The following is a 72,089-nucleotide window of genomic DNA, read 5'->3' on the forward strand; positions in this document are numbered from 1 at the left end:
GATTGTCTGACTTGTAAGATGCACATGAGTCACTGTAAGGTTCTAGGAACATGACAGTTATCTGATGGAAGGGGGCCTGGGCAGCCTGAGCTGGGGGGAGCACCCAGCCCGCAGCAGAGGGTTGGGACTGGATGGGCTTTGAGGTCCCTTCTAACCCAAGCCATTCTGTGACTATGATTCTATGATTCTACAATCTGCTGACACCTCTTCGTAATCACAGCTCTCATCCTGCTCCCTAGGCAAAGATCTACTGCTATCTCTGCTTACCTGTTTGCAAAGCCCTGGGAAATAAAAATCTTCCTCTTTAAAATATGCTAATGGTTCACTAACTCTCAAATCAGTGCAGTTCTTAACAAAGAATAGGACAATCCAGTAATAAAGGAAAGCAAATTTATAGACAAAGTGTAATTAGAGCTGGTAAAGCTGCTCTTTGCTATTCAGGAGTGTACTTGACTCTGTTTTCCTGTTGTTTACTTGTAGTCATTAGTTGTCTGGAAGAATAAATCTGAAAAAAAGAAGAGACAAAGCATTTTATTCAGCAGGAGACACCATGTTTATTTGTAGGAACAAAAAGAGCACAAATTGTGTTTGAACCCTATCTGGAGATCTGGACAGGGGTAAGATGAAGTGACCTCTTGTCTTCATTATTATTTCACCGGTAGACACCCACAGAATGGAGTCCAGGTATGCCCACCTCTGTGTTGATACTGTTGGTGTTATAGAATCATAGAATCATAGAATCACCAAGGTTGGAAAAGACCTAAAAAGATCATCCAGTCCAACCGTTCACCTATTCCCAATAGCTCCCACTAAACCAGGTTATCAGGGTGTGCAGGGAGCTTGTTCCTCAGCTGTGATACCCTACAGTCCACATGTCCCCAGAGCTGTGTTACAGATGAGCAGTGATGTGGGTGAGGGCTGCAGAGTGTACAGCACCAGTGAACTCCACAGACAGCCCATGAGCCAACCACAGCAGCACTGCTAAGCACAGGGACAGTGAGGTTGGCTGCAGCTTGTGGATCCTGACTATAACATAAATTGTTTGAGTCTGGGGAAACGAGCTGACATGGGAGGAAAAGAGGAAACTATACTGCAGAATGCTAAATCCTGCTCTGCTCCACAACAAATTATGCAAAGTCTGCCCTGATCATTTCGAGATCACATTTCCCTTTGCACTGCAGCTTAAAATCTCTTCTATTTTTTCCTGCATCATTCTTGGTGGTTATTTTTTTGTGTTGTCATTCAAGAGTAATAGTTGTACTCATTCACCTCCTCTCCTCCAGCTTCACTGCTGCAGTGCTGTGTCTGTCATTTGCAGCTTCAAATTTCCTGCCCTGTGAAGGGTGTTACTTCATCTCAGCTAATTTATTTTTCAGGCCTTTAGTTCATTAGGACTTTTGACTAATGAATATTGTTTTCTCCGCCCTCCATCCCTCCTTCACTCTCTGCCTCCCTCCATAATCCCCATCTCCTTGAGTTGAAGGCTGTCTCAGCCTGAACACCAGCTGAAACTCCTTCCTTTCACCTACCACCAGCAGATGCATCTAAGAGATGCATTCTCTTCCAAACTTTTCTTAAGACTCTATTTGTTTCTAAAACTGGGAACGCTTTTCATTTTCAAATGGCTTCAGTTCTCATGTTTTTTCTTTGAATCACCAGCTTGCTTTCTATAATTCACCATAACATTTTGATAGAGATGTGGCTGCAGAGCACTTCCTCTGACTCACCAGATGAAGCCTCCGAATTTTAAGCTCTTTGAGGCAAAGAGGGTGACTGTGTCCTAGTTCTGCAAAGTGCCATGTGTAGTGAAAAGCACAAGTTGCAGAATAACACTGCTGGAAAATGAGGGAGGAGGTATTCGAGTGGAAATAACACAGTGGATGCTTAAGACCACCTGGGAAATCAGTGACCACTTAGCTTGACTTCAGTATGCTTGTATGAGAAGTGAGGAACTGTGAGAATAGGTAGGTGGGGGAAATGAGCCTGCTGAGCAATGAGCAGAATGCCTTTGAGACATTCATCTTGTTTGACAGAGACAGGGGCCTCTGTTTGTATTTTGTTACCCATCTTCTCTCAGTAAAGTGTTTCATACTTTCCAATCTAAAACTCAGGATGCTATGGACAGGTGATGGTGTGATTAACATTGGCCAGCAGTTGACATTGGCCATCAGAGCAAAGTGAGAGAGGAACTGAGGGCTGAGACACTGGGTGATGGCACAGCACCTTCCATAGAAATTACAGGAGGGAGCAACGTCTGTTTCACAGCCAGGAGAGAGCTCAGAGTAAATGTGGGATCGAGATTTTTCCACAGTGCTGATTAACATTGCAAATTGCACCGTGGTGGAAGTGTGATGAATGACAGCCAGTCAGAGTGAATAGCTGCTAAATACCCAAGTGAGAGCAGAAAGAGAAACTCTTAAGCCATGTGAAGTTCTGAAATAGAAACAAGCAGTGTGATACACACAAGTGTTCTGGAGAGATGACAGCTAAGCTTCATTCCAAGAAACCTACAGAAAAATATTTAAGTACAGAAATTATTGGAAATAGTATTATGTTAACAAAGTTAAGTGCTCTGCAATCTGAAGGAGATTGCTGCAGAGCAAGAAGTGACCTAGTTATAGTTTGTTTCTGAACGTCAGAGATCCTTCAGCTGATTAATATTTCTGTATTAATGTTCATATTGCAATGTTAAATGCTCTCGTTTATCTGAGGCTGTTTGCAGAGCTCTTCAGTTTGCAAATACACTTAGGAAGAAAATCAGCATGAAAAGATGTAAAAAAATGAGGTGTCAGTAATTCACTTTAAGTGTCTCACGCTTTGATTAAACAACTGCAAAGTTTCTACAAGGCTGATTTGGGGTTCCTTTAACGTGGGCTGTGAGTTTGAACACTGAAATCTGAAGGAGGCCCTCCTATCTCGCTGCAGTCTGTGGGGATGCACAGATGCCATTCACAGCCTGAATCACCCCATTTGTCCTAAGCAGGTGTGTGAAATGGACCACTCACAGAGCTGCCTCACTCACCCAGTTTTCTCCACTGACAGTAAAGCTGGTCCAGGATGCTGAACTTAGGTGTGGGGAACTGTTACATCTCTGCAGAGTAAATCTGCCAGGTCTGTGCTTCTCAGGCTTTTCAGAATGGCAATTCGTTTTTTCTTTACAGCAACTCATGTCTCGATTTCTCCCCATCACTGGGGCATCCCTCTCCCTACACACAGCGTGACCTCATAACTTCCTTGTCACCACTGGGTTCAGCTGGGCAGGGGAGCAGTCCTACCGTGGGCTTTGTAGGCATTGCAATGGTGAGGAAGAATAGGGTGTGAAAAATGTTAGTTCTGCTTTTGTGCACGAGGAACATAGCCCTGCCTGGGATGCCATTTGCACAGGCTGTGCCTCCTTTGGTTCGCAGTAAAAGGGGTGTTGCCATGTGGCTCTGTGGCACACGAGCTGCCCAGGATGATGGGCAGAAAGGAAAAGGGAGGAAAGGGATTAAAAAGGGCTTGAAGGAACGATCATACTTTGCCTTCTGAATTAGTCCTGACCAATTGTTTGAGAAGTGCAGGCATCAGAGAACAATCCTCATCCAAAGCAAATGAATCCACCTATGATCCTACAATTACTTCTTTATTTGTCTGTCCTGGTCAGCTGGTGTCCATCACAGTTACCTGCAGCTAAGGGTTGTTGGGACCTTTGATACGATGCAGCCTCTTTCTCTCCTCCTGACTCCACGTTTTCATGCTTTGAACAGTGAATGATCTCTGATGGGAAAGAAGACTTTAACATTTGCCATCTCAGCTTCTACAATCCGACTTGGGATCACATCTACTCAATTGCCATCCTCTTCGTTACTGACACTTTGGTGCTCACTCAGTTTCATGAACTCACAGCACAACTCACAGAAAAGCTGTATCAATTACATCATTTGAGATGTGAACATAGCTCAATCTTTGTGCGTTTGAATGAAGTACATGGAAGAGCAACCAATACAATTTAGGATGTATCACAAACCTGATTTCCAAGATTTGCTCTGGCTGAAAACATTTCTCTTCAGTTTTCTCAAGATACTTTGACCCTCAGTTAAAGAGAATTTGGATCTCAATTCTGCTGATGTTCATTAGGATGATGAAAACAAACTGCTTGATGTCAATTCTGTGGGTTGAAATGTTGCCTTCCTGTGCCTCTTCACTCTTTAAACAGGTACTCCACAGGACTATGTCTTTTTTAAGGTGTCAGAAACATTAGTTCTCTATCTCCATAGCTGTGATTAAATTAACGTAACTGGTAACCTTGCACATTTTGCAGAAGCCAAGTCTAGTGTTAAATGTTTCAAGTCAAGATTTGGCTGTCAGCACATAGAACCACAGAGTAGCTCAAGTAGGAAAAGCCCCTAAAGATGATGGAGTCCAACCGCAGCCCAACCATCCCACCCCAACTCTACCAGCCCTCCGCTAAATCATGGCCCTGAGCACCACATCCAAACGGTTTGAAACACAGCCAGGGATGGGGGCCCAACCAATCAGTGTGACTCAACCACATCAATGACTTCAGCTCTGAAAGCGGCCTTCCAAAGACTCAGATTTGTACACTTCCACCCAGGCTTCTTTACAGTAGGTGTGCACAATTGAGCGAGGTGTCCAGTCTCCCGTCACTGTCAGTACAAATGAGATGAATCTGCTTTTACACTTCAGTGTTACATTGCTTTCAGCTACAGCAGGATCAGGGAGCTGCTGGTGACCTGTGGAACCACCAGACGTTCACTTTGTCCAAGGGCTGCTAGATTCCCTGGTTTGATAGACGGACTTGAGGAGGGAGCTCAGGTATAATTTGGTGAGGAGCAGATGCTACGTGTACATCTGTATGGCACTGTGGGGAACCAGATCACCCTGAAGAGCTGTACAAATGTATTGACAGGAATGTCAGTTGGAAATATCCTTTCATGCTGCTCTTTCTCTGGGTGTATAACAAAGAAACCAATGTAGAAATCATTGCAATCTGCTTACAGAAAGGGAAAGACACGGACGTTGCTTCATGGATAAATGGGAAATGCTTCATATTCTGGGTTGGAAGGTGTATAAAAACCTTCCAAGGAAAACATCTAGAGAGAAATCATAACCAAGAGAAAAATATGTTGTCCTACAGTGTGCAATTAGGGCCAAAAATACAATGAATTAAAAAATGAGCTGAGGTTACACAGTGGGCAGTGATACTTCTCAAGTTGTTTTGGACATCTATAGAGTGATGCCAAACCTCACACTGCAGGATTGGTGACATCTAACAGTCACTTGCTCAGAACCTTCATTTAAAAGGTAAAGTGTCTCTTCTCAGCCTGCTGTTGTCCTTTTCATACCGTGGCAACGTCTGCTGCCAGAGATGGCATTTGGGATAAGGTGTGCCTTATCTCAATGCAGAATAACAGTTTCTGTTTCCCCAGGTCAGTCAGAACCAAGGTTGTTTTCACATCCTTCTTCAACATTGTTTAGATACAGCAAATAATTTCTGGATGGTGAGAACGTTCTGACTGCAGATGAGGTGTGCTAGGGAAATGGTAGATGTTCTGTCAAACAGGCAGTGGATGAGAGCTGAATAATATACAGTGGAAGGTGAAGGGAAACTGAGTTCTGCATTGATGAGGAAGAGATTGTTTGGTCAAGCAGATATTTTTATTTCTATTGTATGAGAAATGAATTGAGAACTTTTGCACATTCCCCTCACCCTCTTTTGTTCCTCCTCAATAAAAGAAATGCCATTTTCTCTGCTTTATATGCAGACACCAGTTTTAAGCCCAAAAAGGCAGACTGGCTAATCTCCCTGAGGTGACTTTCTCAGTTGTGTGAGATGCTATTCCATCCATTCTCATTGTGCCTGCACCATGTCCCTCCTCCGCAGATCTTTAGCATTTTCTTTGCACTGATGTTCCCTGCACGGTGCTAAATGAATCCCTCCCTGGTTGATACACACAGTCACGAAAAATAAATTTTGGTGCTACTGCGTTGCATCAGATTGGTGTCAGCAGGACAGCACAGGCACTGCTTTTCCTTCTGCTGAACCTGGTGTGGGTGGGAGCTGTGACAATGGCAGTAACGATGGCATCAGTGACAACGTGCCAACCACAACTCCAACTGCCACGATATTCCTGCAGCAGTTGTGACTGGAGCTGTGTGTCAAACAGAAAAAGGGCAAACTTAGTAGACTGGAGCCAAAGGAACATCTGCCATTAACAGTGGGTGTCCCAAGTAACAACGTCACCGGACCTCATGAGGTTTTTCACCTATTTTGTTGCATAAATATACTTTTTGTAAGGAGTTCAGTGTTTATCTCTGGCACTGTTTGGGATGGACGGCACTGTATTTTGTGTCTTTGAGATTTGTAAGAAAGGTTTACTGTTCTGTTCTCTAAAATTAACTATTTCCCCACAGTAATAGAGAAGAACATTTCAGGATTGAGAAAAAGAAGAAATGAAGGCTTCAGCAATCTGAAGGACTCAACTGCTACCAAAAACTCTCTTCTTACTATGTTTAAATGTATGAGATGTTTTACAAGACGTAAAAATAAGGAGCAGTACTGTAATCCTGTGGGGAAAATGCTGTGCTCCCACGACCTACAAGTCACAAAGATGGGTAGACTCAACAAGGGGAAAAAAATACTTTTTCTCTTTCTGGTGTTGTTATGCAGCAGAAGAAAATAACGTAAATATTTGTGTTTCTTTGACAGGTTTAGTCAAAAGCCCAAGGGACCATTCTTCATCTGGCACTGTGGTACAGAAGATAAAAAAAAAGAAGATAAAAAAAAGGCATTTTTCTACACAACACAAGCTCCTCTATAGCCATCAATTAGAGACCCAGCCTCCTCATGAGTATTTCCCCCATATCTGTTCAGTGCAGTAGAATGCAAAGCAGTTTATAGCATCTCATAAAGGACAGATGGAATGAGAAGAGAACCTTCCTCTGCTTACTTTTCTGGCTTGATGGCATCTCTACAGGAACCTTCTGACCACCATGATGAAAGAGGGAATAAATAGGAGATGGACTAGGTGACAGAGCATGACATTTGCTGCTACATGGAGATGGAGACCACTGGAACTGCAGTTCAGAGAGCTAGGCATAAATTACCCACTGCCCTCAGAATGGATGGTTCCAGGGTAAAGGCAGACAGGTAAGAGTGGGCTGAAGGTGGAAAAAAAAGCACCTTTTTGGTTTTGATTTTAATTGCTGATGAGCATTCACACCACAAGTTGTATCTATCTAAAATACTTGAAAAATCTAGTCCTTTCTCAATGGGGAGACGCTCAGAAAAAAACAGATCTTGAGTAATGTAATAAAACCACGTGGATGGGCTTAGCACTTGAGCAGATGTGCCCTGGAGGAGTGGGAGTCAGGAGTTTGGTCCCTGTGCTCTGCAGACACGTTCTTAGTCAGTTCTGCCCTGGTCATCCTTTGTGTCCTTGGGATTTGGTGTAGTTTTGCTATATAAGTTCCTCATCCGTAAAGCATTAACAAGCCCCTTATCTCCATGTACTGTAACTTCTTTGGGGCAAGCATTGTCTCTTGTATGAATATACAACACTTTGCATAATGGACCTTAATCTGAACTCCTTTCAGATGCCTCTGTTGAATAATAATGATTAATAAAATGGAGTAAATAGTATTTAGAAAAGATAAACGCAGTGCACTGATTTACCATTTTCTTCACAGGAAATGAAGTGTAGAAATAATTGGAACTGAACAGCAGTACCTATTTAAAAGTTGTGAAAGAAACTTTTTATAGTCGACAATAATACATTTCAAATTCTCTTATCGAAAGCTCTTACTGGGGTTTGTATTTCAGCTAAATAAAATAAATCATTCTCAATGTAAATTATTCTCTTTTTTGTCCCTAAATGCACACCAATATTCTGAATGCCCACCCTGTGAATGAATTCTTATCGCAAAGACATACGCAGGGTTGCTCATACATATGTGCAACACAACCCTTTGATCCATCTTCTCACAACCTGTCCTCACTGTGAGAAAGATGGACATTGCATTAATGAAACAACACGCAGCCAATTTGGAGGGAATAAGACATGGTGAGTGGTGCAGACAGATGTGCTGTATACAACGTGCAGCCACTGAGGGTAGGGCTCATCTCTGCTCTAAGCAGACACCTGGGCACTGCTGGGTCTCCATGGCATTCCCATGTTAAGATTCCATTTCTGGGGGGCAACTCACCCATCCTAGGGTGCTGTCCTTCCCAATAGACTACAACAACAAGACTGTAGTAATTCAAGAAGGTGAGAAACAATTTTTCAAAGTTGGTGCCAGGAATTTTCTGTCTTCTTGCGACACAGACATGGAATTAAACACTGCACTAAATATTTTGGGTATTTCCAGGTACGTTTGTCATCTCTTGATTCAGCTTGCTGGCTGTCCTTGCTGTTTATTTACAAATGGTAAAGCGGTAATCCCATTATCTTTCTTTGATAAGGCTGCTTTGAAACTATCACGTGCCTATGCAAGATGTGGTCATACAGCTTGCTGTGACATGGTATCCTTCATACTGCGGGTTTGTGAGGAAACCCTCTGGGATTCCTACGTTCTCCTCCCAACGTAACTTTCAACAGCAACACTGCTTTGTTTCTTTTACAGAAAGTTGAAAGCTGAAGTATTCACTCCTGTCATCTTATGCAATACAAGAAAAACACCTGTGTACAAAAATGGGAAATGCTTCCATTTGCGTACCCTCTGCCTATCTATGAAGTTTTGCCTTTATATTCCCTATATTCCATAGCTAGGAATAAAGAAAATTCAGGAGAATTACAGGAGAATACAGGAGAAAATTCAACAATTTATTTGCAGACTTGTGACGCTGCAGTTGGACACAGCCTATAAAAATGGCAGAAGGTGTGCTGAACCATTCAGACACCTGCTGTCCTGACTGCTAGAAATAGCCCTGAAGAGCCAAAGGCTGTTATGGTTTTTGAGTAGGAAAAGTGCTTCTGGCTTGGCATCCCGCCACCCAGCCACGTCTGCTCTCTTCCAAATGCTGAAAGCAAGAGGAATGTCAGTCTGGTAGCGGGGTTGGAGTCCATTGGGTGGGATGGCAAAGTGTTGGTTAGATGATTCCTTCACATTCCCCTTGTTGGTTAGGTTATGAAATTAGTAGATGTGGGGATTGTTTCTAAGTAGGGTTGTACACTATTTAGGAAAATGGAGTCTTGTCTATGAGACTGAACTTAGCTCATGAAAATTAGGGATGGCAATGATTGGGTTTCAGCTGCTGAACTTAGTACTGCATCTCATGTACAGACCTTGAACAGTGAAGGTGAATGAAAAGCTCTCTGTGAAGAGGAGAAACCACGAGGAGCTTCTTCACAGGTAGAGAAGGAGAGAAGGAGAGAACGGAGAAGGTCAGTGGAGCAGCAAAGGGGAGCATTCCTTGTTTGGGTGAGCTGGGGAGCCAGAGGCAGTGCCAGAGCACACCCAGAGTTCACTTTGACTGAAAACTGATAACATCGATTCAACTCTCATTGCTTTTGTCTCAGACATTTAGCGAGACCAGAAAATGACAAGATCTATAAATGACAAGGGCTATACAATAGATTTAAAGGTTAATCTTGTCTAGTTCTTTTGCATCTTATAATTGGTATTCCATAGAACTGCAAAGCCTGTGAATGAGGGGCTGATGTTCAGATGACATGAATCAACTGAAGTGCCATTTCCATCAGCTGCCTTACACATTTTGCTTAGCAATGAGGTACACCTATTCATAAAGATTCGAAATAGTTGTAACTAGAGTTTACAATTTCTTATTTTTAGATGATTTTCGTTCCAAGTTTCTGTAAATACTTAAGCATCCTTAATGCTGCAGCTGTAAATATGATGAAAATCTCTGCATGCTTAATGGAGAAGCCATACCTGAGAGCAGTCTTGTCTTTCACAGCAGACATTTCAGATGGTTACTGGAAAACTAAGGACAATAAGAATGTTCACGACAAAGGGAGTCCTTTTTTTTTTTTTTTTGTATGTGAGGTTTAATACAGATGTCAGCAATCTTGGAGACAGCACAGAACCGGTGACAAAAGCTGTCACAGATGGCTACAAAAAAGTCTGGAAGACAACTCCCAGGTGAGCAGAGCCATGCAGAGGAGGGCAGGACATGGAAGCATAGTGGCTGCTCTTCATTTCTTCTCCTGTGCTTTGGAGCTGGACATCCAGACATGGATGGAACTGGAACATCTAACTCTGCTTAAAAAGGCATCCAACCTCTAAGAAGAGGTAAATCAACCACAAACTGTACTTCATCTTGGTCCTCCCAGTCTCCAAAAGCTCCCCAAGATCCCATAGACTCTACCCCATTACTTTTTCAGCCTGGTGTGCTGAGATTTGGTCCTGCAGGAGCTGCTCTTCAAAACATCAGGCAGATGAGTATGCTGGTGAGCAGGGCTGTGCAGGGAGGGCAGGATAGAGAAGCAAGGCAGGAGGCTGCTCTTTGTGTTTCTCTTAAGCCATGCTTTAGACATCTGGACACGGACTGAACCAGAACACCTAACAGGTCTGTCCTGAGCAGCAGTAAACAGCGTCCACTCTCTAAAGGACAGATAAGTCACCCACAACCTGTACACCACCTTGGCCCTTCTGGACTCTGAAACCTCCCTAAGGTCCCCTTGACCATACCGCACCCTTTTTGCCTGGTTTACAGTGACTTGGCCCTACAGAAGCATCACTACTCTTTGCAGAGGTCAACAAGGAGTTGGCGACACAGAGCCACAGATGGCGACAGTGCTGGGTTTGAAGTTGAGCATCCTGATCTGCAGAGCCGTGCAGGGGAGAGCAGGAGAGGGAAGTTGAGCAGATGGCTGCTCTTGCTGCTTATTTTGGACCTCGAAGCTGGACAAAGATGGAATCAAGAACTGTGGAGATGTGGCACTGAGGGATGTGGTCAGTGGGCATGACGGGGATGGGCTGGAGCTGGATTGATGATCTTAATGGTCTCCAACCTTAATGATCCTATGATTCTCCTGTGCTTTGCAGCTGGTTATACAGACACTGATGAAATAATTATTTTGCAAGGAAAAAATGATCTGCTGGAATATATCTTGTATGTCTCCAAAATTAATGTGCATTTTCAGCGTTTTCTTAGAACTGCTGAAGTTAGAGCCACACAGTTCTTCAATGATTGTAATGAATGCACTGATAACTGTGCTGATGGAGTGCTTGCAGACAGCAATACACAGAGCCTGAACTCAGGTTGGGTGGAAGAAATGGGAAATGAAGCTGGTTAAGGCTGAGTTCCAAATCAATCTGAAGGAAGGAAGATGTTCCTTTCACTCTGCTCTTCTGGTACCTGCTGAAGCTTACAGGATATTTATTTTAGAAAGGTTTGTGACTATGACCACAGTTTCCAGCCCACCACAGTCTGTGTGTGATAGCATCTGCATATGCACGAGTTTCACCCCTGACTCCATTAATTACACCTGTGCTGTGAATTTCACATTCTGGGCTTCACTGAGGAGGTGGGAATCGTAATGTTCTTTTCCTCCCGTTTGTTTTGTGACATTTGGTTCAGTTGCTGTATTCCACTTCAGCTTCTGGATAGTGGCCTGTGACTGTGTTGTGTAGGACAGCCCTTCTCTGAGCAGTGGCAATGGCCCTGGCTCTCCACAGCACTGCTTACCAACAACTATAAACATTGCCGTGTTATCAGCATTGTTCTTCTCCCAAGAACCAAAACACAGCATCATAGCAGACACTCTGAAGAAAATAATTCTCTTCCGACTGAAACTAAGACAAACAGTTTGCTTTTCAAGATGCCCTCTCCAAACAGCTTTGTTATGGGAAAGTAAGTTTAGTCCTGTGGTAATTCATAAGTTTTCAACGGTGAAGATCATCATTTACTTTCAGCCTTAATTTCCCAAAATGTAGAATCAAAATGTAAGTTATAAGCTCTATTTCTCTCTTGGCTGTGATTGTAAACAATGATTAAGAGTAATATTAATCTAGATACACTAGTTTCGGAGTCTTTGTCTCTTCAAGAAACTGCAAAGAAAAAATCAACCTTCTTTACCTCTTTTTTCCCTTCCCTACTATGTCATGAAACAACATGTTTGCTATTACAGGAAGGGACTTAGTGCAGATGTATCTGTGATAGCTCATTTCAGTTCCCAAGCTCTCTGATGGGATGAGTAGAAAAGTCTTGAAGTGTTTATGCCATCTCTGCTGTAAGGATGAAACCCCAAACCACTCACTGCAGTTTATGGCCCGGCTTTTGAATGATGTCTATTATGTCAAAATCTAAAACTCTTCAGCTCATGGCCTGGAAAGCTTTATCAGTTACAGGTTTCAGCCTTTGCTTATTTCTCAGTTGTCTAGACTTAGACTTAAGGTGTTTCACTGACTGCTGCTTGTCTGTCTGACTTGAATGGCTAGATCCTGGATATATCAGTGTAAGTCACGTGTATTTTTTGAAGTAGCAAGCTATCACACAGAGTAATCATCAATGGAGTGTCACAGTCAAATAGGAGTGTTTCTCATGGGGGCCAACACTCAAGCACTATTCCTAATGAACTCCATGTACCTAAAGAATACTGATAGACAAAAATGAAGGATAATGTAGACATCTATAATTATTGTGGTGAAAAGCGATGTGCAGTACCCTAGATCTGTCATGAACAGAAATTTGCTCAATTCTGTTTTAGCAGCAAGTTAGAATCTATTAATACTTTTACAATAAATGACAAGATTAGATGTCTTGATTCTTAGTAGCACTCAATCAGCAATGAATCATTAGCTAATTTAACACTATTCAGTGGAATTTGCTACAGTCAAATATAGTGACTTTGTTAAAGACTCAAGAATGAGAAGGTTCACATGCAACTTATTGCCAGGAATTGGAGGGGAGGTTTCTAAATTCAGCTGCATGCTTGAACATTTGATCACCTCTCTGTGCTACTCACCCTTCCCTGTTCTCAACTCCCAGAGGATGTCTGGGGTCTGTCCCAAAGAGAGCTCCTCTCTGCTGAAGTCTGTTATTGGTGATGCACAAGAAGCCCACTCTGAGAGGTGTCCCAGTCCAGGAACAGATCCAGATCACCTCCTGCTGCAATCCTCACAAACTCAAGGCACTTGGGGTCCAATTCCTCTCTGTACTCTTCACTGCACTATTACCCACTCAGCTGAACATACAGCTAAGAGTTACTGCAAATATTCAGCAAGGGGAAAAGTAAAATGTTGTACAGTATAGAACAAGATCCACCTGCTATTATGGAACCAGTTCTACTGTCTTCCTTCTGGAAGAATGTCCCTAGATCTGTTAAGAGCCTTCAGACTTTCGTTATGTTCAGTTCAATCACAGAATCAATCACAGAAGCACCAAGGCTGGAAAAGACCTACAAGGTCACCCAGTCCAACCATCCACCCATGACCCATAGATCTCACTAATCCTTGTCCCTCAACACAAAAACACAAAATCCAAACGTTCCTTGATCACCTCCAGGGTCGGTGACTCCACACCTCCCTGTGCAGCCCATTGCACTGCCTGACCACTCTTTCAGATAAGCAGTATTACCTAACATCCAGCCTAAACCTCCCCTGGCTCAGCTTGAAGCCATTCCCTCAAGTCCTATCACTGTTACACAAGAGAAGAGGCAATTTGTTTTCTTCATCAAAAGCCATTTCAGTTCTGCTGAAGCACCACGTATTGTATTAATTCTCTGAAGTCTGTTAGGTACTAATTACTTAATGATAGCTATAATGATGCAATGATGATACTGCAAAGTCAGCAAAGCTAAAGTATCTAGGAAGAAAATTATTTTAATATATAACCAATTAATTAGATTAGAATGGCTAAGAAAATTTCAGAAAAGGATGTAAAGAAGATTGGATACTGCCAGCCATCAGACAATAATGGTGAGTTGAGAGAGTATATGTATGTATATTTATAAATATAGTTTATCCACATTTACCTACTAACCTCTGTTAAACAGGAACTGCAGCCACAACTGAGCATAGCACTGGATGCAATGATGCCTAAGTTTTGCTGTAAGATTTACATAGTACAACAGAGCAAAAAAACACCATTTTTTATGGGTTAAGTATTTCAGAACTTAAGTCTCTGAGGAGTTCTTGTAATTTGAGTTTTGGATGGTGATGAAACAAACGTGTATGACCTAAGGAAGAAAAGCAGACCTCAGAATTCTTTGGTGAACTGTGATGGGTAACAAACACTGTTTCTGACATTCTAGTTCACTATTTCAATGATTACTAGCATTAAATTCTTTTGTGGTAGGCCATCCTTGCAAAGCTACTGGAAGGCATAGAGGCATCCCAGCTGTCACCAGGAATCCACCCTCATCTTCTGAATGCCGAGTTTCAGAGAACGCTACAAATGAGGTGGATGTTCAATTGCTCCATTTTGTACAAGATTGGCCAAAAGCTGAAACTCGTGAGACACCACAGAGCCAAGTTATTTTCTACGCTTTTGTTACTTGGGATTTAGAGTCAAGAACCTGTCTGACTTTCAGCTCTGGATAGGAACAGTTAGAAGTGACAGATTCACAGAAGCACAGCTGCTTCTAAGAGTGGTGGCTGGAGAGCAGCCAGTCCTTTGTACACAGCCGTGCCAACAGCAGAGTGGTTTGTTTTCATCTCTCTACTGCACAAGTTTTAATCTGCTCTTGTTCAGGTCTTTAAACTATGATTTTTTTTTCTATAGACTTTCCACCAAGGAAGCAGCAGAGATTTCTTTACCGTGACCTTGGATGTTATTCATTTTAATTGTTTACCATGGAAAAACATTGCCCTAGAAAATGGTTCATAATTCAAAAATGTTGGCAATGTTAATGGATTTTCATGATGGCAATGTGGAAGGGGCATCTTGACCTCACCTCTGTCTCTTATCAGGACGTGTTGTCAAACAGGTAACAAAGCATTGCTTCTCTGTAGTACACAGCATAAATTAATCAAGGGGAACTCCCACTTTTGACAGCTAGCAAGCACTCTGATGACTGCACTCATTTTCTCCAGGGCAACAAGCAGGGCGATGGCTGCTCCTCACTGCCTGTTTTCCTGGACCTCTTTATTAACCTGCAGCTTGTCCCCCAGGTGCCCTATCAAACATGGCAGCCTTGTCATTAAAACTGACAGCTGTACACAGGTACATATGAACACGTACTGTCTCAGTGCTTACAATATTTAAGGCAGGAAAAATAGAAGGAAAAAAGAAATTAAAAAATATGATTATTTTCTCATAGGAAGAGATCAAACCCCTGGCCTGCTCACAGCCTTTGGGAAGGTGCTCAAGGCCAGGCCCCAGAGAGCTTCAAGTGCAAGTGAGTACTGAGGAGGAGGAACTACAGAACCACTTCAGGAAAAAAACAACTTGGGGCTTAAATACTAAACAAGATGATGCTTGAATTTAGTAAAGGAATGAGTAATGAAAGGAATAAAGTGGAGCACAAAAAGTGGAGTAGAATTGTTTTCTTAGGGAAAGCCCCTGTTAGCTCTATAGGAAAATACTTCCTGGTTGAATTGTAGGGATTGCTACCACCAAATGACATTGCTTTTGCATGACACTCCCACATGTACAAAAAGCAGCAAGCCAGTCTGAAGACATGGTTCTACAATCTACAGACAACAAAACAACTCAGTTATTTTTTGGAAATACAACTTCTCCCTAAATGAGATGGAGTGCTCCAAATGAGGTGTATGAAATGATGCTTTAATTGCTCAAGTTTGTTTTTAATTGCTCTGGCTTCATCTGATTACCTTTTACATTCAGGACATAAGGTGAGGTGCTTAGAGACTCAAGTCCCTTACATGCCCTCCTATCTTGCACTTAATTGATGGGCTGTGCCATAATTGCTCTTGAATTAAAATGCCTTTTAAAAAAACTTTTCTACTCCAACATCACCTGTTCCAATATGGTTGCACACCAGCAGCAGTCAGAGTAGCAATGTAATTATTTTCTAATTGTTTTTTACAGTAATAGAATCAAATGACTTTAGGCATATGCTTAATTTCATTCTCTTTTCTGCCTAATTTTACAGGAGGATTCTATCTGGTAAACAAAAGCTGGCAATGCTCTTAGCCCTGAATATATGCAGATGGCAGTTTCAATTTCCTCATGCTTCTTTACTCATCTGCTTGCTGTAATAGACCATTCTTCTGCGTTATGGACTTGGAATACAATCTGAGAAGTATACATGAAAACTAATAACATGGTAGTAGAGATCGCTCCTAAAGTAATGCCTCCTATTTATATCCATGGAAACTGCAACAGATACAAAGAGCACGATAACACCATTTGATAGAGCAAATTCTCAGCTACAAAACAGCCTTTTTCAACACAATCACCAGCGTTAGCTGTGCCTTTTCACTGATTTCATCAGCAATAACAAGACCCTGCTGGCCATGTTGGTAAAAATCTGTGTGGCCTTCTGGAATTCGGTTTGTCTTTCTTGTCACTGTCACATTGCTGAAATGCACCACTCTCCCTTTACTGTGCTCATGCTCCCTGCTTGGTCTCCATAGACATGCACAAGTGTCAGTGAGTTTCAGTGGCTGCCATTTTTCTCTGCACAGAGGAATTCAGTTCCACCCCATTGCTCCATCCCCACTCCCATGTCAGACACCATTCTGCCAGCCTGCCCTCTGCTGCCATCTGTCACACAACAACGTGGACAAGGACACTGAGGGGAAGGTTCAGCCCCTGCTGCTATCCCACCAGCACCTGTTTCTGATGGTGGGACAACATCATAAAATAGGAGGCATTACTTTCAGGCTGTGGGAATCAAATGTTGTTTCTGCACCAGAAAAAAATAAGAAGATTGTCAATTTCATGGGCTCTGCTACCATTCGGGCCCTTTAGAAATAATAGTTCTTTTCAGTGGCCTTTCTACTTTATTGGGGTTTTCTGATAGGTTTTCATTGCTAATCCCCTAAATCAATCTTTCCCAACTACACATACTCAGTATGCAAGTAATATGTATGTATACGCATATTTAAATCTGTAGAGGTTTGGTAGATGGAGTGAATTATAAGCACAAAGACTGAAGCTCCTGTCTGTCCAGCCATCTGAAAAACTTCTGGGCCTTCAGTTAAAGGGAAAGCAGATGTAATGAATATCTTTACAAATCAGAAACCCCTTGATGTTGGAAAACTACTAGCTTTTGGTGCTGGATAGATAGGGCCTGAGTAATAGAGAATTAAAGGAGAAGTTAAATGATTAAAAACATACATATTAAGCTAGTAACAACTTATGTATAGCCAGCATTGAAAACAGATGTCACACAGATTACAAGAGTGTCCTGAGCAAATTAAGAGGACAATTTGTTGCATGCCTCAGGGAGTGCCTGCAGAAGGTAGTGAGGAAGATCGGGCACCTCCCCTCCGTGCTCTTTGTTTGACACAGACTCTAAAGAAAATCACCATATCAACATGAACAAGAAGAGTGTTGAGACATCTTGGAGATGATAGGACTGACACCAGATAACAAATAAATTAACAAGTAATTAACAAATGTAAACCTTCTGATAAGACTGTGAACCTGCAGTACCCAGCCAGTGGGAAACAGGGGAGGGGGGGGAGGCAAGGGGGAGAAAACAGGGAATAAAGGCTGCCATGTTGTGTCCATAGGTGCTCCTGCTTGTGGGACGCCGCCATTGCAGCCGCGAATAAAATCTTTTGTTGGAGATGCCGTCCTGACAAAATTGTTTGAGTATTTCCAACAAGAGCAACCCCTGCATTTTCAGGTACTACAGAGACATGTCATGCCTCCTCTTTAGAGCAATATTAAGGCTGAAAATGCAGCACAGTGACTATGCCTCTGATGGGCACAGTGGCAGAAGAATTTCTAAATTGTAAGAAATTTGAAGGAGAAATAATTTAATGTATGTTCTTGGCATTGGCTGCTACAAAATGCTGAGGGACCACTGGGAAAACTGGCTGTGGAAAATCACAGAATCAGAGAATGACTTGGGTTGGAAGGGACCTCAAGGATCACGAAGCTCCAACCCCCCTGTGCCATGCAGGGCCACCAAACTCCACATTCAATACCAGCCCAGGCTGCCCAGGGCCCCATCCAACCTGGCCTTGAACACCTCCAGGGATGGACGGGGCATCACAGCCTCTCTGGGCAGCTGTTCCAGCACCTCACCACTCATAGCAAAGAACTTAAAAATCAGCATGGATGCAGTCTGAGGGGAGATCTGAGTGGCACAGGTGGGCTCCAAGAGCAGAGCGTGCTTACAGGCAGCTGCTCCCTGCCTCCCCACCTGCAGTGCGTGGCTTAGGGCACACTGGGATGTGTGCTAATATGAAACGGTATTTTCTGTCCCAGCAGCATGGAGGAATAATAACATAGGACAAGTAATGCAAAGGAAACAAATAAAAAAAAGCAAAAGATGCATATCAGAAATAAAAAACAGTACATAGAACAGAATAATTTCATCCTGCTTTATGACAGATAGTCAGATTGATATTCAAAAGCTTTACATCAGAAGAGAAAGTAAGGCAAAACACTTCTACAAAACACATCTCTGTTGGGATTTCTTCAGCAATTGTCATTATTTCATGTGCTTATTAGTAAACATTTCATTGCAACATCATGAGAAGGAGAAACAAATATTAGCATAATTGGCATCTTCTTCTGAGAGGAGTTCAGATTCAAGAAGGTGCTCCCATAATATCACATCTTTCCAAATCAGATTGTTTTCATACCACCCTTCAGAATACAACTTGCTGCTTTATTTCCGTAGCTCAATTAAAGCTAGAATATGAATTTACAAAAGCAAAATGTCTGCTTTTGCAGAGAGAGCCTACCAGGGAATGATGACTGTACTGTATCTTACAAGAGACTCTTTTTGAATTAGTATGTGCAAATATGCTGCAGAGTTGTGGGTTCTGTCTTAGGGTCAGGACTGAGAGGTCATCTTTCCTGGTGCTTGGTGAGAATCGTTGTTTTTCCCAGCTCTGTTATTTATCATCTCTCAGAGTGAGACAGTTCTGGTGGCAGGTATTCCCTTTGTCTCACCTATGTGTCCTCCATCACAGCATCTGATGCACTTTGGGGGTGCAATTGCAGGGCCAGTGAGTTTTCTGATGTGCTGCACTCTCCTGCAGGAGCGTTGGAGATGGGCTGACCAGTTTTGTTTAGAGCACACACAGACTCAGCTTGTTCTGAAGTGTTGAAGTACATGGGTGATGTTTGGGTGATTCTTCCAGTTTCACGTTGTATTCCATGACAGTGAGGGGCAGAGGTATGTATTGCATATGCTCATAAGCAAATGAAGCAGTGTCTTCAGGTCTGCCTGTGTGTCAGTATGGTTTGAGTGCGACTTTGCAGAGTGCTTCTGATAGTCTGACTGCTCTGGCCGAGCCTCAGAGCAGCCCTGTGCAGTCCCTTTCCTTTAAGTGAGTGCCCACTTTGCTTAAAGTCCCCTTGATATTTCAGACAGCTGGAAGATGAGGCAGTCACACTGCCATCACTGAGGACAGGTGGTACTTGGAAAGATCAGCAGACTTTCTGTTTTTTTCCTCTGCCTTCTATACTCTGCATCTCTATAAAGGCAGCTGCCTGCTGGGCCAGAGCAGACACAGCATCTAGTGCTAGGGAAGCAGGGGATTTATGTTCCATCCATCTAAAAAGGATTAAATTCACATCCAAAGAAGTCAATCACCATAAGTATCTCTTTCTTTCTTCCTTGAGGTGATGCCTCCTGTATGCCCAGCAATAGGGCCGGAGCACTGCCAGGAGGCCCCTCAAGACTGCTTCTGCCATAGGTTTTGTGCTTGACCCAGTGATGCTCTGACGCACGCACACCTCACCAAGCAGGATGAGGCTCCCAGAGCTCTGTCTCCTCTGCAGAGCTCCTTAGCAAACAGGCGGGGATCAGACTAGCATCAGTTTGGTCTTAGTCTAATCTCATAATGCTTCAGCTCCTGCCTCAGCACTAAATTCCATTATAGACTGTATTTATACTGATCATGGCACATCCACTACACTTTAGCAGTCAATTCTACCCCACGACAAGGCCCCCGTTGCTGTGGGCAAGCACACCAAGAGGTGGGCGGTTATGCAGAGAATTGCAGGTTGCCAGCACAAGTTGTGAGACCTGTGCTTCTATCAATATTTAGCACCTGGGGCTCCTCTGGCAAATCCAGGCAGGGTCCTGCTGCCGGGGTGCCCAGCTTGGATGTTTGCAGATCTCTACGAAAAAGGCAGAGCCCATCATAAAACAAACACCCTGAAGTGAGCACAGCTGTACATGCTCTGAGGCGCTGCAGCCCAAGCAGGACGATGGCATTATGTGTAGGTGTCCCTGACTAGCTCCAACAGCCCAGGAAACAGATGGGACTGAATCCCACTCTGTGATTTGGGTGGATGTGTATGTCTGCATCCTGGCTTATGTGGGATTTAAGAAGGGTGAATTCCATGCAATTTTTCTGGCAGAAGAGTGTGTGAATACATAGCCAAGGTTTTGGTGGTCCTCGTGTCTCCTGCTGAAGAGAATAGAAATGCTGCTGAGAAGCACAAACTCTCAAAAGAGATATTCTCTGGTTCTGACAAACCACAGCTATTGTTAGTTCTGATGTGAATGAATATCCAGTGATGAAAACTGATCACAGCGTAAGTATTTCTAATCTGCATTTATGATTGAAAGGACTGAAGAGTGTTTGCATTGATTAACTGGTAATATTTCACGTATATGACTTTTAAATAACACTTTTCTGCTCTGTAAAGCCCATGTTTCCTACCCTCAATTTACCACAACCAAAACATGGACTTTAATGAGCAGATTCATAACCGTAGCAATTCTGGGAGGAAGGAAGGGGGGAAAAAAGTCTCTCCATTGCCCTACTGATATTTGTGAAACTACAAATACAGATTCCAGATCTGCTGTACAGACATTGTAGCGCTATGCTTTGAAACTTGCCTGCTTGCTCATCCCATTTTAATTAACGAGGGCTCAAACAGGTGTTGGTGGCAGAACAGGCAGCGACTGACAAACAATTTTTAGGCCTGGGATTATCTCATTTATGCCATTGTTCCATGACACAGAGCCCGTATCATTTGGCAGAGGGTATCATTACAGCTCTGAGCTGTGCAGGCACGTTCATCTTTCTGTTGGTCTTTTTCTTGTTGTTGTTTTTAAAATATCTATTTGTTGATTTGCTGGCGTTTTCCCAGGTGTGGCTCTCATGGTAAAACTGATTGAAAAGCTTAGGCTATTCTTTCTTCAGAAATAGGCAATTTATATTACTAAAACAATCTAATCAAGGAACTAAATGGCCTTTGGATAGAGAATGCTGAATCCACTTCATTATCATCTCTGGTTTCTCAAGTGAAAGTGACATAAATTGCTTTGAACTAGAGCTCAGCAAAATCCTTCTCCAAATATATATAAATTGCCTCAAAATGAAAGCTGCCCGAGTTCAGCAAAACCTAAAGTACATTAAGAATCCAGCCAAACTTTAAAAGTTCTAATTGAAGTATCCCAGGCTCCTTAAAGAGTGCAACTGACTTTCCATGCCCCATTCTGATACTTTCCAAATACAGCATTCTTTTTGTTTTTTGGAAAATATCTTGTTTTAAAATGTGAACTTTGGGCAACACATGGAGCACCTGCCATTCCTCGTGGCTTAGAGCCAGCTGCCTGAAATTAGATGGACTCAGGGATTCCATCAATCCTTGAGACCATGAAGGGGAATAGCATAGTGCTACTTTGCTGTCTGTACTTCATATATCACAGCAAAATCCATGAAGTAACCAAAAGAAACCATCCGAGGTAGTGCAAATTTCACATCTGCCTAGGATTTAGTTAACTGTCTTCAGAGCACCCACGTGGTGCTGTGCTGCGGATCTGTGACTGCAACACAGTGCATCATCAGCACTGTTTGAGCTGTGGCTAAGCACAACATCACGGCTTTCTCTTTTTCTCACAATACAGAGAGCAGGCGAGGAATAGGCAAAAAGTTGGCCAAATGGATATTCGATGTCAGGTACCATCGTGCTCAGAGATGACAGCTGATTTGGGGTGGGTTGTCTTTCCAAGAGCCACTTCTCAGAGGCAGCTGGGCTTTGGTCTCCCTGTGGGAGCTGTAAGTGATTGCCTTGGCATGATATGATTTTTTTTCCCTTCCCTTCTTACCCAGTCTTTATCTCGACCTACAGCTGTCTCTCCTTTTACCCTTTCCTGCTCACTCCCCCAGTCTATGGGATTCCATCTTTGAGTTTAACTGCACACTCAGAGGCTACTGAACTAAAAAGCTTCTTGGCTTGTGTAGAAAGTCGAGTGTTTAAGTTATGTATAGAAACACTATAATCACAACTCCTCCTGCTCTTGAGACAATCAAGGAATCAACTATTTCAATGCCCACAGGATCATTGCCGGCTGTTGCTAGTAATTATGTGGGAGTGGGCAGGCTTCCCCATCCTTATGAGCTCCAGAGAGGAAAATATACCCTGGGGTGCTTCTGGGTAGGAAGCCTGCATGCCAGAAATGTAAGATATCTTGGCAGTGGTGGTGTTGATGCCAGAAGACAGCCATGGGAAAGAAAGACTTGCAGATGGCTGAGATGTCACGCTTTGCCCACGTGTTGTTTCTTTATTACTTTGCTTTGACACCTTTCTTGGTACAGCTCAAGTGGTGCAGAGGGAAAGAGCTGACGTCCGGGTACAGCCTGAGGCACCAAGCTCCAAATGTCCACATTGTTCAATTGTTAGCACAGTTCCTTGAGTGCATCCTGTGTGTTAATTAGCAGAGCCCTGGACAGCACCCTGCCATTGTTTCTTAGAAATTATTACCACTGGTCATTTGAACTTGGACGCTTTGTTTAAGGGGAAAGAGAATTTAAGGCTGTGAACATCAGGCAAACCATGTCATTTGGCCTCAGAGAAATATCCATAGTGACCTTACTTAGTGGTGAAGGCATGGCTTGGAGGATCAATGGGAACCAAAGCATCGTGTGAAACAGAAGGTTAAATCTGAATTATTGCACAGATACCATAGTACAAGGTAGCACAATTTCTAAGCATGAAGAATTTATGTGCTGAATGACCCAAGAGGCCAAAAGAATATTAGCTGTTGTAAAGAATGTTATTCTGGGCATAAAATATGCCTGGAATAATTAACAAAGTAATGAATTTAAGTTACCATAATAAATTTACATTTCCAATTACAATTTTAATACATGCATGTATAATTGAAATTACGATAGCAGCTGTAAAATTAGTGTATTTCTTTATTAAAAACACCTAAATCACATAGTTCAAAGAAGAGTCAAGGACAAGATCTGACAAGTAGCTTTCCATTATGCTTCAGAAAGCTCTACAGCCACCGTCAGCAACTTTGGATTCCACAGAGCTTGAGAAATCAGCCCCTAAAATTTAAGTATTGTGTTTCTCTGTAGTGCTTACAAAACAAAGAGGCACACAGCTGGGAACAGAGAGGAAGGAGTCCACATGCAGGTAACTGAACCCGGGTTTCCATCCCCCCACCTCGTGGGCTGCCGAACTTGTGCCTGTACGTGGAGACCTGATGCACATCCGGGGCCGCCCAGCTCACCTGAGTGACTCTCATCCCTTCAGTTTACTTCAAACTGCTCGTAGAGTTCAAATATCAATACACATCTATTTCACTTCTGCTTGGAAGAGAGCAATGACATCTTTCCACCCCCTGTAACACCACTGGAATAATTGTTTTGCCATCTTTCAAGAACAGTTATCTTTCAGAATATGTTATCTTCAAACATTTAATCATTTTCAAATCAAGGCTGTACTCAGTCACACTTTTAAGTGAGAAAAATTTTAATGATCCACCCGTGTAACACTTTAGACTTCTTAATAACTGAAGAGAATCCAAATCCAAATATTTAAAAAGTTATAATATTCTCAGGAAATTCTGATCTTGGAGCTTGATACCATTTAAATATATATAATATGATGTTAAGAGTGCATCTGAAATTCTAACCAAAAAAAGAGATGTTAGAACGTAATTGATGCCAGCCAGCTGGTACTGGAGAACATCTTTATAGGTGTATTTAGCTACTAGGATTCTAGCGATGACTGATTAAAAGAAAAGGATAGAAATGTTCCCTCTCCATAAAGGAGTTCTAGATTTAGTATTGTTTTGATGGAAAAAATTTTAATTGATCAGATATTGAACGAAGAAAAAAGGGGTTCAATGATAACCTTCAGACAGGTGCTGCTTATTATTATCTGTGTGGCTGCTTAGATAATTATTAAACTGCATGTGATATGTTTTTGAAATCATTTAGAAGATATGACAGAATGCATCGTGGTGCAGCAGTGAAAACTGACAGAACAGCAAACATTGAGACTAAGTATTGGTACAGGATGATTTGGATGGCTTGGCTTCAAGCCCAGGAATTCAGCCTTCCCCACAGAAAACTTATGTTTGACCAGTGGAATAACTTGCTAGACTTGAACAATGGAATGGACCAGACCTCCACTGCCTGTAGAGGAAACCTGATGTTTAACAAAGGTAATACCAAGAGGGACACAAGCCTATCACAGCATATGGGTGAGGCCTCACGTGAGATTTTGGGTCCATTGAGTTCAGTGTGCAACAAGCAAGATGTTAGTATGGAAAGGGATCTTTCCTGTGGATAAGGCTTTGCTAAGATTATTATAAGCTATTTCTAGTTATGGAACATCTATATTAAGACAGACATGGAAATAATATTAAAGAGAGTTCAGGGGAGGATCCAAGGGTTGGAAATCACCCTTACAATGTAAGCTCCATGGAGCTTATCTAATTTACTTCATTGAAAAGGAAGGTTAGGAGGTGAATTAATCTCCATGTGCAGCTATTTCTATATAGAGACGTGTGGCAGCAGCAGGCTGTCAGACTTGGGGACAGGAACTTAACTGTAACTATAGACTGCGAACCAAAGTTAAGGAAAATTGATTTTGGATAATCCACTTTGTGTAATGAGGATGGATAAACACGACGATGGCTTACTGGGGGATGTAGCCAAAGGTACCAACATTAGAAGGGCTCTAAATAAGACTGGGATCTTTTGAAAGAAATTACTCCCTGAAAACAGTGATCAGATGAGAGGTTTGTGCTGGTTTGCTCAAACAGCAGATATTATCCCTGACTGTCTGGGATGAAAATGCTTCTAACACTTGAGGTACTTCAGATAACATACGCAATTGTTTCGTGTACATCTAATCATGAGAAGCAAAGCTAATAGTGCTTGAAAACACGTGCAGTTCAGTGGTATTGCAATGGACTCCAAAGCATTTTAAGGCTGCCATTAATTTGTGACACAGAAGTGGTATAAAGCAAACATTCTGTAAATTCACAGCTTTAAAATCTGAATTTGAAACATATTCCTTAGGAGTTGGGAGCAGTTTTTGTTTTGAAATGATGTCTCGATGTGTTATTATTTAGTCTTTCTAAGAGCTGAAAGGAGGAAGCATATAATGCTGGCAATGAAGAAAACCATCACTTGCTGTTGCTACGTGCTTTTTAAAGCACAGACATAATTCTGGCAAAAGTTTATGGAAGAAGTTTAGGAGGAAATTTTTCCCCCAGAGGATGGTGAGGCACTGGCACAGGTTGCCCAAGGAGGCTGTGGATGCCCCATCCCTGCAGGCATTCAAGGCCAGGCTGGATGTGGCTCTGGGCAGCCTGGGCTGCTGGTTGGCGACCTGCACACAGCAGGGGTTGGGACTGGAGGAGCGCTGTGGGCCTTTGCAACCCAGGCCATGCTGGGATTCTGTGATTCTATGGAAAGCTTTTTAAATGGCAGTAGTGGAAGATTAAAACATTGCTTTCTCTGCTATTGTGGATTTTCACTGTGGAAACTTTGAGGTTCAGGATATGCCATGCTTTGATGTAGAAGGAAAGAGTATCCAGAAACAGTGGTGAACCTCTGGTGTAGTGCAATGCTTCATACTGCAGTGATAGCTGTTAACACACTTATTCCCACAGCAAGAGGAATCACATACTGCCCCTGTTGCATGCATTGCTTTCCTTGAGTTGATATTGCTCATTAGTTGCACAATTCTGGTGCAAAGTGAAGACCAATGCTCAATAGTGTTGAAGTCCTATTGCATCACTAATTCTGCTGGCACACATATATGTTCACTTTAACCAGGTTCTGACAAACCCCCTTTGTCAACCAGTTTTACAGCTTTGCCAGCAATACAAAGCAGTGCCTACTTCTACTGGTGACCATGGGGATGCCTTGCTTTGCCTATTGTGGCAGCATAGCAGAAAAAGGCAATCTTCTTCCCTTCTGCTAGCTGCTGAGCTCTAGTGTTACAGCATGTAGTTATAGCTCTCTTTTAGAGGATTCTCCCTCTGGACCCCACATAACCTCATGGCGCAATGAGAGATGTTCTGGACAAAGCACTTCAAAATAGACTCCAGAGTGCAATCTGCAGTGCCTGGGAGCTTTAATATATCTCTCGAATCTCTATTTTTTGCAATTTGTTCCTTTTAGTACTAATAACATGAAATGTTTCCTAGAGAGCTTTCATTCATATGTCTGGGAGAACTACAGGAAAACAGCATGGGGTGAGAGACCCAACTGGCTGTGTCTGCTTATCTGTGTTTATGATCTCCCCAGCTCAGGGGTACCAAACTGCTGCTTCTTGCAAGAAATTAGACCATGGAGGTGAATAGATGCTCAGAATAGGCCTGCAAAGTCTTGGTTGTTATCAGTAACCAAATGATAAGGGAATTTGTTTGACCGTGTTTTCTTTGTTTGCCTTGTTGTTGTTTGTGAATGTTAATTCCTCAATAAAGAGCTTTGGTAACTAGAAGTAATCACAGAATTGTAGGGGTTGGAAGAGTCCTCTAGAGGTCATTGAGTCCAGCCCCCAAGTGAAATTCCTCTGCACTACAGTCAAGGAGAGAAGGACAGCACAGCGGGTTGTGAGTTAGAAGGAACAGGAAGAAGGAAAGGATTCTGTTTGTTTCCTTCACCCTTGCCTCCCCCTTCTGCTTTCATATCCATTGCCTGTGATAAAACTAAAGGTCAGCACAAACGTGTTTCTGTAATAGGAGAATAGGATAAGTACTTGTAGATCCCTCTGTCTTGTACCTGCTTTGTTAGATCTGCAGGTTAGCAGTGGTGGTGACTTTTTCCAAACAAATTTTCTACGACTCATTTTAAAAAAAAGAGGACAGGGAGAGAACTGGAGTGTCTGATGTTTGCTTGTTTGTTTTCCTTTCCCTGAGGATTGATTCTGTTTTCATAAATCAATAAAAAACTCAGAATTTAAAGGTTGCTTCTGTGGAAAAGAATTAATGTCAAAGTCTCCTCTTTCCATTTCCCATCCTGCATTGAAGAGGAGCACTTCCTTCTCCACAAAGATATGGAGATGACTCTCTCTCATTCCTTTATATTGCTGCTTCTCTGTCATACCACCTCAACAGCCTACATACTACCAGGTCTCTGCTTCTGTGCCATTTCAGATTCAAAGGTCCTCCATAGCTCTGTCAGCATAAAAAATATATATGCCAGAGAAGCTCTGCCAGCCAGGTGGGGTCCGCTTTCCTGGCCACTGTGAGTGAAGTCAGTCCAGGCTGCTCTCTGGCACATGGATTTGGTGTCATTAATGGGAGCTTCTTATGTCTGTTATTAAAATCTAAGAGCATTCCACACACACTGGTGAATGTTTCTGGTTGGGCTAAGTTTGTTCCATACCCTTCCATTTGGTTGCTTGTCTTTTTCCCTTTATCCTTTTTCCTTTCTCCAGCATAATCTGACCCTGTCTACATTTCAGCAAATGAAATTAATACCCAGAAGGCTTTGCCTATTTTTATTCCAGACGTATATCTCCACAATTAAATTTCCTACCACAAAAAGAAAAGCAAAGCTGATCCCAAGCCCCTGTATGGATTTCACCCACATCCCACTGCCTTCACATGGTCCCTGTGAGGCTCTGGGTCAGGGCTGAGGAGCAGATGGTTCCATCCAGGCAAAAAGCACAGCTCTCATGTATCACAGAATCACAGAATCACAGAACGGCCTGGGTTGCAAAGGCCCACAGCGCTCCTCCAGTCCCAACCCCTGCTGTGTGCAGGTCGCCAACCAGCAGCCCAGGCTGCCCAGAGCCACATCCAGCCTGGCCTTGAATGCCTGCAGGGATGGGGCATCCACAGCCTCCTTGGGCAACCTGTGAACAGTGCCTCACCACACTATGGGGAAAAATAGGAAGTTCTAAAGAGACCTGAAAGCAGTCCTGAGTGTAGGTGCTCTGGTGGAGATACAGTACTTTAAGCACAGACATCACCATCAGAGCAATGTAGATACGGGCTGAAATGTTTAACTCATTATCCCCTCACTTAATTAAGCTGACTAGAAATTTGAACAAAGGACGATAAAAAGGCACCAATTATGTGTGTTACAGCACTGAATGGGAATCTGACGCTCAGACTCAAACTTCTGTCAGAAGGGGCTGTTCAGGAATGCACATCTGCAGCTGGTGGTTGCAGCCCGACACTTTGCACGCTCCAGGATAAGGCAAAATTCCTGCAGCAGCAGCATTTATGTGGGTAACTGTGGGCTGCTTATGCAGTGTGATCGTCAGCAGGGAGATGTGGTGTGATCCGACAGAACCAGCTCACAGTGAATGGCAGCAAAGATGTCATTCAGATCTGATAATCAACTTAGGAGAGCAGAGTTTTAGGTTAGATATTGGGAGGAAGTTTTTCACCCAGAGGGTTTTTGGGTATCTTTTGGATATTTGAGTTTACTGGAGACCCTAATGCTAAAAAGAATGAAAAATGTTTCGCGAGGGTGCCTTGACTCTTTCATTTATTACATTTTATCATGTGGAATCTCAAGTATCTGATCACTGTTTAGTTCCTTTTCATTAAATGCTAACCCATCTTATCTGAGAGCCCTGTAGTCAAGAATTACTCATAGCCAGATATCAGAAGATCAAATACGACCTACATATTATGAGCTCACTGGGCAGAAACCTGCACCTGATCTTGGAGATGCAATGTGTGAAAATGCAGGCTGTGTGCTGAACGCTCCTAACTGCTGTCACAAGGCCTGGAATGCAATTTCTGCAGTACATTTCTATCACTATTGCAGTAAATACAATTAGATGCCATTTCTCTTTGGAAAAGCAGCATGAGCTATTTTGTTTTACCTGCCTGCATGAATAATTCCCTCGGAGTAATATAACAACCTCTGCTCTCTTTCTTATTTGAGGATTTTCTTATTATTTTTTCCTAAAACGCTTATAACATAATTTTCTTTCCCTTCCTCAGTATTTATTTCTCCGGGGCTCAGAAGATCAGCAGTAATTTGAATCAAGATCTCTTCATTAAGCATGAAATACTTTTACTCAGCTCTTAGATGCCATCACTGGCATTCAAAAAGCACAACACCATTAGAAATTGTATCATCTCCTTTAATTTACAGACAAATGAAAACACAGAGCTCCCAGGAAGTGGACCCACGTTACCAAGTCAGCGACTTGCAAAGTCAGCAATGGCACCTGGACCTCCTACACCCTATGGAGTCAGTTCAGCGTGGCGCACCTTTCTGGTGCTCTGATATAAATTTTCCCTTCCTTATATACCACAGTTTTTCTCTTACTTTCAGATGCGGAAAACTTTCCAGATGTTCCTAACAGCTGCCAAAAGAAGCTGCAATCTGAGCACTCAGCAAACAGAAGAAAAGAATTGAGAGGAAAAGGTTCTGCTTCCTGTCTGTGGGCACGGGAAACTGAAGTGTTCACATCGCAGCAATGATTTACCCTTCTAGGCCGCAGAGAAAGTCCACAGAGATCTTAACATCACAAAATTGCCAACTGTGCTCAGTTGGAGCCCAGCGTTCAGGAATTTCAAAGCAATGGTTGACAGAGAACAGGAGGCACAGAACCTACAACAAGAAATTCAATTCCCCAGGATCTCCCAAAGAAAACTGTGCACCTATGAACTCACAAAATCCACTTCTGTTGGCTGCATTATGTCTTTACAATATCTGCAATTGAAACAGCCTAAAAACTGGGGAGTTCTGAATACGCAGTGTAGCTGAAATTATCCTGATTGAATATCCTGTTTTTAATCCGTTTGTCTTAGAAGAGATTATTTCCAAAGGCTACAAGTAAATTAAAGATATATTTTCAATTGCATTTTTAGCTGTGCAATGTTCCTCAATTCACTGAACACAAACTCCAAAATGGCACAGTGTCTGTGGAGTTAATTGCACTTTGCTCACCAACACTACATTAATTGTCCACATCACATGGCACTGTCACGTTCAGTTATGTAAAATATAAAGACTCATGAATTCATTATATGAACGATTTCTCTTGAACATGAGAAATGCCATTTCTGGACCAACTGCATGATATGGAACTGCAGATACTTAAATACATTGTGAGCTTTTTAATTATCTCAGCCAGCAGAACCAAACACCAGTCTGGTAACTTAAAGTCCCATCCTCATCACTAGATACCCCAAAATCACATGAAAAATGTTTTGAGTTTTCAGTAATTCCTTCAAAAAAACAGAGAAGAAAGTGCTGATAGCAGAGAGGTGAAGTTGCAAACTGACCTAGAAGGCCTAAGGCTGGTGGGAAGAGAACCAGGGCAGAAGTAAAGCAGGCAGCTGGGAGCCCTGACTCATCCCACCTTTCACAGGGCCACCATTTCCACAGCACAGTGAATCCTTTGGAAACTGCATCTTTCTATTACGTGTCAACGGGAAAGGGAGAGAGCGTTTGTATCAGCAATGTGTCTCAGCGGTGCACTCAGGGAGCAGCTGAAAGCTTCTCTGAACAGCACAAATGCAAAGTTAAGCACCGAGTGCAGCCTTTTTCCTGCAGCACAGGGCGTTCCTGCAAACCAGAGCCCAAAGCCCAACTCTGCTGCTGCCTCGTGCCAACTCACGCGCACACAGCCGCGCTGAAATAAAACTGGGGCACCGACTGCCATTGCTCTCTCGAGAGCCTTTACTGCAGGCACTCGCGGGGCGGGGGCGAATCCCGGGGGCTGCCGCGGCTCTTCCTCTTCGGGGCGCGCCGGGGCCCCGCGCGAGCGCCCTCCGCTCCGGACGGAAGGGCCGCCGCCGCCGCCCGCCCGGCTCTTCCCGCGGCTCCTCCGCCGTCGCGGGATGCCCGGGTCCCCCGGCGGAGCCGCCGAGCGGCTCCTCGGTGCCGGAGGCGGGAGGATCCCGACGGGAGGCTCCGGGGCCGGCTTCGGGACCGTCCCTCCCGCCGCGCGGCCGTCCCGCTGCTCCGGCCAGCGGCGGATCGGGGGCCGTACGGGGCTGCGGCGACGTCGAGGAGGCGCCGCGGAAGGGCGCCGCGTCGCCGTCGCTGATCGCCTGCGGCTCCCGCACCAAGACCGCCCGGTCGAGCCCGTGCTCGCAGAGGAGGCTCACGGTGGCCCGCGGTCCCGCCTGCGCTTCCCGCCGGTCGCCGCCGGACGCGGCCCGGATCTCCTCCTGCAGCCGGTGGAGCAGGGCTGCGAGGTCTGCCGGATGTCGACCGAAAGCCGCGGCCCGGCCCTCGGCTGGGAAGTTGTGCTCGGGTGCAGCGAGCGCCGGCTGTGCGGGCCCCTGCTCGTCCTGCGGGCCGTCATCCGAGTGTCCGTGGGCTGCGGGATGGAACGCTCGAGATCATCGTCATCCGACCTCACGGAGCAGCGGACGCCGGTTATGTTGTGCCCGCATACGGCGCGACTCGGCTTGTGCTCGGCCCGCCAGGTGGCACAGCCGTAGCAGAGCCGGTGTTGGCAGGGCATCACGTAGGCGACATCCTCCCGACCTTCCCGCAGACGGGGCAGATCCAGCTGGATGGCACGTCCATGGCCCGGGCTCTGCGGTGGGCTGGGAGAGCCGAGGTGCTGCAGCAGGCAGAAGGTATTACAGAGTGCAAAAGAGAAAGAGAGGCCACGGTCGCTTGCTGCCCCAGGGGCGGGCAGCAGTGATGCCCTCCCAGTCCCTCAGCAAGAAACCCTCCCGGTCCCTGTTCCCCACCAGCTGCTGCAGGGGCCACGTCCTGCACCTCTCACCTCTGCTGCTGCAAGTGCACCTTGCAGAGCCCCAGCTGCCTGAGCCAGGCAGGGCTGGGGGAAACGCTGGCAGTGCTGTGGGATGGGCAGCAAGAACTGCTGCTGGTAGCCCCACAGCACAACACAACCAATTTGTTCCGTGCTCCAAGTCTGGCAGCTACGCTCAGCTGGAGTCCAGGCGGTGGCCCCTGCTGGCACCCAAATGGATTCAGCAAGGGCTGCTGAGGTCACAGCCATCTCTCACTGATGTCACAGCCCCGTGGTCGGTGACCTCACAGTCCATCACTGCATGTATTGGGGCACCAGCCTGGCCCTCCCTCACCCTCCATCGTTCCATGATTTTCCTTTGTAATGGCAATATACTTGGGGAAATAAAAACTGCACATGTGTCTACTGCACGTGTAACTGGTAACCAACTTGTCATGAGATGGTGCCACCAGATGACATGACAAAGCTGGGCAGCTTCAACATGCAGCAATGGATGTGGCTGTGGTTGGCCTGAGGACCAGCTCCTCAAAGTCCCTGCCTGCCCGCCCTGTGTGGATGATGGACTGTGTGCCTTGTTTGCAGAGCTGCACTGGGGCCTGCTGCTGGTCCACCGCTGGACGCAGTGGAAACCAAACTGGTGGCAGCATGGCATGGTGTCTGCCACACTGTCCCAGTTCTCCATGCACATGGGGCAGTGGGCTCCAAAAGCTGCTTCCACCCGTTGCAGTGGGCATGGGGGAGCAGGAGATGATTTGCTCCTGACACTGATGCTGTGGCAGCAGGTGTCCCATTGGAACAGGACAAGAGACCCACAGGCACAGAGCAACCTCGGGAGGGTTCCTCAGGAAGCATCCCATCCCCCTGGCTGCCAGCATGAGGCATCGCCACGCTGCCTACCTGCGGTGCTGCACGCGGCTCTGCGCAACGTCCCGTCTGCCTGCTCCCAGCAGGGTCAGGGTGCAGCACAAGTGGCTCTGAGACGGCGGCTGAGAGCTGCGCTGGCAGCACCCAGAGCACGTTCCAGCTCCAAACTCGCCCTGTTCCACTGCAGTCCTTGCACACACGCTCGGTCGGAGGCCAGGCACAAACTGATCGGCTGGGCTGCCGCACCGCGTTACAGCAGGGTGGGCTGAGCAGTCACAGTGCATCACACAGCGATGTCACAGCCGATTGCTTGGCCGTGCCGCCAGTCCTCACCGTCACTCTGGGTCATCACCACCCGTCCCACAGCGATGCCGCCATCCGTGGCTTGGTCACCGCAATGAGCTGGCCTCACCTGCTGCACGTGTGTCAGCAGCACTCAAGCCCCAGCACACGTTTCTGGGCCTTCCCAGCACCTCTGCTTGTTCCCTTCCTCCCCACATCTCATGTGCTTGCCATCAGTGTTTCACACCAGTCACCGGCATCTGGGACGTGTCTTCCCACAGGCGCCATCGCGTTGCTCAGGCCATGGCATGCAGCCCCAGGCATGTGCAACAAGAAGGTTATTCAATAAAAGGTCACACTTCCCTCTGTCTCTCGGACTAGAGGATTGTGGAAGTCTTTTCACCCTTAATGATTCCACGATTCTATGCTACCCACATCCAAAGTCACTGCTGAGTGAACGTCTCACTGCAGTGGAACATAAGGTCATGCTGGTGCCCCCGGTGTTGACAGCCCTCCTTCATTTAAGCGTTTGTTTTTTTGTGTTCAATCTCAGGTGTGCAGCAGTTCAGTCTCCTGAAAAGCCAGCAGCTGCAGAAACAGCCTATGGCCGCTAATGAGCTGAAGCAGGGTAGCAAAAGAGGACTGTGTTTCATTAGAAACGATAATTGCAATTACTGATAGGCTTTCATTACTGAGATGCTGAGTAGCCACTGGGGCACCAGTCTGTGCTTGTCAGAGCACCGTGGAATTCACTGGCCACCAGTGCACAGATGTGTGTGTGTACCTTGGCTGAAAGCTGCCACCTCCACACGAACGCAGGGCAGTCACAGCTGGTTCTGTTCAGCAGCTACTCTGGCTTTCCTGGCTGCACACCCCTGCACTTCCATTAGCAGGCCTACAGAGTTCACCTAACGCACATCAGGGATTGCTATCCTGGTCCTGCTCAGTTTGTGAAAGGTGGGAAATAAAAGCTAACGTGCTTAATGTGTAACTTCTGATCCTTGGCTGTTGAGCTGATATTGCCACGTCCCCACTAAGTGGACCAGGTGGTGAAGATTTGCAAGTATATCATCCATTTTTCAATTAACTGGATGTAATGGGGAAAAAAAGAAAAAAAAATTGTTCCTCTTCAAAGCTACGTATGTTTTATATTTTAACACGTGTATTTTTAAGCAGGTTATTTTTAAGTGTAAGTTGATTGTAATTTATTGTACTCTTGTGTGTTTTGTTTGTAAGGCATTTGTTTAATACTTAAAGCCTTGGTGTCTTAACAAGCTTAAAAAATTAGCAGGCTCCATGGCCTAGTTCCATTTACAGGATGTAATGCTGCAGTTCTAAAGCAGGAATTGTCACAGAAGGTTTCATACAGTCTTCAATGAGCAAAAAATGTTCTGAGAGGAATGTCAGAGAAGTACAGCAGGAGATAGGTGATTGGTAAAGTGTCTGAAGGCAAGGAGTGAAATCTGAAAGGCTCTTCAGAAACACTGGCATGTTGCTTCAAAGTTTCTAGTCCCCAGTGTAGATGAAGAGCTAGAAAAAAACACGTAGGTCCAGACTGACATTGCTAGACTGCTGCAGCAACTGGAATTCTGCTCTTGAACATCACAGGTGCTGTAAAACAAACCACTGGTTTTGGAAGATCTTTCCTTGAGGGATCCCTCCATGAATTCTTGAAAAAAGATAAGCTGACATGAAGATTTGGACATGGGAAATCTCTGAGGATTTGTTGAAATAATGCATGCAGATCCTAAGCAGTCCCACCTCTCTACAGAGCTCAAGGCCGCTTCTCATTTTTGAGAAGCTGCAGATGAAGGAAGAAGTGTAAGGCAGCTGGAGTGGGAATCAAGTGTGACATCTGAGCTGCCTGCAGGAAGGTGCTTCCTATGTGGGAAGGATCTAAGTTGCTTTCTCCATCGTGATATCTCAGCTCAGCTACTTTGCAGAGCTTCTGGTGTGACTTGAGACTTTGCAAGACATCCCCGACTTGCTACCCTGCTTCAGCTCATTAGCACTGCCATTGGAACAGCTAAGACAAACCTCACTTATGTAGGAGCAAACTATTTGTGCTTCTTGATCTGTCCAGCCTCTGGTTGTGGACTTTTCCCCTCAGAAGCCACGTCACTCTGAGTGCCTGAGGATGGGATGAATTGTTCTCTATAGGCGTTGCCTTTCACTGATGACAAGAAGTGAAATTCTCACGTAAAGTGTCTGCAGACCTGAGTCCTCCTTGACCAGCAGTTGAACGAGGTCATTTCAAACACCGCTGGACTCCATGTGTGGTGGTTTCACACTGATGGGTGACTAACATCCAGCACACAATTCTTCCACTCATCCTCCTCATAGGAATAGGGAAAGTAGGATGGGAAATAGTTTGTGGACTGATAACAAGACAAGGAGAGCATGAATCACGGGAAAAAGACACTCAGTACAAGAGAATAGTGAAATATTTTGCCTATTTCCAGCAGACTTGAGCAGTTGGAAACTCAAAGCAAACTACAGTCACCTTCCTCCCCACCCATTCTCTTGGTTTAGATCTTGATATTCACTCACAGTCTCATAAACAAAGCACATCTTGTCCCTTATCAGATTATGACAAGAATGGACATCCTCACCACGTCACGCTACACAGTACCGTATTATACCACACCACTGCTAAATTATCTTGATTCCACAGTCAGGCTGTCATCTCCACGCTGCCATTTGAACAGTTCAGCAGTACAAACCATCACAACCACTACCCAGGATTGTGCCCCGAAGCCTCTTCATTTTCTGGTCCAAATATGCCCCACAGTCCAGCTGTGATCCATATCATCCCACATGCTCACAGCTGTGCCCCTTGTTCACGGGTGCATGTTTACCTCTCCAGTGCTTGTCAGAAACTCTAAGGAGTAAATGTGTCTGTTTTCTTTTTATGTGTTGTGCTGTAAGGGAACATAAAGTTGTAAAGCTGCCACGGCATGCAGAAGGAGCGTGTCAATAGCTGGCTCATTTTCAGCAAAACTCGCTTCCTGGTATGCAATTAAAGAGAAGGATGACTGTGTTCCAAATGCAATATTGTTTTCAGAATTTCATAAGCAGCCTCAAATTCCATGGCAGTCATAAGATCTACTTTCCTGATCCTGATACTCCGGTGCATTTCATTCCACAACCAAGTCCTTAGTTATTCTCCTTTCATCCTGTCCAAGCACAGTCCAGCTGTGTCCATCCATAAACTGGAAATACTCTTTCCTTCAAAACACTTAACGTATCTGATATTAAATGGTGAGGAATATCCTGTGTGCTGAAAGGCTTTGTTGGAAACAGGACAAAACCTCCGTCGCTACCATTCCACACATTGTCCAGGGCCGTATTTTGCCTCTGTTTACACCTCACACATCATTTCATCTCCGCCTTGCTGCTCACCATCAAGTTATAATATGGATACATATGAACTGTGTAAAATTGTCAACTTAAAAAGCCTGCTATGTCCCACTTGAGAAACTATACCTACTTTTTATTGGTATTACTCAGCATTGTTAAATATTAATTAAGCCAAAAGAACACTGATTTAAAAGAGACAATTCCTAGTCTTCTCCTCATAGCTCTGGACATCACTCATAAATGCATGAATCAATAAGCAACAGCTCTCTCCAAGTTCTCATACACACATGGCAACTCAAAAATCAACCTGAAAAATGCTTTACTTCTTTATGCTGAGAAGGTGAAGCATTTCTCTCTGCAGAGCACATACTCATAGAACCATAGAATTTTTCTGGTTGGAAAAGACCTTCAAGACCGAGAGTCATTAAAGATTGAGTCAAGTCAAGGGGTGCTGTTTGTGAGGATGGGTGGTGATGGGACAAGGGGAATGGTTTTAAAGTGAGACAGGGGAGGTTTGGGTTGGATGTGAGGAGGAAGTTTTTCCCCCCGAGGGTGGTGAGGCACTGGCACAGGTTGCCCAAGGAGGCTGTGGATGCCCCATCCCTGCAGGCATTCAAGGCCAGGCTGGATGTGGCTCTGGGCAGCCTGGGCTGCTGGTTGGCGACCTGCACACAGCAGGGGTTGGGACTGGAGGAGCGCTGTGGGCCTTTGCAACCCAGGCCATGCTGCGAGTTCATAGTTAGCTGTGGAGCACTGATATTAGCTTTCTCCAAAAGATTGCATTAATTTTAAATTATGAAATTACGGAGCTATTTCTTAGTAAAAATATGTGGCAGCAGTCTGCAGAAACCTGAAATACCTGTAAAGGAAGGTTGGTTACAGCTGAGGTGTCATAAATTCCATGCAGCCTTACTGCTCTCACACCGCAGTCCAAACCTCCGTTACATCAAGGTAGGTGTTTCTGGTACAAGAAGGCTGGATGGGGCTGTGAGCAACCTGGTGTACTGGGAGGTGTCCCAGCCTGCAGCAGGGGTTGGAACGAGATGATGGAAAGGTGCCCTGCAACCCAAACCATTCTATGGTTCTATGGTTCATTCTATGAAGTTTTTGGACAGCAGCACAGCCAGCCTGATTTATACGTTTCAGCCTTGGCAAACCAATTATTTTTATTAAATAAAAACTATTCATAGTGCTATGTTATTTTTAAACGTTCATTTCTTAAACGGGTTCAGAATTTGTATTTCTTAACCCCATTTGGGTTTAAACTACTTTGAAAATAGAGCAGCCTTCTGTTTTTCTCATGGGAATTTCCACTACATTTTAAATACTCTTTTTAATATTAACAGTGTGTCAGCTCCTTCGGTGCTGTATCGCAGTGAATTTATAGCAAATAAAAGTCATTTTCGCTATGAATAATGTTCTGGGAATAGAATAATGTAAAAATAAATGACTTAAATATTTTAATTAGTACATGTGTGATAGTTATTAATAACATTAATATGCAGGTTGCTCCAGAAGTAGCGCCTCCAATTTATTTCCACAGATACTACAACAGATCCAAGGAGCACGATAACACTAGTTTGATAGATCAAATTCTCAGCACAGTCACAGCCATCAGCTGTGCATTTTCACCAGAAATGAATGATGGCCTGCTGCTGTGCTTATAAAAACCAGCACCAGTAGAGGTTACCCACTGTTGTCACTGCTGAAACACACCACCCACCCCTCACTGTGCTCACAAACACTGCTTGGTCTCCATCAACATTCACAAGCATCAGTGAATGCCAGTGGCTGCCATTCTTTCCTCATGGAGGAATTCAGTTCCACCCCATTGCTGCATCCCCACTCCCACGTCAGATGTCGTTCTGTCAGCCTGCCCTCTGCTGCCATCCGTCACACAGCAACAACTGGAAACGGGGGGGAACGTTGGGCCTCTACTGCCGTTCCACCAGCATCTGCCTCTGACACCCTGGGTTAACATCATAAAGTAGGAGGCACTACTTTCAGAGCAGCCCTTGTACAAACGCAATTTTTCTTTAGCACAAGAAATTAACAGTGGGGATACTGAAAGCTTTCAGCAGTACATCTGAAAAACGGGCTGTCGTCAAACAGATAACGCAGCAAACTTGTATTTGCAGTCAGTCAGGTACATGTGACAGTGTTAGGTATTCTTCATAGTAGTTAGAAGCACCAACAGAGATGAGGCTTACACTGTGCCCTGTGCTTTGCAATGATCTTTAGCACCAACACTGGTAAGGACTAAAAGAAAAAACAGAGATGATTGCACCAGCAAAGACCAATAAAGATAAAGCTCTGCTGCATGCTGAGAATTTTAGTGGGGCAAACACCATTGTGAACTACCCATAAAGGGGGAGGCAAACAAGGCAGCATTGACTTGAGGATTGTAGTTCCTGTTGTTATGTGTGTATGCATTTTTTAGCCAGTTTTATTCAAAGTGGATCTTCCTGATATTCTGGAGCATTATGTAAAACTTTTTAGGCATACTTCAGATGAGTCACAACCTGATGATACTGCCCAAATGCTATGGTTTAGATTATCCCATTGCTCTCCTGAGTAACACTGTACTATAGACACTGACAGTGACGTGGATCAGTTGATGCAGTCTCTTTCCAGTATGTTGCCAATCCTGGATCCTTCCTCCTTTGAGGAGAGTCTGAAACAAATGGACCTGAGGAAACCTCAGGAGAACTAAATGGCAGAAGGAAAAGTCAGAATCATGAAATCAGTCTGATATTTTTGATTTCATTTATTAATAAAGTCAGAGGAGAATCAGATCCTTATGCCCTGGGCTGCCATTCTCAGGATTGCAAAATGTTTTTTGTTTTTTTCTAAAATGAGTAATTCAGTCCTTCCACCGACATGATATAAAAGTCAAACTCAAATGAGATATTTCAGATACTTCATAAGGCTGTTTTATTTCCCTTCACTGGCTGTTTCTGTACGTACTCATCCTTTGCAGTGGTTTGAAATAAAACCAGTTTTCAGCTGCCTCAAACAAACCTATCGCTTTCACTGGTTGGACAGAAATCCCTAGAAGGATGGGATTCACCATTTTGATGGCCCAGCTTTATTTTTTGGGACTGGGGCTACTTCAGGCTAAAGATCACCACAAAGCAAAGTTCTCTCTGTGTGCATAAGGAACGTTCAGGTAATGAGCTGCAGTTTGGCTCAATGACTCCCACAGGTCCCAGAGCTGGCTGGTCCTGAGGCCTCCCCTGAACATCTTCTGTCCCAAGATACGGCCTACAGCGAAGATGCAGTTTGTGTTCTGATCCCCACACCATTAGGATACATCATGCAGGTTGACTACCCAAATTCCAATTCAATCAAGTTCTCACACATATAAGGTTAGCAGCACTAGATAACAAACCAGATCATACATTTTTCATGGGAGCAGAGGTTTTTTGCTTTTACACTCATGTGAAACACAAGATGAAAGAATGCTATAAATCTTTCCGTAAAGGTACAGAGCTTTCATAGAGCCATGGAATCACAGAATGGCCAGGGTTGGAAGGGACCCCAAGGATCACGAAGCTCCAACCCCCCTGTGCCATGCAGGGCCACCAACCTCCCCATTTCACAGCAGCCCAGGCTGCCCAGGGCCCCATCCAACCTGGCCTTGAACACCTCCAGGGATGGACAGGGCATCACAGCCTCTCTGGCAGCTGTTCCAGCACCTCACCACTCTTCTCAGAGCAAAGAGACATCCAACCTCAGTCTTCCCTCCTTCAACTTCAAACCATTTACCCTTGTCCTGCAATAGCAGATAATAATTTGTCCTTGCACAGGGTTGCCTCCCCTCCTGTTTATAGGCTCTGCTACAATCTGAAAGATTAATGCAGTAGAACAGCGATACAGGAGTGAATCAGCAAAGGGACTAATGTGATAGGCATGAGTTATGAAGAAAAAGTACTCACCCATCTCCAAAGATCTAGGCTCATAAGGGAAACTCCAGCAGGAGGGATCTCCAATCAGAGATGCTTCCCCAGTGGCAGTCAGCCCTAAATGATGTGTAAGAGAGATGCAACCAGGCTGCAGCCCTTCTGCTCACACGGCTGAATTGCCTTCACCTGTGCTCCCAGGGCTGACCGGGTTCTGTTCCCAGGTGTTCAATCAGTGGTTCAGGACATGACTCAACAGTTACCATATAGGTTCCCTTTAGGTCCTGGAAGACTGCAGTGAGGTCACTCTGCTCCTTCGCAGTCCCAGCAAGCTTTCGGAGTAAGAACTTGAAGTCTTATTGACTTTGTTCTCAAACAGTGTCAGTATCATTCAATGATAGCAGAACTGGGGGTGAACTCTAGGACCAGTGTTGTGGGAAACTGATCCTGTATTTAGAGAGGGAGTAGGAATAAGGTGCATCACCTAGACTTTCTGGCACCAAGCAACATTCATGTGAATGATGGCATACCTCTGAAAGACAGCACGTTTTTATTCCTTCTGCTTTATTCCTTGTCCTAAGTGATGCTATTTAGTATCTAGGAATAATGACAAAGCACAGAGAGAGCACTTTAGTGGTAATTATATACTAGAATGATCATTACAGGCAAATTTAGTGCTAAGGAAAGAGCCGTGCAGTGTGACGGAGAGGAAAGAAAGCTATGGGAGCCATCACTGCCACAGAGTTACCTACAGGGTTACCCACCAGGGCTGAACAGCAGGCAGAAATGGATTTGTTTTTATGGGAATGCTGCACACAGGTTTTAGCAGTTATCTCTTCCAAAGCACACAATGTGGCTGTGGGTCTTTTCCTACCTTGGTGATTTCATGGTTCTATGAGGGACATGGTTTAGTGAGAACTACTGGTGATCAGTGGATGGTTGGGCTGGGTGACCGTGTGGGTCTTTTCCTACCTTGGTGATTCTATGATTCTATGGTTCTATGATTGCATTCATTCATTGATATTTTCCAAAAACTGTGGTCAATGCTTCCAGTGTTTTCCACAAAGCCACAGTGATTGTGTTGAAATTGTTTTGCAGCAATAAAGTGGGAGAAAAATCTTTGGAACACCAGAAGATGACTTCATGGAGGTTCTAAAAATCAAGCATTTTCAGTTTATTTCCAGAAAGACCTTCTGGTTAAAAACTGATCATTTTTTTAAAACGTCAATGCAGATGAAGGAGGAGGAGGTTCAAACAGAAAGATCAGAAGTGTTTATGAAAATGTGAGAGGCTGTGGGTTGGTTTTCTTTCCCCAAAATACAGCTTGTTTATTTAGTCAGCTCCCAGCACTGACATCGTGTGCTAGAGAAACACACACAGAAACATAAAGACATACACTGTCAACTCCACAGAGAAATCGGGTCAAGGGAAAATATTAATTAAAGCACAGCTTATTTTAGGAACAAGAGGAGATGTCATTGACAAAACACCAGTGACAGCTGAGGAGGCCAGGTGCTATCAGCAAGTAGATGTCATGGACTCAGCTGCTCCCTGCTGAATGGTAGGGATAGGATGGCACTGTTTAGAGGTGTGAAACGTGCTTCCTTTCCAGCTGAGAGCTGAGTTTAAGGTATCCTTTCCCCTGGAAATCAGAAAAGTGAACCAGATAAAAGTGAGTGGGTGAGGATTTCTCTACCAGAGATGCACTCATAGAATCATAGAACAGCCTGGGTTCAAAGGCCCACAGCGCTCCTCCAGTCCCAACCCCTGCTGTGTGCAGGTTGCCAACCAGCAGCCCAGGCTGCCCAGAGCCACATCCAGCCTGGCCTTGAATGCCTGCAGGGATGGGGCATCCACAGCCTCCTTGGGCAACCTGTGCCAGTGCCTCACCACCCTCTGGCTCAAAAACTTCCTCCTAAGTAGTCTGACAGTAATCTGACATGTGGCTTTCTTCTCCATCCACAGAGCTGCTGAGCACAACAAAGGATCTGATCCTTTCTGTAAGTTCTCCCCATTATTCTGCACCCACCCCTCTCTGCACTCTTGTCTCATGCAGGGAGTGTTTATTTCTCTCCTGGTGTTGGGCTCTGGTTGCAGCTGCATGTGGTCATCCTGGTTGCAGCTCGCCACCAAATGTGTCCTGCAGCCAGGACAGCGCTACTCCAGAAGACTGATCTTCAAACATTGTGAAGGCCATCCATCTCTTGCTGTAAGGTGCCTGGTGGGACATCCATGATGTTCTCTGTTGCACAGAAGGATGCACTTCACAACACTGAGTTGGCTATTCTGTGCATTATTGCACGGTGCAAGCAAAGACCTAAAATGATGAAATTCCTGTAGTTTGACTCATTTATCCCAATGTACCCAGGGTAGGTGGTGGAGTAGTGGAGACAAAGACTGAGGGATGGAAAGAGTATGGAGAAATAGAGTGAAGAAATAGCCTGATCACTGGGCTAATGCTGCATGTTTATTCAGGTAGAGATTTCTGTATTGATGTCAGCATAGCTTATGCTGAACAGAAGTGCTGCTGCAGAGTCGTTGCTGGTCGTTGTTGATCCACGTGGGGAAATTATTATTCAATTTACTTTTGCTTTTGCTCTTGTCCAATATTCGTTTGCTTGCAGTGTCTTCTGGTGACTGGACACTGCTGAAAATGGACCTTTCATCTTCCCTGGAATAGATGTTCTATTGCTCACATGTGTATTCTTTGCAAATTTTTACATCAGGATCACCTGTCTGCGAGTTTCTGAAGATATACTGGGGTCTTCTTCATCTTCAATGTTCCTACCTCATCTCTGAGATGGCTGCTTCCATGGCTGCCATTTCAAATCTTTCCAGGGAAAAATCTATTAAGGAAATCTGTCTGGTGAACAAGCTGTTTGGTAATAAATTTTGACTGCTTTTCAACTGCTCTCGGCCTTCAAAGCCAAAAATGCTCTGGAAACAATAGAAGTGTGTTTACAATCCCAGACTATGCAATTAATAGCTGATGACATTCAGGGAATAGCAGTATGTCTAATTTCTAAAGATAAATATTTATGATGTAAACATTTAATAGCTTAAGTATCTTATTTAACTGCCCTTCCCTTCTGTTGCCTTGTCTAAACATTGCACAGAATGCTGCTGGCACTAATTTCTGAAGCCATAAATTCATAACTGTGTTTTGTACCATGTTAGCCAGATACTTCAGCTGATGTGAAGATCCCCAGTGGTTAATGGGAAAATGTCATCCATGGGTGTGATGGTGAAGAAGTGGCTGAATTCATTTGTTTGGTGCTCTGGTGTGGGCTGTGAAAATTAGACACAAAAATGTACTTTCACTGTCCAGAACAGAGGTGGGGGAACTCCATTAACCTATTAACTACAATTCATCCTTCATAGAGGGTCTTTCTGAAATGCACACAGGGATCATGACAGTTTTTAGTATTTGATTGCTGAGATTTATCTACCTAAAAGAGACTTGATTTCGGTACGGGGGCAAATATATGCTTTTATTACCTTTGATTTAATTTGACCACCATCTGCATACAGAAGATAGCCTCTGATGTTACACTGTGAAGGCCTGATGTTGGATTTCAGCCTCCATTGTGGCACTGCCCACCATGACTTGGCTTCTGTTCCAAGTTACCTCATCTCAGCAGCGGTGCTGACCTGCATGATGCCCAGTTGTCACCCACCCCTGTCTGCAAATCTCTTCCATGGGAGAAGATGTTTGAAGACGGCATTTGATCGAAAGGAATGCAGACACTTAGACCAAAGAATTCAAGCAAGGAATTGCTTCAGCATTAAAGATGAATTGAAATCACTAGTATTGGAAGTAACAACTACATTTTTCTACCTGGATGGCAAATGCTCCTGGAAGAAATTTAGGAAATGTGGCAATAATAGAAGTGACAGAGATCTCTGGAAGAGGAGAGTAAGGAAGAAGAAAGGCAGGAAAGTGCCTCTGCCTGCTCTTTGGGACCTTAAATGTGTTAGCCTGAAAGGAGTGCGTGCAGGTAGCAGTGTGGGGTGGCTGATATTACCTCACTCCTCCCTTAGCATTCTTCCTGTAATTGCTTAGGAATAGAGCATCCCCTAATGTCTTAATTCAATGACAAATAATTTCAGCAAGGAGATAAAGGACAATGTAAATTTTGCTGAAATCAAACCCTTAGCTCACATTTGCCATCAAACTGGTTGCTGTTTTCAGATTTCTGGCATTGGCCCAGACAGTCATTAGGAGGACAGAGCAAAGAGGAATGACATGGCATCAGATGCAATCAGATGATGGAGGTTAACAGGAGACCTGCTGCTGGTGGCACTCCAGTGGGTGCTCTAGCTGCTTCCTGTGAAGCAAAGCAGGCTTGTTTGCACTGGAGTTTCATAGTGAGTTAATAATTAGGTCTTGGTTTAGATCACCAAAATTTTAAGGTGGTGGAGACCATTGCATACACTCCCCTGTACATAACTCACAGATATGCTTAACTTTATAGATTGCCAGCATTGTCTCTGATGTTATATTTAGGAATGTGCCTGAAAGCGTTTTGATGTCAGCCCACTTCTGTTCAGATAAGGACAGATCATTTTGTTCTGGTCATACAATAAATCAGTGGGGTACTTTTCTCTTATCTGAGGTTGCCTTACATCACTGTAATAGAGACAATAAAAGGAGGGGAAAAAAAACCACAAAAAATGCAGTGTTCTGTTCCGGTTCAATATATGGAAACATCGAGAGACAACAATACCCTGTATTTACAGAGCTGCTCAGAGGTCCTGAGTCTGAGTCCTGAGTGCATTATATCCAACTAATTTCCTAACTGAAGGCAAACTTCAAAGCAGTTTGTGCACAAAAATGGAACATCCTAGCAGATTTTTTAGCTTACTTCAGTTAACTCAGTTTAGCCCTAGTAGGTGGGTAATAGATATTAACTTAATATACTGATCTCAGAAAAGTTGTCATCATAGAGGGAACCGACTGCGTAAGTGATCCAAGGCTGAGCGAAGAGCAAAGAGCACTGAAAGAGAATCTGACATGAACACCACAAATATTGGTTTTCCTCTTTGGTTCAGATTCTGCCATTAATTACTGTGGGCACATTTTTCATCATTTTATTCACTGTGTTCTACTATCACAGGATTTACTCATTTTTTATAAGCTAACTAGAAATTTTAAAAATGTTAAACAAGTGATCAGAAGAGCAAAGTCCAGAAGTTGGCTGGTTCCAAGTGATGTCTGTTTGGGATGAATGCTAGAACAAGCAGTTATTGTTCATCACTTTGTTGGTAAAAGTGGATCATGCACCAGAGCTCTCAGCAAGTTTGCAGTTGATCAAACTGTGGGAAGCTGTCAACACGCCGGAGGCCAAGGCTGCTGTTCAAGGAGAGCTCATCACAATGGGCTGACAAAGGTTGGTGACGCTCAGCAAAGGCAAGAGCAAAGTCCTGCCCTGTGACAGTCAGCCCGTGGAACAGCGGCAGCTGAGCGATGCGGGCCTTCTGGACATCAGCTCCAGAGACGAACACCTGGGGGTCCTGATGGGAAACAAGTTGGCCTGAGCCAGCAGTGTGACCCTGTGCCAAAGAACAACAGCCTCCTGGGCTGCCATGGCAACAGTTTAGCCAGCATGTCTACGTAAGTGATCCTTCCCCTCCAGTCACCACCTGTGTATTTTCCTGGGAACTGGGCTCTGGTTTGGGGTTGTCCAGTGCAAGAAGGAAATAGATGTGATGTACTGGAGTGAGTCTACAGGAGACAGACTCACTGATAGGTGAAGAAGAAGTAACTGGGGAAAAAAACCACGAACAACCAAGGAAAACTCCTGCCAAACTCACATGTACATCCAAAACCCAAGAACAAAACTAAATTTTGGAGGATCTATTGCTGCCTGCAACTGAGCCTTCACTGCTTTTATTCATAAAACTGCTCTGTGCAATCATTATTCATTTCCTTTTCTTGGTTCAGCAAGCAGATTTCCAAACAATTTCTGGGCACAATTTGAAACTCAACATGGTTTTAATTCAATTACCTTCAATTATCTTTTTTTTTTTTTTTTTTTTTTTTTGGGGGGGGGGGGGTTAAAGTAATTAATAGTTGGGACACAGCAAGTATTTTCCATTTCATCTCAGTTCCAGGAAACAATCTCTGGCATTCCTTGTTCAGATAACTTGTAGAAATGTAACCAGGATCTTCTAAACTCTGTTCTTCAGCTCCTTATCCGTTAAATGGAACAATAAAGCTCATTTTCTCTGCTTACCTATCAGATCGTTCTGGCCTTGGTCAAGGATGATCTCTTTTATTGGGAATAAAGAGCACCCAGCAATCTTCTCATCTTTTTGGAGTTCTTGACAAGACAGAAATACAAAAGATAACAGAGATAGTAATTACAAGAGGCCATCTGTCCTTTTGCAATTGCTTTATGAGCTATCGAGTGTTAAGACTGAAATACATTCATCAACTTTAATAGGAATCTGCAGCACAATCATCCAGCAACCACTTGTGTAAGAGTTTCTGTACGCAATAATTGCCTGTGAAAGATGGCAAATAAAAAACTGCCTCTGACAACATTGAAACAGAAATCAGATTCTTCAAGCTCCAAGAATTAGAAAGGAGAGAATTGTGTTACAGCCAGACTCTGCTGCCATGTAGTGTTTGGTGTCTCTTTTTCAGACTATTTGATTGTTCAGCAAATAAAACCCACTGGCAGAATCAGTGACTTCAAATGTTTGGACACTTGGACTTGGTCTGCCTGGTCTACTTTCTTTGTTGTGTCCTCTTTTTTTATGCAGTTTGCAACTTTAAGAATATGAATTATATTCACAATGCCTTCTGGCTTGTTACTGAGTAGAACCAATGGTGCTGACTCCATTCTTTCCTTCCAGTACTGCTTATTGTTGTGGGGTTTGCAAACAGCTCGTGGGACTCAGTCGTACCCAAGGGAATAAAGACTGTGTCGAAAAGATGAAGGGCGCCTGAATTGCAATGAGACAGCAGAACTGCTTTTAGATCAACAGTGTTGTTACTATTGAGCAAAATTTGCCTACCTTCTGTCTGGAAGCAGAAAATACAGCAATGCTGAGACCTTGTTTCAGCATAATGGGGTTGCCAGGAATGTTGATATAGCATTGGTCATTCTGTGATATATATTTAAGCATTGGCACGAAAGGGCAGATTAGAAGCTACTGAAGTCAGTATTTAATATCCATATGTATTTCAAAGTTCTGGCTCAGGGTATTAAAACTGTGAAAAGTAAGAAAACAAACTGCCATGCCTTTACTGTGCAGAAGTTACTGTGTTATTTTCTCCTGTGTCCAGGCAGTGAATAATGAGTAATTTGCACGTGCAGCACTGCCCAGCCTGTGATCAATAGAGGCAGCTAAGTGGAAAATGCTATGTTGTAACTAGCATGAACATACAGTTCCTCCTCTGGTGCCAGATGTGCTGCTGGAGGACTGACCTGATCACCACGGTGCAGAGTCTCTGTAACGTGGCTCTTCAGAACAGAGCAGAGAGCTGCCAGCCGTCTCCTACAAAGCTCTCCATCAGGAAACTCTGCCGTGCTGGTTCCCAAGCTCTCCAATCTGGAGCACAGAGACAAATGATGGGTCAAATAGGACAGATCAATGCACAGCTCATTGTGACAGCTGATAACCTAAAATTCCCAGTACATTGGATTAATTATCATTCCTATGTTCTTTCTTCCTTTCTTTCACTCTGTTTATCTCCTTCTTTCCTTCTGTCTTTCTTGTACCATAGACTCAATATAGACCCTGCAGCAACACAGACTTTGTGATAAATTCAAGACTTCTTTTTTCCTTTCCAGATCCATTTTTTCAGATTTACTGTTGTGTGTTAATTTAGTTTTTAACCCCAATTATTTGAAATCCAATTATTTCAGATAGTCCCTACTGAAATGCACACTGCTCACTCACACAGGACGGGCTGTTTTTGATGGTAAAATGAGCAGGAGAAAGGAAAAAAACAAAATGTAATCCCCTGGATTCCACATCGGAGATCACCTCCTTCTGAGATCGTCTGATCAATGCCAAAGATGAGCGGCATTCTCCATTTTAGGAAGTTTTCTGTCCATCATTAAGCACTGAATGATGCAGCACCTCTTTTCAAAGTGAAAATTCTGAAAATGATTTGCATTCAGCACAGACAAAGCCCTCAGAGTGGGGAAGGGAATCTGGTAGGTTTGCTGTCTGTGTAATTGTCTGCATTAGAGTCTAAAATCCAGCTTTGTCCCATCCTTTGTTGGGCAACTGAGGCAGCTGAGCAGACGGATGAAGTCCTCGCATACTTGTTCTGTGCAATGTGTAAGTAAATAGCAATTGTTTATGAAGATGGCTCTTAATTAACAAATGGAAGGGGAGGGGAGGTTCTAGATTACCTAGTGACAGCCTCATTTTTAATGCCCGTTAATTAAATCCGTTAAAATACCTCTGGAGCACATTAATGTTTTTCTCAGTGAACAATTTGTCCCTTTCCTCTTCTTTCTGAGAGTTGGTTGCTTTACAAACCTTCAGGAGGCCTGTGCATTACTTTAGATGACTTCTGCCAATGAGCAGCAGCACTCAGCGTACTGAATACACCGGGTGGACAAAGCAGGCCTCCTACAATCAAGAGAAAAAGCAGGGCAGCGTGGCCCCTGCCCTGGTCCTAGCAGTGTCTGTGCCGTTCTGGTCATAAGGGCTGTGCACAACTGGGGGAGAATAAGCACAGGATGAAAATAGCTGCATCTCCCAGAATAGCAAGGTGACTGACAGAAAGAGGTTCTGCTTCTCTTTGTTATGAACCACTGCTGAGGTAAAAGTCCTTTATATGGAGAGGAGGAAAACTGCAGTGTAAAGGACCCTGAGTGAAGCTGATGTCTGTCCATGCATAATCTGCGGAATGGTGGGATCTGGGAACCTGATGAATATGTAATTCTGCATAGAGCACTGCTAATGACTTATTCTAATTAACTCTGTAGGGATGTGGGCTCTGTCTCAAGAGATGTTCACTCACCTTGTCCTGGACTCGCAAACTCTTTTACCCCCTCAGAGCCCGCACAGCTCTGTGCTGATGGCATTGGGTTCTCGGTGGGTCTCAACTCTGATTCAGGCTTGAATTTTTCCTGATCTATTTCTGTTTCTCTCCCTGCTTTGGCATCAAGCCAGCAGAGCAGGGTGAGGGAAGTGGGAAATGAACTTCAGGTTCCAGTTCAGCTCTGACTTTTTGTTTCAGAAGATGTATGAAAAGAAATGCACGTGTTTTACTGTGTGTGTTTGAAAGGATGCAGACATCTTCAGTGACCCACATTTTACATTTGCTTCCTCTCCTGAGCATTTCTCTTCACCTTTTCTTATGTTTATTCTCAGTAGCCGCTGAATAAAGCAGAGGAAAAATATGGTCTTAATTGTTCAAAGTAGAGTCACTGCAGAAAGATAAGAAATGTCCTGCCTTTACTTCTTGACACATTTTCTCTTAGAATAGAAACATTAGAAGAGTTTAAAGAAGGTTTTAAAGTAATGGGGATTTAAAAGGCTGTGTGCACATTCATAATCCTCTTTAGAGTCAAGGTGAGTTTGGCTGCACCCTGCCAAGCTTAGGGGCATTCAGGAAGTCCAGGAACATCAATAAGGTTTAGAAATGAGAGGAGGATTCAACTGGATATATTGGTGGGTAACAAATAAGTTAATTAGATTTCTGATAAAATGCTATCCAGGATGAAATGATTAAACATTTATAGGAGATGTCCTAACGATTTTCTCTTTTAGAACTCAGTGAGCCAACCTGGATTTCTTTTGGAGCTGCACAAAGTGCTAATTCCTTAAAAATGTCCTCCTGCTTTCAGTATGTTCTGGACTGAGTGCTGTGCAGCTTCCCAGCCCTTTCTGCTCTTCTCCTAGCAGACCCCTTTGGGTGCTACTTTGCTGCCAGCATCCTGCTGACATAAACACACGCTGCCCAGGTGCTCGCTGTACAGCATGGTTTCGCTACGAGGCCTCACAGACAAATCAGTGGAGCCCCACACAAGGTCTGCAGGAGAGCAGGGAGTTACACCTCCCAGTGTAACTAAGGAGCTCATGCACAGTGGGTACATCATTCATCCTCGCCTTATCTTGGTGCATTCCATCACATGGGAGCAACACCATTCAGAGGGAAACAGTGAGACCTGTGAGCAGGGAGATATCTGAGTGCCAGTCACTTTTAAGTCTGCGTTGCTGGTAAATATTTTCACTGTTGGCCAAGTTCCATTCACAAACATCTGGCCACGAATGAGACAGCAGCACATTTCCCACTGCACATCAGGGCAGGGTGTGCACTTCAGAGCCCTGCAATCACTTGTTATGTGTTTTTGTAGAATATTGTTACGAAATGTTTCTGAAGTGTCAGTAAAACCACTGCAATCCCGCAGGTACTGGGAAGGTGAGACAGACACCATTACAAATGCATCCCTAAAACCATCTGAACTGAGGGAGAGATCACACAGCTTGTCCACAGGATCAGGCCCAGCCAGCACGGGTTCATGAAAGGCAGGTCGTGTTTGACCAACCTCATCTCCTTCTACGACTGGGTGACCAAACTGGTAGATGAGGGAAAGGCAGTTGATGTAGTCTACCTAGACTTCAGCAAAGCCTTTGACATGGTCTCACACAGTATCCTTCTGCGGAAACTGGCTGCCCATGGCTTGGACAGTTTTACACTCCATTGGATAAGGAACTGGCTGGAGGGCCGTGCTCAACGGGTGGTGGTCAATGGAGTGAAGTCCAGCTGGAGACCTGTTACAAGTGGTGTCCCCCAGGGGCCGGTACTGGGGACCATCCTGTTTAATATCTTCATTGATGACTTAGATGAAGGGATTGAGTGTACCCTGAGTAAGTTTGCAGATGACACCAAGTTGGGAGGTGGTGTCGATCTGCCTGAGGGCAGGGAGGCCCTGCAGAGGGATCTAGATAAGCTGGATCGCTGGGCTGAGATGAATGGGATGAGGTTTAACAAGGCCAAGTGTCGGGTTCTGCACTTCGGCCACAACAACCCCAGGCAGCGTTACAGGCTTGGGGATGAGTGGTTGGATGGTTGTGAAGAGGAAAGGGACCTGGGGGTGTTGGTTGGTGCTCGGCTGAACATGAGCCCACAGTGTGCCCAAGTGGCCAAGAGGGCCAGCGGCATCCTGGCCTGCATTAGAAATAGTGTGGCCAGCAGGAGCAGGGAGGTGAGCATCCCCTGTACTCAGCACTGGTGAGGCCACACCTCGAGTGCTGTGTTCAGTTTTGGGCCCCTCACTACAAGAAAGACATTGAGGGCCTGGAGCGTGTCCAGAGAAGGGCAACGAAACTGGTGAGGGGTCTGGAGCACAAGTCTTATGAGGAGCGGCTGAAGGAGCTGGGATTGTTCAGTCTGGAGAAGAGGAGGCTCAGGGGAGACCTCACTGCACTCTACAACTTCCTGAAGGGAGGTTGTGGTGCAAAAGGGTCTGGCCTCTTCTCCCAGGCAAATAGTAGGACCCGAGGAAACGGCCAGAAGTTGTACCAGAGGAGGTTTAGGATGGATATTAGGAGAAACTTTTTCTCTCAGAGGGTGGTCAGGCACTGGAATGGCTGCCCAGGGAGGTGGTGGAGTCGCCGTCCCTGGCAGTGTTCAAGAGGCTCCTGGATGAGGAGCTACGAGATGTGGTTTAGTAGCTTGTGGTACTGATAGGAATGGGAGGGTGGTTGGACTGGATGATCTTGCCGGTCATTTCCAACCTTGTGATTCTGTGATTCTGTGTGTAACTGCATTTTTGGGGATGCTCTTAGGATACACATAGCAGAGCAGATACTTCTGCTGATATCACAGTTGCTGAACCAGGGATCTGAGCAATGAAAGGTACAAGCTATTAGTTCTTGAAGCTGAGATTGTTTTTGTCTTTCCTTTCTGGATCAGAGTGCAAAATGGATTCTGTGATGCGTATTCTTTAGAGCAGTCTCAGAACAATTAGGAATTTGAATTTATGGAAAACAGACTTCAATAACTTCTTGTGGAAAACACATGCAGTGAAGACAATTTCCCCTCATTTATTGAAAAAAAAAAAAGTACATGTTTGAGATAAGGCTTTACTGTTAAATTAAAACAGCTATCACACCAAGATTATCTGTGGCCCGAGCCATGGGGAATCTCAGTATATTATACATGTCCCATATATGAAGCTGAAGTTTTTAGATACACCTTTCTTCATTTTTTGCCCCGTTCCCTAAAAAAAACCAACAATGAAGTAAGTAGGAAAGTTTAGCAATCATGTTTTTTAAGAATGATTTTATTTTTCAAATTTCTTTGGACTTAGAAAGAAAAAAATGCTTGCAATTGAAATAATTGTAAAATGTAAAATATTTTTGTTTCTGGATTTTGCTGTTCAGTTCAACAAAAGCTATCTAAATGGTTTTGTTTCAGTTCAACCAAAAGTTCTGCACGAGTGCCTTCTGGATCTATTTCCCAGCCTCAATAAGTTAATCAGCCTTCCGTGCTGATCTACCCAGTGCAATTTCCGACACCTGCAGAATTAAAATACAACTGGCCTCCTTTGTTTCATTTTAAAACCAGCGTGTGACTCATCTCAGCTCTGATTGCCAGGATATCATTACCACTGCCATTTCCAGTCACCCCTATTTAGTCATACTAAATTGCAGACATCTGTACGTTCCCTTACGCTTATGACGAAGGAAGCATCTTCAGAGCAACGGCACCGAGGAGCTGAGCACAAGTCACCTACAGCATCCAGGAGCTGCCTTGTGCCTGGTGTTGAGCTGAGTTGTGCCTGCACTGGCTGAAAGGCCAGCAAAAGGGCCATTCAGGAGCCAACAGAAGCCTTGAAATGGATTTTATTATGTTGTATGTCTCCCCTCTCTTTCTTGAGAAGTTTATATGTGTTATCTTCAAAAATCAGGCAAAGTCCAGGAAGTTTTAAGCTAATGACCTACTCTTATCTTGATTTAAGATAAATAATCATATTGGTCAACATATGTTGTCATAAAATATATGCGGCACCAAGAGGAACTGTTGAACTATTTCACTCTGTCTGTCTCTGCTCAGATACAATCAATAGATGCTTACTCATCTGTTCTCATAAACTTCATCCAACCTACAAGACAGTCCATCTAGTAATCCCATGTGGACCTTGAAGTGACAGTGATACTCAAATCAGAATGGATTGAGCTTGAAATGTCTCAATTCCCATTGCTCTGATTTTTGCCCAAGTGCTAGATGAATTTCATGGCATCTTCTTTACTGTTAGCATTCATATCGGATGAATATGGTAGTGGGATATTAACGACATGTAAACTGTATTTTTGGTCAAGAGAGAAAACTGACAGATCAAAGCTAAACAGCCATTGGGATAGGAATACTGGAGTAGCAATTCTGTGTTGCTTGCCCGATAGAACCCGTGCCCTGAGGAGATCAGTAAAATCACTATAGGTTTTGTTACCTTTCTGGTCAAGTCAGAAGGCAGGAATTGCACAGATTTCTCTTAAATATGAGCACAGGCTGCAAAAACAGGTGGCAAAAGATATCAGCACTACCTTTGCCTGGTCTTGTCCTAGCTGAGGAATCTGGCCCTACCAATTTCCAAGCACATTCAATCACCCAACTTTCATAATTGCTCTGGAGATGCTCCTGTGCTAAGCTATTACCAGGAATGGATTTTATATTGTCTCTGTCACATATTAGTCTTGTGAATTCTCACCTACTCCTTCATGCCCAACAGCAGTGGTGTTACCCTTTGCTTTCATCAGGTGTTGCACCACCAGCTGCACTGATTTCATAGAATCACAGAAATATTGATGTAGGAATAGATGTTTAAAAGCCATCTGGTCCAGCGCCCACTCCCTTGTCCTTGAGGACAGATTCCCAGGGGGTTTTGTTGACCAACTCCTTAAAGAGATGGAATTTGGCTTTCCTGTTGTCCTTCAGGAAAGAATGAAGAAATACTGACTGGTGTGGCTTTGCATAAAACTAGCCAAGGATTCTTGGGTTTTTGATAACTGTGACTGGCAGTAAGTTTAAAAGAACTGTAGGGTAAGTTTAAAGAACAGAGAAGTAGATCCTGATTCTCAGCATAATGGAAACCCTGCTTGTGTGTTTTTGTGCTTTATGGGCTTTGTCCTCTCCTTGAACCACATCTCCAGTGGGATAAGGAGAGCTTGCAAGTAGACATTCCCTGTATTTCTGAGGTCATAAGTTATTTAACTTCAATGAATATGCTTGTGCTGTTAGCTGATCACTTAGAAAAGTCAATGTCTCTAACCCTTCTTTTTTACTTCATGTCTTTGGTGAAGTACAAGTCAAGCTCCTTTACCCAACTGATCATTTAAAAGAACATTTTGTAGTACAGGCACCATAGCACTTGTATCTAGGGCAGTCGGATCTTGAATAACACTCTGAAGGGATTTAGTGTTCAGATGGAGGGAACATGACCTTCCATTTTTAAGCTCCCATTTATACACTATGTATAATTAACTGCATGCGTAGGGCTTCATGTACTTTGAAAGGCTGATGCTATGCTGGTCGTGCCGAGCCTGGAGAGAACAAGTTTATTGTCCTGAGATACTTAAACCATCAAGCTGCTTTGCAAGACAGAACTGTAAAAGAGTTTTAGATAGCCTCTACTTCTGTTACACTTTGATATGCGCCATGTGCCACAGGAGCCATGAGAATGGCACAGAGCTGCATCAGGGCAGGGGCAGGTGGGTGTTGGGAGGAAGTTCTTCACCAGGGGGTGGTCAGGCACTGGAACAGTGTCCCCAGGAAAGTGATCGTGGCACGGTGCTTGCTGGGAGTGTTTTGAGCAGGGATCTGAGTGCTCATTTGTCTCTGCCTCCTGGACCAGGGGAGGGAGTAATTCCAGCAGCAGCTGCAATTTGATGCATCAATTACATTAGCAGCAATTTTCCAACCTGAATACTTGTGTCAGGTGCCCATCGGTGAGCTCTCATGCATAGCTGTAACTGGAAGCAGTTCTCGTGAGACCAGCCCATCACAAAGCAGGAATGCGGTTATTCTGCAGTTGGTTTAGGAGGACAGGCAGGGCTTACTGTCAGCCTGGGGAAAGGAGGGGAGTGTAGAGCTGGGGCTGTCAGTGAGACCTCAGCAAGCCCGTGGTGCTCTGTTGGGCTGACAAATGCTCACTGCCCAGTGGCTGAAGGGCAAAGGTGCTTTGGTGTGCAAGATCTGCACTCTGGTGGAAATAGCCAGGGAACTTTGCAAGATGTTCCAAAAAAAAGCCACAGTTCCCCACATCCACCCCATGTCCATTTTTAAACCTGCCACACAGTTTTTCCACGGGGCTGTTAGTGCAGGGGAAAAAACTCCAGAGGCTGGAGATGACAAACTCTCCACACTTCCATGGCTCTGGGGACGTTCCACCCTCTGCTGCTCTCCCTGCCCTGAAGTCAGGTTTCCTTTAATGGCTTCAACATTCCTGTCTGTTTTGTTCATATTCCAGTTTTCAGCCTCTGCTGTCATTCTTGGATATCTGAGTACTGAATGCAGTGTGTGCAGTATAGAATCAGTATCCTATGCAAACAACAGAAGAGCTTTTTAGAGTGGCCAGCTGTGGCTGTATTTTTGAAAAGCACAGGGGAAGGTGGTACCAAGTGCAGGATTCAGTGCAATTTAATAACACACGTAGTAAAAGTTCATTCAGTTTAAAGGGAAGTTGGAGAAGAAATAAGAGCAGGTGCCTATGGGCAGCTCCAGCATTTCCTCATCAATGCCAAAACTGCCCACTAAGGGGATGGCAGAACCAAGCAGACATGTTTCTGAGGAGATGAAAAGAAATCCCAAAGAATAGTAATGCAATCAGCATCATCATAAGATAGAAACAGCCACATGAGATTCCTTGGTGAGGCACAGGAGGCTGGAGGAGGGCTAGATATTCCTTGTAGCACTGAGAAAGGGAACCAAAAGGGCATTTCTAAGGGGAGAATGTTTCTCATGCTGTGGGTCCCCATCTCTGAGGCAGGCATTGGGATGGGATAGCAAATATTAGGAGAGATCACACATCAGTGCTGGTGGCTGGGGTGAGGGGGAAAGGAGAGTGGAGTTCAGGAGGCACAGAGGGATCAAAATGTGAGATAACAAGGATCTGACTGAGTTCAGTGCTCTGCACACAGCCAGGAAAGAGATTGTGCAGAAATACTCTGTAATAATTCTGAGCATCCATATGGGAGTTATGTTAGTTTACCTGCAGCTTTCAGTGATGGTAGGTGTAGCCACTTGCCTTGAGAAACTCGCAGTGACTTTTCCTGTTAATATAATTACATTTTTCTAATTGTTATGACGCAGTGTTTTACATATTCCTGTTATCCATATATATATTCCTTTTACATTACTGTTGTGGAGCCTTAGGCATGAAATCAGATTTGGCATTTGGTGCCATACCAGTGGTATCAAATGTCTCTCTGTTTCTATGTCTAGAGACTGCAGATTGGAGTCAGGAGGTGGAAAGCTCTGTTAGAAAATAACCAGAGAGAATTTCAGAAAGATAATAAAAAAGAAATACTGTGAAGGGACACATAATTAAAAAAGAACTCAAGAAAAAAAAAAGTCAGTTAAAGGAATGGGAAAACTACAAGGAAAAAAAGGGGTTAGGCTGTGCTGTACCAACCTGACTGCCTTCTGTGATGGGATGAGCTGTAAGGACATGGGGAAATAAAGTGGTGCTTTATACACTAAATTTGGTGCATCGTTTTGCACAGTGGCATCTCTGTAGCCTAACTGAGGATTTACGGGGTGAAAAAGAGGCTGGAGATAAACCTGCTGGTCTTCCTAAGCTAAAAAAGCAGCGGTCACTGTTGTGCCGCCTGAGTCAGCTGGCCATGAAGGATACTGCTCAGCGAACAGCGTTGGCTGATGCCTTCATTAATGAGCTGATAAGTGGGGTGGAGAGCATCCTTTGCGAGGCTGTGAATGACAATAAATGAGGACAAAATGGGGAGGAACTGAATGATTAGAAAGCAGCTTTGCTGGAAAGGGCCAGCGAGTCCCAGAGGACAACACAGTGTACAAGAATCAGCAATGCTGCACTGATGGAGGTGAACTGGAACCGGGGCGTATGATTTACTGAGGGAGACTGAATGGTTTCTGTTTGTTTGTTTTTGTTTATTAGTTTTTCCTATTAGGAATGAGGAGGCTACAGAGGGATTTGCTTGCATCCTTCCATGTCTCAGAGGGTAGCTGAGTGAAGAAATGGACTGACACTTTCTGGGTGCACAGAGCAAAAGACTCAATGGGAGAATGCTGCAATGAGAGAAATTTCAGTTAAGCATTAGAAAAAAGGCTATCTGTAATGAGAGTGGTTAAGCACTGGAACAGCTTGGCAAGAGAGGCTGGTGGATCTGCATCCTCGGTCCAAAAAGCTCTTGAGCAACCTCATCTCACTCTAAAGATAGCTCTCCTTTGAGTAGGAGGGTGGAGCTGATGGCTCCAGACATCCCTTTGAATCCAGTTGTTTTCCTATGGCTCTGCTGCGTGAAGATACAGACTTTTACGATCTGCTGATTGTGAAATACAAGTCTGCCAGCAATCAGCACGGCCTAACACAGCCACTAGGGACAGGTGGGAAACGGAACAGTCCCTGTTATCATTTATTACATCTATGTGGTAAATGCACTTATGTAGAACAAATCATACAAATGTTGGAAGAAAGCTTAGAAAAGACGGATCCAACATCCAACCTTTGTGGAGCTGTTGCTGGCAGCAGATTATGTAAGCAATAGCTTTGGTTAGATGAATTCTGAGAACCTCTGAGACCAGAGACTCAGTGGCCTTCCTTGGCAAGCTATGTCAGGACTCATTACCCCCCAGTGAAAATGGTTTTCCTGATGTCCAGTCTGAATCTCCTAAGCTGTGCTTTATTGATATTGCCAAATGCTTTGCCACCTGCCATGGATAAACTGTATTTGTCCTCATTACTCCTAAGAATCCTCCTTTAAGAATACTGAAGTGACATCTTCCTCTGTATTCCTTTTTCCAGATTGAGCAGACTCAGGTTTCTCACCCTGCTCTTAAAAGTTGTATGCTGAACAATTTGGTTAACACCCTGGAGGAACATTTGCAGTTTTTCTGTGGCTGTGGCTTTCCTATCAGCAAGCAGAAGATCCTAAGATTTGCCCTGCTGGCCACACGCTTGCCATGGCAACCACACATGTAGACTGAAAGTCCCACATGCAGAATTTTCTGCTGTTTCACTCCTGAACATCATAAGATTTCTCTTATCTAGGCTCAAGTTTATCAAGTTCCTTGAGACTTAAGTTTTACTGTCTCCTGGCATATTTCCACACACCCCATCTTCACCTGCATATTTGCAGAAGATGCATTCCATCAGCTCATCCGGGTCATTTACAAAGATGCTGAATAATATAATCCCAGAATCAACTTCTATTGTAACTCCACTTGTTACTGGTTGCCAGCTGGATGCTGTACTATTCATTATTGCCCTTTGAGCCCAGTAATCCAACTAATATTCAGACCATTTAAGCCCATTCATCCAGCTTGTACTTTCCTCAATCACAGGAAACACTTTGCAATCAGATGTCAAAAGCTTTACTCAAGATATTTCTCAGCTACTGCCTTTCCCAAGAGCCCAGGATGCTGAGATGCAGCTAAACGCAACTGACAAGGCTTAGAAGACAAAGAAGGAATTATTGATATCAATCCTCATGAAAAAAACAAAGGAGGTTTTCTAAGGGCAGCCGCAGCCTGGCTGCTCAGTCACACACCATGTGCTCTGGTCACTGTGATGCAAGCTGCCCTGACCGGGGCGTTTTCATGCATGACTCCTCAGCTAGTTTGCTCTGAGCTGCCGTGTTCCTAAGCCAAGGCTGGGGCTCTGGAACTCACCAACGCTGTGTGTGGGCAGAGGAGCCAACTGCTGCCTGCTGAACTCCACCACACCACTCTCTCCCTCCCATTTCTCAAAGGAACAAGGGGACTGTGATAAGGACAGGTAGATAACACTCCAATTACCATCACTGGCAGAACAGCCTCAGCATAGGGAGATTAATGTAATTTACTGCCTACAGATAGCAGCCTAGTGCTCAAAGCAAACTACAATACCTTCCTCCCAATCCATCTTCTACCTCCTCCCCCTGTGCAGTGCAGGGGAAGGACGAATGGGGGCTGAAATCAGTCAATGAAGCTTCATCTCTGCTGTTCTTCCATAGTGACCCTCTGTTCCCACTCCACATGGATCCCTCCCACAGAGACACTGTCCAGTGTAGGCAAGTAAGCCCAGTACAGCCTCACTAAATAAGTCTGTGCTGAGATTGGGCTGTGGGATCTCTTATGGCGCATAGCAGACCCATAGAATGGCCTGGGTTGAAAAGGGTCACAATGATCATCCAGTTTCAACCCCCTGCTATGTGCAGAGTCGTCAGCCACCAGACCAGACTGCCCAGGGCCACATCCAGCTTGGCCTTGAATAATGACCCATCATTAGCTATGTAAAAAAACAGCTTGGTCTGATAAGTTCTTTGCTATGAGAGTGGTGAGGTGCTGGAACAGCTGCCCAGAGAGGCTGTGATGCCCCGTCCATCCCTGGAGGTGTTCAAGGCCAGGTTGGATGGGGCCCTGGGCAGCCTGGGCTGCTGTGAAATGGGGAGGTTGGTGGCCCTGCATGGCACAGGGGGGTTGGAGCTTCGTGATCCTTGAGGTCCCTTTGAACCCAGGCCGTTCTGTGATTCTGTGATTCTGTGATTGTCTTGGCAGTCTTTGAATATAGACAGACCCCTGGAAAGGATAACTCATCACAAATCATTGTTGACATTCCTTTCTGATAATCTGTATGGTTCACAGAAAGCTGTGAATGTTTTTATTGCGTTTTTGGAGGCGATGGCATTCTTTTTTTTTTTGTAGAAAGAAATTCTCATGAAATAGTGCATTTCAGGGCACAGCTGTGGCAGGGGCAGCTTGTGTCATGCATGCATTGCTGCAGTAAATGCTGCTTTTTGCTTGCCTTGATCAGGTGCTTATCAGTGCTTTTTCCCTGAACACAGTATTGAATGTCCTTGGAAGAACAAGAGGGCAGTTGTAACAATTGCCTTATTTATGTTGTCTGAATGCAGGGAAAAATTGCTGTGGAGTTTTTTGAGCTGCTTTTCAGTACCGTCATCTAAATGAGTGCACTCTTCACTTTTCCACTTAATGTTTGAAGGCCTGGGATGGAGAATGTAACAGGACGAGAAGTACTCCTGCAGGAACATTGTGCCTTCTTCATTTGCAGTTTCCATTCAGTCCAAGAAGAGGCTTCCTGTTAAATCAGATGTTACTGTGTTCTTCCCTTTTCATGTGGAGTCTGTATCCTCATCTGGTGTAATTTATTGATCCAGTTCACCACAAAGGCTGGCCAAGGGATGCTACAAGTGTGTCTCAAGTTCTCTGTAGCATATTTTGACTGGAATTACTTCAAATGGAGAAAGCATAGCTGAAGGTGCCCATCCCGCAGACATGGTCATCCAACTAATTGTGATTAGGAAGGCTTTCCTCCTTTTTTACCCTTCATGGATAAGTAATGCCTAAAGCTACACACATAGGTACAAAATTGTGTATAAAATTAAAATCTGCTCAAGTAGTGTGATCGTTTGGAAGTAAGATTACCTCGAACCGAAGTAGCATCAGGAAAGGACGTGTAGCCAATCCTGTTCCTGCACAAAGTACAGCAAGGTCACTACTGCTCAGCCCTTCTAATTAAAAAGCAGACCTCATGATAGGCAATTGTCCCCCAGGCCCAAGGATTTTCTTATCTCTTGTAAGCTCAGTAGCCAATACAGCTGTTATCCAGAAATAGGATAAAAAGAATTGAAGTGCTAGACTCCCCACCTCTGATACAAAACTTATCTGATAAGCATTGTAATATGCCTCACAAAATAAAAAGACATCCACAAGATGACTTTTAACATAGGATGAACAACAGTGCGAGGCATCTGAACAGCAATGAAGCGTAATACCATAAGTTGCCTGAGCTCCAGGTGAGCAAAGGGCCTTACGTCACCTTTTCAATTTGTTAATGCTTGCAGAAATAATAAGTGAGCGGTAGGTGGAGTCTGCTGAGCCCACGAACTAATAAACTTATCTAAACACGTGCAGGATACAGCAACTCTGCGTATCTTACTGTCGGCTGCACGATGCTTCAGTGCTGTGAACCGTAGTGCATTCCACTGGGATCAATGAAATTATGTTAGCACATCAGTCAAATACTTGAGGATCCAACACTTATAAATAGCTCCCATGGTGCCACATCTCCTTGCTTGGCCTGCCAAATGAATACTCTCAGTAATGCAGAAAAAATCTCATGGAAGTTTTCTACCACCTTTCTCCTAATGTAGAGGCCATCCTGCAGTCAATAATGGTTCTCTTTGTGAAAAGACAGTGGCACTGTCTTCTCATTTCCCTTTGTCTTCAGCAAATATCACAGAATCACAGAATTGTAGGGGTTGGAAGGGACCTCCAGAGATCATCGAGTCCAACCCCCTGCCAAAGCAGTTCCCTACAGCAGGTCGCACAGGTTGGCATCCAGGCAGGTCTTGAACATCTCCAGAGAAGGAGACTCCACCACCTCCCTGGGCAGCCTGTTCCAGTGCTCCGTCACCTCACTGTACAGAAGTTCCTTCGCACATTGGTGCAGAACTTCCTATGCTGCAGTTTCCGGCCGTTTCCCCTCGTCCTGTCTCCACTCACCACTGAAAAGAGTCCGGACTCGCCATTCTGCCCCCCACACCTTAGATATTTATAGACCTGGATCAGGTCCCCTCTCAGTCTCCTTTTCTCAAGGCTGAACAGACCAATATGAACAAGGAGATCATAGAATCACAGAATCACAGAACAGCCTGGGTTGCAAAGGCCCACAGCGCTCCTCCAGTCCCAACCCCTGCTGTGTGCAGGTCGCCAACCAGCAGCCCAGGCTGCCCAGAGCCACATCCAGCCTGGCCTTGAATGCCTGCAGGGATGGGGCATCCACAGCCTCCTTGGGCAACCTGTGCCAGTGCCTCACCACCCTCTGGGGGAAAAACTTCCTCCTCATATCCAACCCAAACCTCCCCTGTCTCACTTTAAAACCATTCCCCCTCATCCTATCAGCATCCACCCTCACAAACAGCCGTTCCCTCTCTGTTTATATGCTCCCTTCAAGAACTGGAAGGTAATAGAAGGTCTTTTTTCTCTATTTGCTTTGGTCTTATTTTCATATTTATAACTCTGCATCTGTATACGTGGTTGGTAGTTTCTTGGATCACTGTCACTGAGCAATGTTTGGGACAAGCTGTGTCTCTGTTCAAACATTGAAGGTACAGCTCTTTCTCTGTTGGACTTCTGGCAGGTTCCTAATTAAAAAAATTAATACTGTCAAGCTGAGAAATATAATTAATTATATATTTTTTTTCAGTAAATGCACTTCGTAGGAATCTTCCTACATTGTTGTATTCTTGTGTGAAATTCTACTTTTCTAGCTTTCATCTGTGACTGTGCCATAATCCCATAGCTCGCCCCTTCCTCACAATTTCAACATTATTCTGCTAAACTCAGCAATTACAGCAGGGGAGCTGGCATGTATAAAGCTAAAGGTAAAAGAAAGTAATGCAATTCAATTCCAAAATTTTGGAAATGTTCTAACTTAACAATTCAGGGTGTTGGGAATGTTGACCTCTCTAAAGCATTTACTCTGTAAAGATACTGGAGATAATTGGGTTCTGGCTTGGAGTCCAGATTAATTCTATTGTGAAGACTGGTGTGTCCTTGACTCCTACAGTGGCTTGTGTACAGCCAGCTTGGGTTATCTATATCCTCCAATCAGTGTAGGCACAACCTTACAGGCAGAAAAAGCTCAGAAACCAGTAGGAAGTGCCACAGTATCTTACTGTTGCTTTCTATTTTATCACATACATATCTCAAGGCTACAAGCTTAATAATGTTTTGTTTGTACTATTGAGAAATCTCAGATTTTCAGCCAGCTCCTCAAAAATGCATACTTTCACCGGTCTTCCTATCTGCTCCCAGCAGCTGAGGCCCACAGCATGGAGAAGTGTTGTGTTCCTTAGGTCAGGGCATCATAGATGGTTCCCTTCCTGCTAGAGATGAGCAGTGATGGATGAGGGCCTCTGCTGGTCTAATAGCATCACTGGAATTAATAACACGTGCAACTTGCTGAATCAAACAGTAAAATTCAAAGGTAGATTTCTGGTCTAAACAAAAAATGCTTTAACCTTCTCTCCTTGGAACTGGGCAGGGATTTCCCCACGTCTGTAACTCTGTGGAACAAGGGTCTTCTTCACGGCTCTGCTTAACCAAGTGCTTGTCTCAGTGACTTTAATGTCATTGCAGACATAGAATATCTGTACAGAAGTAGAAATTGTCCTGAAGAAGGAAGTTCCTATTGGAACTGAAGGAACCTTTTGCTGCAGTGAAAAAAAAATATCATTATTTTCCCCAAAATAGGTGCATTTGCAGTTTGAGACAAACCTAGAATACATCTTTCTTTACAACACAACTGTATTCCAGTCTGAACAAAAATCCCCAAGTACTGAAACAGGTCATTCATCCCAGCTCATGTATCTACACCCTCCTTTCAGCCGAGAAGCAGGCAAGCACGGTAGACATCTTCTAACTGCTGAAATGGCTGTGGCTGCGGTTCAGCCTACTGATCAGGTTATAGAACATTTCTTCATGACAGCACTCCACTGATAGGATTGATTTGGGCTGTATTGCACAGATTACTGAAAGGCTTTCTGCAGACTCTATGCATGAAAGCAACGCGGCCTTTGAAAATCAAAATCTGAAATGGAGCAATGCAGATTTCCTTGTGCATTCTGTGACCGGCTCTGGCCCGTCAGCTGGGGAGAGGTCAAACAGGAGGTCAAAGAGATTTTTTTTTCTTTTTCCACTGGTCAAACAATTATTTTTTAATATATTTTCCAGACAGTAGTGAGCACATCATTTTCCACTGATGAACATCGTGAAAAGAAAAAAAATCCTCTGTATGAGTTCCTGTTTCAGCTCTCAGTCACCGTTTTGACTAACTGCAGAGGACTTGGAGTGAGGCTCAGATGTACAATAGAGGTTACAGAAGGACTTTACAGAAGATCGAAAGCAGAATGTCAATTCTGTGTGCCTTGCCAGGACAGGAGGTAATTTGTCAATCAATACATCAATTGCACGACATTGCTGTCCACCCCTCTTAACCAGCACTGATCACAGTGGAAAGTGAACTGCCTGCCTTCAAGCACAAGAACCTTTTGGAATTAGTTTTATGGGTTGTTTTTTTTTTTTCCTGTTTTTTTTTTTCCCCCCCTAAGCTGCTGGTTTCCCACTAACACCAAATCCAGCACATCTCTTTGCAGTCAGTAAGGGATCAGATGGAATAGTTCAGTCATGAGTGACTTCCAGTGTCTTTTCTTCAGCACGTTTGCTGTAGGTGCAGCCAGTAAGTTACTTTATACGTCCTCATACAAAATTCCTACTGACCCTTCTGCACATGGGCAGCTTGCATTTTGTCCGTGCATCCTGCTGGAGTCAGTATGTGTTCATGGTAGGCATCTCCTGCCTCCTTTTCTGCCCACTCCTACACATGTGCTGCTCTGTAAGGAATCATCTTCTGACAGGGTCAAACGCAGATGGGGACAGCTGGAAGGTGTTGGAATGGCACAGATGTTTGTACTCTTTAAGAAGTTCAAGACAGTATAATTAGAAGTAGACAAAGTGCATTAGGCAAAGGTTGGCTGAGCTGGGAAAATTCTTTACAGAGAGAGTGGTGAGGTGCTGGAACAGCTGCCCAGAGAGGCTGTGATGCCCCGTCCATCCCTGGAGGTGTTCAAGGCCAGGTTGGATGGGGCCCTGGGCAGCCTGGGCTGCTGTGAATGGGGAGGTTGGTGGCCCTGCATGGCACAGGGGTGTTGGAGCTTCGTGATCCTTGAGGTCCCTTCCAACCCTGTGACTCTGTGATTCTGTGAGCTGAATAGACCTTTGCAAAGAGCCAACTCTGCATTATAATCTTAAAGCCTTGCTCCTCCAATCATTTCTGACCATCACAAGGAAGCCAACTCAGAGGGCAATGACTGGTTTGGATAGACACCAGTGCCTTTTCACTGGGGAGCACTGTTGTTCTCACTGCCTTCTTCAGTCTCTCTCTGATCCCCAAGATCATGCAATTAACTTTGAAGAAACACTACTGAAATATACAGAGGTCTTTGATAGGCAGTAAAATCCTTGCTTGTTCACCAAGACAGGATAGGGCCTTAAATTCTTCTCCATGTCTCCCAGTAGTAGAGGCATGTAGAGTAGTAGAGGCCAGTAGTAGGAGAGGCATGAAGATGACACACAGATGGGTGTCCAATTTAGGGTGATGCATTTTTTTTGCTAGGTCGCAGTGACTTCACAGTGTGTTAAAGCCCTTGTGCATTTCTTCCATGCTGCCAACAAGAGCTGGAAGCCATTCTGGAGCAATGGATTGTCTCCAGGCTATAGTTTCAGAAGACGCAGTGAGGAATGGCTCCAAGCTCATGGAGTGAGGCTGTTGCCTGTTTTAAACCAGGAAAAATGAGTGATATATTGCTGAAACGTCTCACTCTAGCTGTTAGGGGAGAATAAAAAGGAAAAATGAATTGCAACAAACAGGTAGAAGCAAAGGGGTCAAGAATAGCTGCTGTTGTGTTTGTACCGATGGACCTACTGGTTTGAATCCTCATGGGTGCTGAGGTTTGACATGCTTGGAAAATGTTTAAATAATTGTTTTTTGGGTAAGAAATGAAGTTGCAGTTGAAGTGAATGTCTACCAATTCAGTATAGAGGGAGGCATCTATGGTGTTACTGAAACCATCTGTTACGATCTTTTGGGTGTCAAAATATTTTACTTTCTCCATCTACTTCATTTCATGTTTTAAAATCTCAAGCTGCACGCACACAGAAAAGTATTTTAAAGAACTGCAAACAACAGTCTGTGTGAATCTTATGCAAGAAAATTTAGTTTGGGGATCTCTTCCCACTCAGAATAACGAATCAATGAACAGCTTCATGTTCTTATGGAAGCTGCTTTACTTTCTCCTTACGCAGATCTATTGGTGACTTTTCCCAGTACTAAGCCACTCGTAAAGGAAAGTATTTGTTTAGAAAATGTATAGATGTCGTTCTGTTTCCATTTGCCTCTATTAACGCTTACGGGCACTGCAAGGTGCAACCACTCCCTCCAATTGTTGGGAGTTTTCTGTAAAAACTATCTGCAGCACTGGATTGTAAGGGCTGACATCACTTCAGATGATTTCTAGAAGCATTTGAGTTGGTGTAATAAGGTACTAAAATGTAACCTGACCACAGGTTACAGTGAGGTACAGTGAGGTCAGTGGAAGTGATGGTGCTAGCTAAAGTCCTAACCTATGTACTGGTGCTTACTGGTTATGACATGAGCAGTCCTGCACTTTACACTGCTTTTTCAAAGAAGCTTCAAAAAAACATAAACAAAACAAAAGGAAAAAAGAAAAAAAAAAGAAAAAAAACCCAGAACAGCTGGAATTCTAATCTTCTAGGACAATTAACCCCAATAAAGAATGTTTACTGGGTATTAGTAGAGCCAAGAGCGGAATCAGTGTTGCTTACACTGTTGTGCATGTTTGCAAGATGGGTACAACTTGGCAACACACAAAGAGTAATATAAGGGGGAAAAACACACCATGAGCACATTAAGCCTTGCTAATTTGTTACATATATTTAATGCTATCCCCTCCTGTCCATGGGTTTCATTTGGTCTTACTAGAAATAGTCACAACTCCTGCTGACCCCAGTGTTTAAGAGAAATGACAAGAAATGATGAAAGCCAGACTTCAAGGTTATGAAATCTAGTGATGCACTCTTACACTTCATTTAAAAGATTCAGTCATTCAAAAACAAATAGAAACATGGCTGAAATGCATGTTTTCCTGAGATAATTTTTCTCCTCAGCAATGGCAAAGGAGTTCATATTTGAAGAAACCCTCATTTCAGGATGCTGAAAATTAGATTGTATGTTTTTTTCTGAAGGAAGGGAGGGAAGAAGCCCCTTTAATCAGGGATTTGTAAAAACAGATTGCTGTGCAAAATGGAATACATTTAATTTAGTCTATTTTGTTATCCAATATAGTAATTTGCAAGCCACAGAGTCCCCATAAAGATGTGTAAAATGCAAATTGTGCTGACATTATTTAATCTAACACGTGAATACCTGAGGGCTTTTCTGCATCCCAGTGCTTCCCGTTCTTTGATTAAGCACTGAGCACAGGCACAACTGCAAAAATCCCTCACCAACACCACCAGAAGTCAAATGTAGGTCTGGATTGTATTTCTCAATGTGATACGTCTCAGTCTCTGCTTCTCAGGTATTTTTGTGGACACGACTCCAGGGTTTCCAGGCTATGGACCATGGCTTTCAAGTATTTTCCCTTGGGTCCCAGTAGTCAGAAATTACCACATCTACAGCTCAACATCCGGCAGAAGAGGTGATTTTTCAGGCTTTGCACTATGACAAATGTAAATCAAGTGACATCAGAGTATTCATATTTATTTACAGTTTAATAATTAGCTTGGAGCATTGCTTTTGCTTAATTGGGCCTTGAACTCTGTAGCTCTTGACCACGTAGAATCACAGAATCACTGAGGTTAGAAAAGACCTCCAAGATCGTCCAGTCCAACCATGCACCAATGGTTTCCCCACTAAACCACGACCCTTAGTGCCATGTCTACATATTTCTTGAACACCTCCATGCACGGTGACCACCACCTTCCTGTGCAGCCCATTCCAGTGCCTGACTCTTTGGGAGAAGAAGTTTTTCCTAATCTTCATAAATAACAACTGACACAAGGCAGAAACCATTCATGGGGAAGAGGTTAGGGTAGTTCTTTTATTTCAAAATTTAATAGGAATGAAATAAGCTGTTGTTCAAAATTCCCCCCTTAAGGAGATCAGTGCTCTAGAGTCATTTGCAACTGGCTTGAGGGGGCTCATCTGTGTGCCCATGTCCATAGTGCTAAAGACTCCACGACCTTCCAGATGGAAATATACTGTTAGAAAAACACGAGTAGAATGAAAATATCTAAGCTCTTTTTTGGAGAATATTGACTCACGAGGGCTCAAAACAAGGAGACTTAGAATGTTAAAAAGTGAACTTCAAGGGATAGACTTACTGTTGTCCCTTTCACATGTTTAGCACTAGATAGAACTTGGTAAACAGTGAGGACTTCAAGACCTATCAAGTTCTGTAATAACATCTCATGGCTGGATTTTAGTAATAATTGTTTACTTCCCAGAAAGAGAAGGAGACCCGGAGCATTTGAGCATGCCTAGAATTTCACTGGGTCTCTTCAGTTTTTCTGACTGCTGGGCATCCACATTAATAATGCTGACATGCCTGTTAGAAGTCTTATTTGGTACCCAAGGAGTATATGCGTTGTATCAAGGATATTTTATGCCCCATTAACTGCATACTTTCAGAGAGAGAATTGTGTTATACCCAAGCAAATACCGTCATCTGTGCATTTCAACTGCCTGCCAGGAATGTTTGGAAATAGAAATATCAGAGAGAAAAGGGCAACTAGATTGGGCAGGAGGATGACTCCAAATTTGAATGGATATTATGGAGGACAGAATGAAAAGATGTTTGTTGGGTTCACTGCAAGATTCACAATGTTTTTGAAAGGAAAACAAGACGTGAATGAGATGAGAAGGAAAACACTGAAAAAATAGGGAAGTTCATATGATCAAGGAAGGAAAGAAAGTAAAGGAAGTGCCTACAGTTGATAATGTGTAGAAAAGAAGAGTGCTGTTGTACATTCAGCAGGATGTCAGGATGTCTGAAATGCTATTTGAGGTCATTTGATCCTCATAGTGCATTGCAGAACAAACAAACTCAGCAAAACAAATCTTTGTTGTAAATGCTTATAAAGGAAAACTGCACTTTTCCCCGAGGAGCCATCAGTGTCAGAGTACTACAGTTATATGTCTCATGGTTGAATTTTACTACTGTGATTATAGACCTGAGGCTTCCACAGCTCAGGTGCACGGAGCATAGGAGTCTTGTGCTATCTGAGGTGTCTGGAGTTATTCTGCCTGTCATGAGACTGACATCCCAAAAGGTTTGGGTCTCCTCTAAGTTTGATGTCACAACTGCAGGTTCTACCTGGATGCCTTTGGATGCTTACTGCATCTCAAACTGCTTTAGATACCTCTTTGTTTATGACTGATTTGAGCTCTGACACATCATTTTGCTTTAGATTTCTGATATAGATCTTGGCATTATTTTCTGGTATTCAACCTGCAAGACATTTCGTGTGCTTGAAAGATACAATCAGACAATCATATGTAATGGTCTGCATGCAAAAGTCTACTTGTAGACTGAGTATCTAAGCCAGCTAATCAATGCAGTCAGCACAGCCTAGAGGGTGATTCAGCAGATCAGTCACTGGGCGCCCCCTTTTGTCAGATCAGAATCACTCACTGCACACCACTGACTGTACACCAATCTCAGTCCAGTTGTCTCAATCAGTTGTGGTGGTTGTATCTTAGTGGATGACATTCAGTTGTAGAAATGGAAGTGAAACATCTGAGACAGCCTCAGGTCCCTGAGATCTCTGGTGCTGGCGTGTTTGACATGGGACCAAAGGAAGAACAAATGTGATGTGTCCAAAGGCATCTCTGGTAGCACTGTACAGCTCTGTATGAGCAACCTGACTGTAGCTGAGGAGACTTAGTTTTGATCTCCTCTGAGTCTTTTGTTTCTCATGGTAGAAAAGATTTTTGCAGTATAGGCTTGTTTCAGTTTCCTGTGCTTAGGTACTGAATGCTGCATTCAGTGATGGCATCACTGGGTATCCCAGGCACCTGTACAGGGCTGGTAGATAAGATGGAATTTATGAGAAACCAGTCCTCTTTGAAGAGGAGACCAGGCACGATGCTCCACAGAACCCAGCATGAAGTAGCAGTTTAGCTGCATCTTTTCAGAAAAGTGAACTGTCCCCAGTAGCTGTTTATTTCAGAAGATGCTGTGAACTAACTTCTATTTATTACTAAGGGTCATGAGAGCATTTGTCACAGAAGCGAGACCTTTTATAGGTCTTCTATGAAAATAGTTCTTATTTAAGTTAGGAGTTTATTAATTTAAATGCTTTCTTTGATCTTCCAGGTCCCATCAAGTCTCACTGCTGGTGATCCAAGATTTGAGAGATGTATTTAATTGTGCATTTAGTTTGACTGAATTGTTTTCCCAAGATAAATGGCCTGCTCTTCTATTTCTTCCTAGCAGCATTGTGCTTTCCTATTCAGCATTTCTAAAAAGAAAGGTGGATAGTTTGTTTTCTTTTCTGTATTGCAAAATGCAGCACTTTTTTAACAGAGGAACAGATGTTGGTGGGAGTTTTTTAAAACATTCACTTGAAAATGTTGCACTTGGAAATGAAGTTTGATAGCTCTGAAAGGAAAGCCCAAGATTTTCAATAAATTAGGAAGAAAGGCTTAGTTGCACAAGAAACCTTGTAAGAGGCTGAGGACAAATACTGCTGCAAAGCTGGAAGGAAGCCAGGAGAACACAGTAAGCCAGAAAGAAAGAAGTGAAGCTAAATGAGGGAGAGAAAAAGTGAGACACAAGATGAGACAACTGATAAGAACACAGAAAAACAAGAGAATACAAAGACAGACTTGAGGAGAGGTGTAGCAACTGTAGCAGACACATAGAAGGATGGTGAGAAAAAGAAGAGAGCCCAACCTGTTCTGCTGCAGCTGGTGAACAGGAAGCCTCTCCTCAAGAGGAGGGTAGATTCACAAAATGCTGTGTTTGTAGTAAAACAGGAAGTATTACTTAGGAAGTATTACTTGTCACAAAGGGTGGTCAGGCACTGGAATGGATGCCCAGGGAGGTGGTGGAGTCACCGAGCCTGGGGGTGTTCAAGGAAAGGCTGGATGTTGTGTTGAGGGACGTGGTTTAGTGGGAGCTGTTGGTAAGAGGTGAACGGTTGGACTGGATGAGCTTTGAGGTCTTTTCCAACCTTGGTGATTCTATGATTCTATGATTCTATGAAAACTGTCTTCAGAGAGCTACTGCTCCACACAATGGCTCCTGTACATACAACACATATCCCCACCTCCTTGACCCCCTGCTTGGACAATTTCATTCTGTTTTCTTGTTGTTACTGTTGTTGTTTTTTCCTTTTTTTTCCCTTTTTTCCTTTTTTTTTTTTTTTTTCATTTTGCTTACTCCATTTATATTCAACTTCTATGTAAAAATGACTCTTTAAAGAGCCACCTCACAGGGAGTACAAGGGTGGCAGCTGTGAGCTGCAGATCAGGAGAGGAAAGAAATTACTGCCCCTGCAGAAGTGCAGGCACTCTCCAGGCTGGCAAGGCTTTGACATCATAGCCACCATATCCAAAAACACACCTGCAGTCACCGGCTTTTTGCTCGCCCCATTCTACTTCTCTTTCCTGAGTGATGGCTCTCGTAAGGGAAGCTCATGACTGCATGTTGGTTCCTGCACTCTACATTGGCCCTCACTGAAATACAAACCTCATCGGCAGACACAACGGTTCCAAGAGATCAGTCCAAGGCATGGAATCTCATGTTTTTTCTTTCTGCCTATCACATAAAATGGTGGTAATAACGAGTCATGGAAAACGGAAATACCTCTTGAACGGCTGCTACTTGAAGGGACGTGATTTCAACTGCTTTGCATTTTTCTTAAGGATGGTGAAAGATTAAAGGAG

At 44.0% G+C, this 72,089-nt stretch overlaps 1 long non-coding RNA gene across 1 annotated transcript; it reads left to right on the forward strand.

Moving 5' to 3' along the window:
* Positions 1 to 40,653: 40,653 nt before the first annotated feature.
* LOC125688862 (uncharacterized) lies at positions 40,654 to 43,403 on the forward strand. Its single transcript, XR_007374917.1, has 3 exons — positions 40,654 to 40,723; positions 42,349 to 42,383; positions 43,008 to 43,403. It is a non-coding gene; the product is annotated as an uncharacterized LOC125688862 (long non-coding RNA).
* Positions 43,404 to 72,089: the final 28,686 nt, after the last annotated feature.

Source organism: Lagopus muta, chromosome 2 (genome assembly GCF_023343835.1).
Source record: "Lagopus muta isolate bLagMut1 chromosome 2, bLagMut1 primary, whole genome shotgun sequence".
NCBI classification, from domain to species: Eukaryota; Metazoa; Chordata; class Aves; order Galliformes; family Phasianidae; genus Lagopus; species Lagopus muta.